Genomic DNA, 72089 nt, shown 5'->3' with positions numbered 1-72089 from the left:
GTAGGATAGCCACGTCTTATTTGGATAAATCCATCAGACTTGGAACTTGATGGTGCCGATGGATCCTTCATGTAAAAGAAAACTGTATTAAAGAGAGAAGATAACAAATGCTACTCTGTCTGCTCTCCATGGTGGATTTATTTAATTTGGCATTTTTCTAATTGTATGACATCTACTAGAAAAACAAAACTAGTCCCACTTCCTTTGTTTTCCCTAGATAAGAATTTTAATGTGTATTATTAGAGCAACCTCACGTCTAGTTTGCTTGCCTTTACATAGAAAAGTTTAAAACAGTGGTTCTCAGTAATAGCTGTGGGTCAGAATTAACTGTGGATTTTTGATTTTTAGTATAATATTTAAGGTCACATCCAGTACTAAAATCAGAAGCTTTGAAACAATAGGGAACAAATTTTTAAGTAAAGAAGTGACATGATGAGATTTTGTTATAGAAAGAGAATTTTGATAGCAGTGTGAAAGATGAGCTATAATGGAGAGAAACAATAGAATCCCCAATTAAGGGAGTTTTATAGTAATAAAAGTAAAAAATGATGTGCAACTGAAACAAGGAGGTGTGATTGGAGGTAGAAAAGAGAAGGTGGATTTGAAAGAGATTTCTGAGATAGAAACAATAGGTTTGGGTAATTTAAATAATGCGATGAAATGAGTATAGAAGACGTATAAGCCAGGGTAATTCTTGGTTCTGCTGTGATAACAAATAGAAACACAGAGAAGACTCTTCTCCACCTTCCCATCATCTCCATCCTTCCAAATGTAAGGAAAAATATTCCTTCTGAAAGATCCTCATTCCTCTTTTTCCAGTAAGGTGGGAAGTGGGACAAAATTTCCATGGCCTTATGCAATTTGGGTGTCAGGAAGGTATAAACATAGTCGAGAGGTGCCTGGGAAGAAGCAAAAGGTGTGGAGATACGCCTCTACTAGGTGGCCGGATCTTTTATTCCTCTTAGTTCCCTCACTGTTATGATTCCAAATACATACCATTCTGCTCGTGTTCATTCCTACCCACTTGCTATCAATGGAACCTTCCTGGTCACCTAAGTCTCCTGCTGACCTGGAAGATTGTCAGCAGCTTTGTACTTTCTGGATATGAGCATGACTTTGGCCATGCTTTTTCCACCTTCCCCTTCCCCAAGCTGAAAACCAAATGTCTGGTCCTTTTCTATTTCCTAAATAAATCACAATTTTAAGCATGACAAATTCAGAATGAGAATATGCATATTTTATTCCTATATAGGTCGTAGCTAAAGAATGTCTAAACAGGGAGTGACTGTTCACAACCTAACTAACTAAAGTTCTGGATATTCTTTTACTGTCAAATATATTACCTGAGTTTTCCTTAGTTTATTTCAGCCAGAATATCCTGTTAGGAGGCGATGCTAAGCTTTAAATTCACAAGTACAAGCGTACTGGATCAGTATTTCAATAGAAGCCTGTCTTCTGTCAGCATTTTCATGAAAAAGAAGGCTCTCATGAAAGTATGTCGTGGTACTTAAGCTCATAATTGCCTATGCTTTGCCATGAGGACAGGACTCTGATAAATGATTTCGGTAAACCTGAGCCTTAACATAGACTTCTCCATTTGGGGAAAACACCAAAGCTGTCACTTTTCATGCCGAAAACTGATGATGACTCACCATAGCTGGATGGACACCTTGGGAGTTAGCGGAAGACAGTGAAAGACCGCATGGCTGTATCTTGGGCCATTCCTTTTGAAGCTGGAGATTTTGTTATCGTTTACTGTCAGCCTGTTCTACCATTATTAGTCAGAGCCTGTGTTGACCAACTTTGCTAAATATAACGTTATGTTCTTTCCTCGTTTTAGGAGAGGAAAAGTAGAATAGGTAACAGTATTTGTCAGACTACGTGGCTACCAGTTCATCTGCTCTGAGTGAAAATTGTCTAGAACCTTCCTGGCATGCCCGTTCCTCACTTTGAAGGACAAGGGTTGAAACAAGGGGTTTCTTGGGACCCTCTTAACAACAGGAGTGTCTTTGGGAGCACCATGATACCAACTTCTGCTTAAAGCCGCAGCAGCTTGTGCTATGATGCCCCTCGGGTTCTTCACAAAGATTCCCAGTAACATTTTCATGGGAATGGCTTTCACCATGAAGGCAGACCTGGCTTGCTGTGTGCCACTCAAGGCTTTGCACACCAGTGCTTCTGGATGGCCACAGGGGTGATTACAGCCGGCCCCTCCAGGGTTTCTTATTGGTGACCATTTACACAGGATATTCTTTGCCTTTGCTATTCGTCCTGATCCATCACTAGACAGTTTCTTCCTCTAATATCAATGATGGTCTTGCCATTTTTGAAAATGACCCATTTTTCCTATTCTAGTCCTCAAAATACCATGAGTATAGTATAAGTGATTAACATAGTATAGTCATAGGTGATTGCTGTGGTCCCTTCCTGCACTCAACAGTTAATACTCTTTTGACTTTTACTGTTGTCATCAAATAATGGAATTTATTAAGTGCCCAAATATAAAAATGATGCAGCCTCTGCCTATTGATGATTATAACCTAGTTGAAGTTGTTTTGTGTTGTTTCTTTCTTTCTTGTTACTAAATCTTTTGATTTATTCATTGGGGAAAGAGTCATATGCATTATCTTGCATTAAAATACAAATGAGTTTCCAGTTAAGTTAAAGCAAAATTCAAGAATATAGAAATATCTGGGGTCTGGTCTCTCATTTTAAGCTTACTTTGCAAGTTTGATAATTGAAGAAAATCATAGCTCTTATGGTATAATTATCAATACTGAATTTTAGGTAATATGTAATCGGATTTTGTTGTCCTATTACAAACACCTTAGCAGCCAATTTTAGAAAATTTTAGTTCATCACATTTTTGCTATATGTGCTCATACCTAATCATAATTCCAACCACACAGCCCTCAATCTCTATAGTGTTAATAGCTGTCAGTCTTCTTTGACCAGTCACTATGTGCCAGGCGCAGTGCCTAGCAACTGAAATTTATTAACCTCCAGAATCCTCACTAAAACCCTATTCAGTAAGTTCTTTTATTATTTCCATTTTACAGGTGAAAAGGTCTTACAAAAATTAATCAACTTAACCAAGTTTTCATTTCTAGACTCAGGTATGTTTGGCTTTAAAACATATGCTTGTCACCACCATGTTCTACTGTCTAATCATGAAGCTAGAAAGTCATTGTCAAGCTAGGATGAACCTTAGGAGCTCTGTCTTACAATCGCTGAAACAACTCACTGGTAAATATTCTTGAGGAGAAGGACTCAATGAGTGTAATCATGATTTTTGGTACCCACAGCAGAAGGCATGTCGTAGTAAAGGTCCCTAGGTTTCAGAACCAACCTAGCTACACCGCATCCCTTCCATTGTTAAGTGTCGGTGAGTTCACTGTCAAACCCCTGACCCCTCCCTTCTTCTAAAGGAGCTGGAGTTGGAAAAGGCAGCCTCCAATTGTGGAAGGACAGGCTGGGTTGATTTCACGGTCTCCTGGGATTATTTGAAGTGAGGACCAAGTGGGCCACTAGGTTACCTCTGACTCAGCGTTGTCTGCTTCAGATTCATCTGAGCAAATGGGTGCCAAGAAATTTGCAGGACATTTTAACCTACTTAAAAAAAAAAATTTATTTATTTATTTATTTAATTCATTTAGGCTGCGCTGGGTCTTAGTTGTGGCATGTGGGATCTTTGCTGCTGCATGTTTAGTTGCGGCATGCGGGATCTTTAGTTGCGGCATGAGGACTTCTTAGTTGTGACATGCGAACTCTTAGTTGTGACATGCTCGTGGGATCTAGTCCCTGACCAGGGATCTAACCCTGTCCCCCTGCATTGAGAGCATGGAGTCTTACCCACTGGACCACCAAGGAAGTCCCTATAACCTACATTTTCACAGTTAATGCTCTCAGCAACTCTGTCCTCACTTTAAAGAAGAGGGCATTGAGACTCTGAGTGGTAAGAGGACTTGCCAGTGGTATGATTAGAATTAGGGACTGGCTGACATGAAACACTGGTTCAAAGGCTCGAGTCTTCTCAGGGCCCCTCATAGCTTCCCAGGGCACAAGCACCCCTTCTACACACCTCTGGAACCAGATCTGAACACTGTACACTCAGGTTGTTTTGAAGTTCATCAAACTCTCTGGAAATTCAACATTTTGCTAATTTTCTCAACTACGCGTTAGAGGAAGTTAAGGTTTGCTCTTTCCCTTTGAGAATAAAATGCTTCCATCAGGTAGTGTTTTCAGAGTTTCCAGTGTCCTGAGATCTTAAAAGAAACTTTTTGCCATCTTAGAGTGGTTACAGCATTTTAGAGTGGTCACAGCGTGGACAGCAGGAGCGCCGTCTGGCATTTCCACCTACCATGCTGACTGGGGCCTGGATCCCATGCTCTTGTGATAACAGTCTTTGTTACCATGTCCTGTAGAACTGGCATGAGCTCTGGTCTGCCTTTTGCTTTGGATATTTGTGAATCAGTGGGATTTGTTTTCTGTTCAACTGCTTGGTCACAAGGGAGGGGTGGGAGACAAGGAAAACTCCCTCGCTTTCCCCATACTGGTCTGACCAGTTTAAGGTGAATAAGCCCAGAGAGATTTCTCACTTTCTACTTCCCACCATCAAAGTAGGCAGTGGATCCAGGGGTATGTTTGCAAAGGGCAGCTGCCTGGTGCCTCCAGGGCAGCTGAGCAGGAGTAGTGAAAGGAAACCCAGCCTGGGGAGACCCACAAGTGTTCCATTTCATCCTGAATTCAGACTGAGCTGTTCAAGGTCATGCACAGAAGCTGAACTAGTGACCCACAATTTGATTCCTACACATTCAAGATGTTTGAAAGACTTTGCATCCTCTGCTCTCGGCTCCTGCCTAAACTTCCCCAGTACGTTCCTCTCTCCCCCCCCATATTTCACACAACACCCAGTCCTTTGAGTTGTAAGAATGGCTTCAGTTTTAGGGGCCTCTGGGTGCCAAGGTGAACAAGTCTTTTGGGGGGATTATTGTCCCCTTTCGGAGTAACATCACCAGACAGTTAAAATAATTTCTTATTGCTAGAAGTATCTTTAATCATTCCCAGCTTTATGCTTAGATGGCAGCTGGAGAGTACGTTCTTTTTAAAAATTTTTAAGAGATGATATTAATGAGATGAATAAGCTAGGTGAGGGTGAGCTTTCTGGAAAGAATGACTAACAATAAAAATATTTTCTCTTTTATCAAAGTGTTGCTGGCTCAAAGGACACAGGCAAGGGAAAAGAAAAGCAATAACAAACTGTAAGCAGGGAGAAACTGACTCTGAGATCACCTTACTCTGAATCACTGCAGAAGGCAACGCTAAATACTCAGAGTAAACACCACCACTAGCACCGATCCCCATGGTTTCTTGGTCCTCCTAGCCAGCACAATCTTTCAGCCTGAGTCCTGACTGATACCCTTTACCTGTATATTTCTTTTGCTTTTTTGATCTCACGTACTTTTTTAACCTGGTATTATATGTGACATTCTGTTAACTTTTAAATTCTTTTGGAATAAGGTGAGAATATAAATAAAAACCAATACTTTCCGTGTGTGTATATATAAATTGTAAACATAAATGATATATTTATATAAGTATAAAACAGATTAACAAATTAATAACATAATAGCTTATTCACCAGTAGTGGACCTTCTCTGTCTCCGAGGTATATTAATGCACTTGTTCTCTACCTGCTTGTAATTTAGAAAAGCTAGGGAAATTTTGAATATATGGTTTCACAGTCCAGACCTACTAAATCAGTATCTGTCTGTCTGTCTGTCTATCTATCATCTATCTTGTCTCTGTGGATTTAATCTCTACAGGGGGTCAAATACCACTTGACTCCTTATGAGCAGTGATTGGAAAAGAATCATTGTGGAATTCCCTGGCGGTCCAGTGATAAGGACTTTGCACTTCCACTGCAGGGGGCACGGTTCCATCCCTGGTCGAGGAGCTAAGATCCCTCAAGCCGTGCAGCGCAGCCAAAAAAAAGAAAAAGAAAAGAATCATTGTTTCTTGCTCACTTATTCACCTCTATCATTTATTTATTCATTATATGACAGATGATTTTTAAAAATTCAAGGGATATAGAAACAAAGTAAACACACTTCTTCTTCTTAAAGAATGCATTACTTGATAACTCTGAGTCTTCAGAAAACATAGCTGAATTAATGCCAGGGACCCTGTAAGAAAAATCCCTAAACTCATACCCTTGAAGGAATTCCTCCATACTTGGTGAACATGGTAGGGAATATTCCCATGGTTAATCTGCACTCTGGATTTTGCATGGCCCAAGACTTCATCTATAGTGTGAACAATCCTCTTTAATTAGCTCCATATTATTAAATAAGGAAAAATTGATTCCCGTTAAATAAACAAATGGTAGATATGAAAAAAATCCAGACTATAATCTTATCTCCTAGATATCTTCATCTATGCCTGGAAGAAGTCATTTTATTTACGCATACTATTAGTGTATACTATTTCATGAGAAAATCAAGATTTTCCAGTTTGCTTCTAAGAAAAAGCAAATGGTCTTCACCATGTTTGTATTTTGTTTGAGGGTCATAAGTGCGAGTGGCAGGCGACTCAGATGAGGATGTGTTTACACGTATAAAGTAAATGCAAACTCGTTGTCAGAAACAAAGGTGAGTGACAAATTACAGTGCATGAGAGGAGGAGATCATTGAATCTTTTTGAAGTATACTTTGCTGGTTCTTCCCCTGGAATGATTCTTCACAATAGTGCACATTCTTACCCCTGTGCACCTGAGGAAGGCATGCATAGAAATGAAGAACACTCAGAGGAGCACAGTCAGCATATCATCTCTTTCACCACTGCCTTATTGCTTGAGGCAAAGGGAAGAGTAATTCATGTGTTATTTTCTGTCACAGCATTCCAGTCCTGCAGAAATACCTCCCCCTCCCCCTTAAAGATTCACATGGCCCTTCTCCCTCACAGCACTGGCTACCAGCTCCTTGTTTTGGTTGTATGGTGGGGATTAGGGAACACAGATTCATCAATAAATAAATGTTAAGAGCAAGAATAGGATGGATTAGTGCAAGACACTAACAATCCAAAGATATTACAAGCTATAACCCATCTCTGCGGACACATATAGTAGTCCTGTTGAAATAACTATCATTTTAGTTAAGAACAATAAATCTCTCCTAGTTTAAGTGATAGGTGGTGGGCAAAAAGAAAAAACAAATTGAGAAAACAGAATTCACATAATTTTGAAAGGAGAGAGTTGGCCAAATTCTAAAATTTAAAATAAAACCCACAATAATTGAACCCTAGTAGATAAAGTCCCTAAAACATCAACCCATCCCGGTGAGATGTCGCCACATAATTTGGAATCTTAGAGTTTACTGGTTCAGGATATCAACTTTCAGTTTAGTCCTTCAAGAATTCCAGGTAAGCATGCTATCTTAGTAACGGAACAGAAGACTCAAGGACTGTATCTGTGGCCTCTGTAGTGTCATATAGGAGTATTTTTAGGAAGAATTCTTTGCATTTTATAGATCCACATTTTAAAGGCATGGCCATGAAAGGAGCAAGAGATTTTCTGATTTCCAGAAAACATCAATAGCTCTGCCATTTTTGTAAACTTCCGTTCCATCAGACACTACGCTTCATTTTATTTTCTATTTTTAATTTTCAAGCCACTTTATTGAGTTATAATTGACAAAAAGTTGTTCATATTTAATGTATACAACTTAATGAGTTCAGCGATAAGATATACCCATGAAATCATCGCATTCTATGCCATGAACATATCCATTCCCTCGGACTCTCTTCATTTATTATTAATGTTTTCTGCGATAAGAACAATTAACATAAGATCCACCCTCTTAGCAAATTTTGAAGTATATGGTACAGTATGGTTAACGATAGGCCCTCATTCACATAGATCACACCTTTTAAACGCTTACTGCATTAATATATTCACTTAACTTGTTTTGAGTTATTATACTGTGTTAAAATGTAATACAGTATAATATAATACAGTAGAGAAGACAGAAGTAAGCCTTTGTTTTGAATTCTAAATTCACCATAAATCCAATTCCTAATCATTGCCTTCCTCCATCCCATCCCTAACTCAGCTGTACATTTAGTAGGGCACAAAGACAGTACAGAGTGCTGGCTGGCCTCTCCGAATGGAACTCTCCTAAACTTCAGTTCTCCTCCTGCAAGTCCCACCGCCCCACGTCTCCCACCCAACCCCGCATCCAGTACAAATTATTGGTTATCTCCTCTGTCTCATCCCATTATTGTTAAAGTTTCTGTGGTCCCTTGCCTCTCTTCTTTTCTAATCTTCTAATATTCACCACTCTCGTTTTCTGACTGCCCTTTCTCTCTCTCTTCTTCACTTTCCTTCCTATAGTATTCATCCCCTCCTTCTCCCCACTTCACATCACTGCCCCCTCCTGCTTTTGTGCTAATGCTGTGTGGCTTTTGTAGCCAGCACCTGTTATTAGCAATGTGGTAATCTTCTTGTTTTTTTTCCTGTGTGGTCAGCATAGAGAGCAAAGACATCATCTTATCTTGTTTCTAGTATTTGGCTCAAGAACTGTTTTTGTCATAAGGTCTGGTCAGTGGCTTTAAAGTGTTTTCTTTCCTTATACTTCACCACACACACTCACACACACACACACACACACACACACACACACACCTTCAATGAAGAGATACAATTGGAGAAGGATAGAGTGGAGAGAAAAAATAATGTACCGGAACAATATCTAATATGAAGCAATGGAGAGACTAAGCAGTTAGATTACTCAATTATGAATTATTTCACCAAAAGAATATCTCTCAGGAAGATCACAATTTACTTTTAAAAATTCTCACCCACTTGTGTGTAACTGCAGGCTGTTATATTGCCCTGGACGCACTAGTTGCCTGCATCTACTCTCCCGTGCATCCGTTTTCATAGGTCCAGTTATGGAGTCTTACTGGATAGATTTTCATTTCCTTTGTTTTCATGATTATCTGGGGATTTCCATTATAATGTTCGGTTCTGTAATTTTTCTCCAATAAGACGAGTAAGCTATTAGATATTATATACGTATATGTCTATGGATTGAGTGTGATGGATTCCTTTTAATGTTTTGTTTTGTCTTGAAAACAGTTTTGTTTTGTCTTGAAAACAGTTATAGTATGACTCCTTAGAAGGCTCTTTTTAATATGCAAAAACATCTAATCTGCTTGGAAAGGCCCCTAGGAGCAAAGATAAATAGAAAGTTTGTACTGTAAAATGACAGGTAGATGTTTAGTAAAAAACAACAAAATACCAGTTGGTGGAATGAATACCAGGTGGATCTCTGCTTGTGTAAAACCATGATCATTTATAGTATATAGTCCACCAAGGCTCTTTATAATAGCTTAAAAGAAATATCTAAGCTGCTTTAGAAACATAATTGCCTGGAGAAGAATATCAGAATCAAGAGAAAAGTCTAAAAGAAGAGACTTTTGATCCTTTGAATTTTGAAATCTGACCCTGCTATTTATGTGATACCATTCTTTTGACTAAATGTAGCTATTTAGAATTCTTGTCTCTATTCAGAGGAAACCACAAAATAAATATTTCCTATTTACTTCTCTTTATATACTTTTCTCCCCATTTTTTTTTTTTTTTTTTTTTTTTGGTACGCGGGCCTCTCACCGTTGTGGCCTCTCCCGTTGCGGAGCACAGGCTCCGGACGCGCAGGCTCAGCGGCCATGGCTCACGGGCCCAGCCGCTCCCGTGGCATGTGGGATCATCCCGGACCAGGGTGCGAACTCACGTCCCCTGCATCGTTAGGCAGACTCTCAACCACTGCGCCACCAGGGAAGCCCGACTTATTTTTTTTTGAAAATACAGTTTATCATTAATTTTCCTTCCATTTCTCTCTCTCTTTTTTTTTTTTTTTGCGGTACGCAGGCCTCTCACTGCTGTGGCCTCTCCCGTTGCGGAGCACAGGCTCCAGACGTGCAGGCTCAGCGGCCATGGCTCATGGGCCCAGCCGCTCCACAGCATCTTCCCAGACCGGGGCACGAACCCGTGTCCCCTGCATCGGCAGGTGGACTCTCAACCACTGCGCCACCAGGGAAGCCCTCTTTATATACTTTTCACTTCGCAGACTCTTTGTTGTAAAATCAGTGCTTTCTAAACCTGACATTGGTATCACCTGGGGAGATCTTAAAAATACAGATTCCCAGGGTATACCCTAGCCCTAACTCTGAACCTTCAGGTGGTACCTGAAAATGTTTTAACTTGTTGCCAGAGAGAATTCTTATGGAACCATTCAAACACCAATCTTAATGGTTTAGGAATTAATAAGTGGACCCTGAAGGAGACATGATGAAATGCTAGGAAGAAAAATCAGAATGGCTTCTCTGTCCATATATTACCACACACCCCAACACACACACACACACACACACACACACACACACACACACACAAGAACACATAAATATGTGTGATGGCTGTGTGTGCCTGAGGGGACAGTAACTGAGCTAACCCAGAATACCTATGTCTGATCAATTCCAGTTACAGAAATAGCCGTGTATAAATATCCTGTCCCAAACGTGTTTGACCTGCCAAAGTTCGGTTTACTTTTCCAGTTGAAGTCCTCAGAGGACACAGTGCTCTGGTGAGTTTGCTTTGCTTTCAGAGTCCCTGGACTTCAGGCTATATTAGGGTCCTTCTGTCCCTGGGACATTTCCAGGACCTGGCTCCTCCAACAGCATTTTCATCACCATCTGCTTACGTCTCATCTCCTCCTTTGGGCCATTCCGGAATCCTGGACTGAAAAGCACCCACCAGCTCAGGGATACAGACCCTGTTTGTTTGTAGACCTCACTGGAAAGCCATCTCTATTAACACACTGGTATGGATGCCAGGAATAGTGGGAGTGAGTGTTTTTAGTCTTTTCTAACCAGCTGAGTTATCGCATTCTTTTTCCCAAAGAAGATTTAAAAAAAATAAACTGCTGTTTCATAACTTCAATTTGACCTTTGATTTGGTGTAAACAAGAAGGAAAGGTGAGCAGGAGAGCAATAAGTAGCAGTTAGCTTGGAGATTCTCCCCACTTTGGTTTTCATTTGTCAAGCACATTTTCCAAGAAGCTTTTAGGGGCCAGCCTGCCCAGTAGCCAGGGCTGTTGCCCCCTGTGTTGCCATTCCCTCCCAAACCTCACTGAGTTTTTGTCTCCAGACGATTTGTCCCCTCTGCTGAGGAGGGGGGTTAGAACCAACATTATTAATAGAAACAGGTAGTTCAGAGTCACTTCTGTGTTTGCTTAGATGCAAGCATTTTTAACAGCAACTCAGTTTAACCCACGTGATGCTATGAGGCTAGGCAGCAAGGCATGATGCCCAGGCAGAAGGCCGTTCCAGGTCGAACAGGCTGCCATCTACAGGCCAGTGAACAGGCAGGAGCCGGTCTGCCTCCAGCAGGGGGTTAGCCACGTGAACACTAGCTCACCAGGGCTGGCTCACAGCGCCCCTGCTGGCATTCCAAGGGGACAGGACCTTTTCTCACTTGGCCTAGCTGAAGGTAGACTGTTAGCTGGGACCCTCAAGGTGGGCCATATCACTGTGGACAGATCTGGCAACTGACCTTAGCTCTGATTTCTCATGTTAGACATATGGGAACATATTTAATTGTCTCTGTAGTCAATTTTGGGCCCCCTAACTACAAAAGTAAATTTTGCATTCAATATTTATATATTATATACACAGACTTGCACCCTAATTTATGGATTCTATATAATTAATAGCCATTATGCTATAATTTATCAGAGGGCTGGAGCTAAGACACAAGCTGTGGATTCTACTCATATCTTCTCATAACTGGGACCTGAGGGGACCCCTGTTCTTCATAGCAGCTCAGCTAACATGAAAACCAAAAGATATTTATCTAGAATCAAAAATTTTAAACCTGTCTCTAAATGTTTCTGAATTTTCAGCTGAAAAAGGAAACGTTTAGTTGTACCTATGAGCTATTTGGTTGTACATAAATGGAAAGAAAGCCAAGTCCCTGATAATTCTAAATTTACTTTAAAAATGTAGTTATATCAATGCAGTATGTATGTGTGGACACCAGTATTATTCCACTTCAAATCGTGTGTTCTGTGTATGAACCCAAACACACACCTTGGGTGTTTACCTTTCCTGCTTACCCAGGCGAAGGATCCCCCCACTTCTCAGTCCACTGAGTGTTTGAGTAATTCAGTAGTCCTCTCCTTGGGTTCTGTCAGCAATCAATAGGTTGAATTCTATCCGTCTCTCTAATGATCTCATGTGAAAGGCCACATAACACTTTCTCTTCCTTGACCCTCATCCTGGAAGTGATCCACACTTGGTAACTACTAGCACATCTTCCCACAGCATTTGTAATGCAGTGGGCCCAGCCGTGGACAAGCATTTAATTATAGACGACCATCTGTTAAATTTAAACTTCATCTGCCAGCAGGTTCTTGGCAGTCTGAGGAAAGCTTTTTCTAAAGGGAAATGGGAATTGCTCATTGAATGGCAGCAGGGGAAAGACCTTCTTGAATCCTTCCCATTTTGACACATGCAGGTCTTCTGAGTCAATGCTTGAAAATAACTTCAGTGTCACTTGACTTCACAACTCAAGGAGAGTTAAATGTGCCCCAGAAATTTTCATCCATCTGGTATGGATTATTCAGGCGTTTTTTGTTTGTTTGTTTGTTTTTCCATACTAGTTTAGACTTCAAAGACAGTAAGCTAAACAAATGACCTAAGGGACAAGAACTGACCAAATGTGGGCATGATTTCCCACGTAATTTCTGACTGTAATTTTATAGTTTGGAATCAACCTCGTATTGTTAAGTTAGAAAAAATACTAAAGTACACGATAAGGGGTTGACCATTCTTCTTTCTTAATGACACTTGGTAAGTCAATTCTTACCTACTTCCAGAATCTTTCAGTGGAGATGCCATGCCACAGCTCATCTGGGAACAGCAGCCCAGGCCACTGTGTTTAGTGCTTTTCAGCCTCAAGATATAGCCAGAGGTAAGCTGTATCTTGACTGGATCAGAGGGGAACACCAAAGCCAGCAGCCCAAGGCTGTCCAGCATTTTATCATCTGGTTGATACAGAAGATGAACGGCTGTAATCCTCTGTGTCCAAATTACCAATCACTCTACTTCTTTTATTCTAAGGTGAACACCTCCTTTGTGGTATTTTACATACCTGGAATCAGGATGTCATACAGTCTCTGTGTGTATTTATTGTAATTATATTTCCTTCTCCTACTAGGTCGTATTAAAATGATGGTACATTATATAATCAGTAATGTCTTTGAACCATGGTGATGTAGTAACTAGAAGTGGGAACTGAAGCTTCAAGGACATGAGAAATTCTTTGAGATAGTCAGGACCACAGTGGAGAGTAGGCCAAAATATCAGTGAGAAGAAGGTATGAGTAGGTAAAGGAAGCTGGCCAGTGTAGAAAACAAAAAGAGGAAATGAACATGCAGAGGGACACTGGCCACATGGGCCTTAGAGGGAACAGAGGCAATAATAACAGGTTTCCAAGTCCTCACAACAGTTCTTAGCCTTGAAGTTCCTCCAGTAGATTTTTGAAACAAAGACCCCTAGGAGAACAGGGGAGAAGGTAAACTTAACTAAGTCTCTTTTGCTTCTTAGCAAGATTCTGAGATTCATATTCTCAAAAGATTTGGGGGATCTTTGAGAATGATAGACTCCTATGCCCAGCCTCATCTCTCATTACAGAAAACAATTGAATGCTGGTGGTTCTCTGGATATTTTGATTGATAAAAAGAGCATAAAGTTGAAGTTCACAGCTGGATTCAATCCCAGTGAAGAAACAAAGACTGAACTTGAAAGAATGGTCCCCTCTGCAATGGTTGGCCAATGATAGGTTGGAAAATGGACTCTCAGGTATGTCAGCATGTATGATGACAGAATCTTTTGGCCCAGATGAGCTCTGTGATTGATAGTTGATGGAACTCTGAGGCTAACTCAGTGAGGTAATTCAAGCTGAATCACACGTGGGTGTTCATAAGTTTCTCTAGACAGTGGCCTTGATTGACTTTCTCCGATTACTCTATTGCAGCACCATGTTAATTGCATTACAACACTTACCACAATTTGTTCTTATCTTATTTGTCTGCTTGGATATCGTCCCTCTCATTAAAATACCTGTCTCGTTCACTGCTGTATTTTCAGCATTGAGTTGCACATTATAGGTACTTAATATATATTTGTTAGATGTGGAAATGATAGGAAAGGTAAGTGTAACTGGTATATTGAACATTGATAGAGAGCAAGTCGAGACCAATTTTATGGATTAATATATGTAAAGCTTTTTAAACTTAGTGACCACTGCATTGAGTGACTAAATAATAATGACCATTATTATTTCTCATTATTGCCTATTCCAACTACTCTCTCAACTTGTTCTCCCCACCCTGGATGAAACCTTGGACAGTTTTCTTAGATTTTCTGGTAACTCCTGTTTTGGCAGATGTCCAAGTCTGTCTTTGTCATTGGTGTGTGTGTGTATTTTATAAAGACCCCACCTCATCACTCTAACCACAGTTCCCTTGATTCAAGCAATGCCTCCTGCAGTGGTTATTTGTAAGCTGCTCTCCATTCCTGGTTTTTGACCAGTCCCTCCTCTGTTGGGGTGTCTTCACTATCCGGGAAAACTTCTTGGCCTCACTCTCTCTATGTGACCCCATTCGTCTCCTCTTCTCAAGAGTCCACATCTGACACATATCAAACTAGGAGGACAGACTCTTCCCATGGCAGCCACTTCTCCTGCTACCATGCAAGGCTAGCCATGGCCCCCAGCTCTCCCATTTAGATTTTCCCAAGTAGGAGTTGGATGCAGTTCCTATGTTCTCAAACTCCAAGGGATACATGTAGAATTCTACACGTGGTTCTCTTCAAGTTTCTCTTCAGTTGACTTGAGATAAGGGGAAGAACTCTCCTGCCCTTCCCCACAGGAGGGGATGGACATCACAGCATACCGGAAATCTTCCCATGACATTCTTCTCTACCAACTGCTTCAACTTCTCGTGTAGGTAAGAGGTAGTTGATAGGCAGATGTTGGCAGGACTGTTTTTAGAATCTCTTAGCTTGCTCTGCATAGATAGTCAAGTACCTGGCACTTCTTTGATCATTCTTGGCCTTTGTATCACATAAAAAGCTGGGAAACGAAGAATCCCAATTTGACATCCTGTTACATGAATATCGATAAAAGTGGTAACTCCTATAAAGTCTTGTTACACAGCAATCTACAGTCAGACTGATCCTCATTAATAAGGGATTATCAGAGCCTTAATTGGTAAATTCTAAACTGTTGTCTATTCCAAGTCCTAAACCTAGGGAGGGTTATGATTTAAAAGGGATGGAAAGCTAAGGTACAGTAGAATTTGAGGATTTCTTTGCAACTGAGATTAGTAGAAGTCAACCAAATTTAAAGGATGAGATATACACTCCTGGTTTGTAAACATATGGCTGATGGAAACATGAAAAATCTAATTTAAAGTTCATGAACAAAAACTGCTATAAGTTATTGATGGTGGCCATTCATATTATATAATTCTTTGCTCTTAGGCCTTTTACCAATAATTCTTCTAAAAGCTTGGCCAACCAACTACACTTTTCTATTAAGAGATATATAGAGAGATAACGCTAACTTGGTAACACTTTTTCCTTATAAATTAATAAATTGAAAATGTGGCTTTTTATACTGAAGTTCGTAGATTTGATCAACACCTATCAAACTTGAGTATAAGATAAGTTGACTCTGGCGTAGCCTAAAGAATATAGAGAATTTTGTAGGGATGTCTGATCATGACTTGGAATTGTTGGGTCTGAATTGGGTTTTGGCTTACTTTGCCTGAAGGTACCTGCAAGAAACTTTGAGCACAGATACTTGAGAGGTCAGTGGGAGAGGTATAACCTGGTACCTCATAGTGTTTTGGGAATGGTTTTTGAACACCCTAGCAAGGGTTGGATAAACACTGTCAAGTGGGCCATTTTAAGGGCTAAAAGAAATGCAGGGTTCTGTTGGTGCTTTAAGCAATGGGAAATAGCCCCCAGGGCTAGACAGCTTTCTTCGGTAGGTTGTAAATGGTATATAGAGTAAGAGCTCATGGATACGGCAGTTGCCCAGATGAGGTGGGAGATCATGAGCAGAGGCCCAGGGAGAACAGCAGCATGTAAAGGGCCTGCTTGAACACATGCGAGGCTTCCATGGGGAATCCCAGAAATACCTTGGGGGGACTTTTCAAGGGACCAAGTTCTTACAGTTCTATGAGTGAAGGCAACAAGCCTGCAGAATTTGAGTCATAATGTCAGTGTAAATTATTTTTGCCCACAGTTTGGTTGCATGAAGTTCTGGACCCATGGCACCAGACCCAACATAGTGGTGGTCAACTACTTGGTGCGTTCCTGCTAGAAAAATCCATTGCCCTCGCTCTGATCTTAGCAAGGTCAAGCCTGAAGAAAAATTGTATTATCTTTTTCAACCTATGTCCCATTTTTGAAAATCCTAGCTAAAGCTATTATCCGATAATTAATATTTATACTTTAATAGAAGATACAAAAGAAAAAAGCCCGCAAAGATCTAGAGCTGTAACAGTGGAATGACACCATTTGTCCTGAGCGCCTCTCCTGAGAGGCCAACATAAAAGAAACTCCCTATTATGGGAGCCAGGAGCAAGGAGGAAGTTGGACATAAGTCCAGGGCTCTCTCTGGAATATGTGAAATAGACTTCAGTAAGTTCCCAACATCGAGGTGCTAAAAGCCACAAAATGAGTCATGCATTCATATATCATCAAAGGTAAACTATTACCAAATGAATCAAAATTCTTAAGCCACTGAGGTAAAAGAACAGTTTCTGAGCTAACACTCTGTCTAGGCAAGCGTTTGAGTTTTCTCTTGGATGGGTTCCACTCTCATGAGCCTGCTTTAGTTGGCAGACTACACAGCTGTTGTCAGAGAGTGGCACAGGAAGGGAGATGCTGAGATTCCTTCTTCCAGTTCGATTGGTATGAGTGGCAAATAGTAAGCAACAAACATCTCACTGACTCCTTTCCTCTGATGGCTTCCTGATAGCCTGAAGCCAGCGGATGATGTGGGCATTGGCTGTTCATCATTCTGAGAGAGCCTTGCCCTGACAGGTCTGCTAAATTCTTCTGCAGCCAGGCTTTCCGAAGATACTCTTTATTGTGTGTGTGTGTGTGTGTGTGTGTGTGTGTGTGTGTATCTATTGAGGTATAATTTATATACTGTACAATTCATCTGTTTACAATTTAATGTTTTTTACAACAGTATATTCACAGAGCTGTGCAACTATTACCACAACTTTAGAACATTTTCATCACCCCAGAAGGAAACCCCATACCTATTACCAGTCACTTTTCCTTTCCCTTGAACCCTTCCAGCTCCTGGTAACCACTAATCTACTTTCTGTCCTTATGCATTTACCTATTGCAGACATTTCATAAGAATCATACAACATGTGATATCACACAATATGTGGTATAATTTGTGACTTGCTTCTTTCAGTATCATAATGTTTTCAGGGTTTATCAATGTATGTATCAGTACTTTATTCTCTTTTTTGAATAAATAATATTCCAGTCTATGAATATACCACATTTTATTTATCCATTCATCTATTGATAGACATTTGGATTATTTCCACTTTTTGGATACTATAAATAATGCTGACATTAGCACTTGTTTAGAAGTTTTTATGTGGACGTACGTTTTCATTTCTCTTGGTATTCCGAGGAGTGGAATTGTTAGGTTGTATGGTAACTCAACATTTACTCTTTTGAAGAACTGCCAGACCATTTTCCAAAGCAGCTGCAGCATTTTACATCTCTCCGCAGTATATCAGAGTTATAATTTCTTCACATTATCACTAACACTTGTTATCTTTTTTCTTTGCATTTTTTTAACATCTTTATTGGAATAAAATTGCTTTACAATGGTGTGTTAGTTTCTGCTTTATAACAAAGTGAATCAGCTATACATATACATATATCCCTATATCTCTTCCCTCTTGCGTCTCCCTCCCTCCCACCCTATCCCACCCCTCTAGGTGGTCAGAAAGCACTGAGCTGATGTCGCTGTGCTATGTGGCTGCTTCCCACTAGCTACCTATTTTACATTTGGTAGTGTATATATGTCAATGCCACTCTCTCACTTCGTTCCAGCTTACCCTTCCCCCTCCCCGTGTCCTCAAGTCCATTCTCTACGTCTGCGTCTTTATTCCTGTCCTGCCCCTAGGTTCTTCAGAACCTTTTTTTTTTTAGATTCCGTATATATGTGTTAGCATACGGTATTTGTTTTTCTCTTCCTGACTTACTTCACTCTGTATGAAAGACTCTAGGTCCAACCACCTCACTACAAATAACTCAATTTCATTTCTTTTTATGGCTCAGTAATATTCCATTGTATATATGGGCCACATCTTCTTTATCCATTCATCTGTCGATGGACACTTAGATTGCTTCCTTGTCCTGGCTATTGTAAATAGAGCTGCAATGAACATTGTGGTTCATGACTCTTTTTGAATTATGGTTTTCTCAGGGTATATGCCCAGTAGTGGGATTGCTGGGTCACATGGTAGTTCTATTTTTAGTTTTTTAAGGAACCTCCATACTGTTCTCCATAGTGGCTGTATCAATTTACATTCCCACCAATAGTGCAAGAGGGTTCCCTTTTCTCCACACCCTCTCCAGCATTTATTGTTTGTAGATTTCTTGATGAAGGCCATTCTGATGGCCAGTTTTGCTTTGCACTTCTCTAATGATTAGTGATGTTGAGCATTCTTTCATGTGTTTGTTGGCAGTCTGTATATCTTCTTCGGAGAAATGTCTGTTTCGGTCTTCTGCCCATTTATGTATTGGGTTGTTTGTTTTTTGGATATTGAGCTGCATGAGCTTCTTGTAAATTTTGGAGATTAATCCTTTGTCAGTTGCTTCATTTGCAAATATTTTCTCCCATTCTGACGGTTGTCTTTTCATCTTGTTTATGGTTTCCTTTGCTGTGGAAAAGCTTTTAAGTTTCATTAGGTCCCATTTGTTTATTTTTATTTCCATTTCTCTAGGAGGTGGGTCAAAAACGATCTTGCCATGATTTATGTCATAGAGTGTTCTGCCTATGTTTTCCTCTAAAAGTTTTATAGAGTTTGGCCTTACGTTTAGGTCTTTAATCCGTTTGGAGTTTATTTTTGTGTATGGTGTTAGGGAGTGTTCTAATTTCATTCTTTTCAATGTACCTGTCCAGTTTTCCCAGCACCACTTATTGAAAAGACTGTCTTTTCTTCATTGAATATTCTTGCCTCCTTTATCGAAGATAAGGTAACCATATGTGCATGGGTTTATCTCTGGGCTTTCTATCCCGTTCCATTGATCTATAATTATGTTTTTGGGCCACTACCATACTGTCTTGATTACTGTAGCTTTGTAGTATAGTCTGAAGTCCAGGAGCCTGATTCCTCCAGCTCCATTTTTCTTTCTCAAGATTGCTTTGGCTATTCGGGGTCTTTTGTGGTTCCATACAAATTGTGAAATTTATTGTTCCAGTTCTGTGAAAAATGCCATTGGTAGTTTGATAGGGATTGCATTGAATCTGTAGATTGCTTTGGGTAGTATAGTCATTTTCACAATGTTGATTCTTCCAATCCAAGAACATGGTATAACTCTCCATCAGTTTGTATCTTCTTTAATTTCTTTCATCAGTGTCGTATAGTTTTCTGCATACAGGTCTTTTGTCTCCTTAGGTAGGTTTATTCCTAGGTATTTTATTCTTTTTCTTGCAATGATAAATGGGAGTGTTTCCTTAATTTCGCTTTCAGATTTTTCATCGTTAGTGTATAGAATTGCAAGAGATTTCTGTGCATTAATTTTGTATCCTGCTACTTTACCAAATTCATTGATTAGCTCTAGTAGTTTTCTGGTAGAGTCTTTAGGATTCCCTATGTATAGTATCATGTCATCTGTAAACAGTGACAGCTTTACTTCTTCTTTTCTGATTTGGATTCATTTTATTTCTTTTTCTTCTCTGATTGCTATGGCTAAAATTTCCAAGACTATGTTGAATAATAATGGTGAGAGTGGACAACCTTCTTTTGTTCCTGATCTTAGAGAAAATGGTTTCAGTTTTTCACCATTGAGAATGATGTTGGCTGTGGGTTTGTCATATATGGCCTTTATTATGTTGAGGTAAGTTCCCTCTATGCCTACTTTCTGGAGGGTTTTTATCATAAATGGGTGTTGAATTTTGTTGAAAGCTTTCTCTGCATCTACTGAGATGATCATATGGTTTTTCTCCTTCAATTTGTTAATATGGTGTATCACATTGATTGAATTGCATATATTGAAGAATCCTTGCATTCTTAGGATAAACGCCACTTGATAATGGTGTATGATCCTTTTAATGTGCTGTCGGATTCTGTTTGCTAGTATTTTGTTGAGGATTTTTGCATCTATGTTCATCAGTGATATTCACCTGTAGTTTTCTTTCTTTGTGACATCTTCGTCTGCTTTTGGTTTCACGGTGATGGTGGACTCACAGAATGAGTTTGGGAATGTTCCTCCCTCTGCTATATTTTGGAAGAGTTTGAGAAGAATAGGTGTTAACTCTTCTCTAAATGTTTGATAGAATTTGCCTGTGAAGCCATCTCATCCTGGGCTTTTGTTTGTTGGAGGATTTTTAATCACAGTCTTAATGTCATTCCTTGTGATTGGTCTGTTTATATATTCTATTTCTTCCTGGTTCAGTCTTGGAAGGTTGTGCTTTTCTAAGTATTTGTCCATTTCTTCCAGGTTGTCCATTTTATTGGCATAGAGTTGCTTGTAGTAATCTCTCATGATCCTTTGTATTTCTGCAGTGTCAGTTGTTGCTTCTCCTTTTTCATTTCTAATTCTATTGATTTGAGTCTTCTCCCTTTTTTTCTTGATGAGTCTGGTTAAGGGTTTATCAATTTTGTTTATCTTCTCAAAGAACGAGCTTTAGGTTTTATTGATCTCCGCTATTGTTTCCTTCATTTCTTTTTGATCTGATCTTTATGATTTCTTTCCTCCTGCTAATTTTGGGGTTTTTTTTTCTTCTTTCTCTAATTGCTTTAGGTGTAATGTTAGGTTGTTTTCTTCCGATGTTTCTTGTTTCTTGAGGTAGGATTGTATTGCTGTAAACTTCCCTCTTAGAAATGCTTTTGTTGCATCCCATCGGATTTGGGTCACTGTGTTTTCATTGTCATTTGTTTCTAGGTATTTTTTGAATTCTTCTTTGATTTCTTCAGTGATCTCTTGGTTATTAAATAGTGCATTGTTTAGCCTCCATGTGTTTGTATTTTTTTTACAGATTTTTTCCTGTAATTGATATCTAGTCTCATAGAGTTGTGGTCAGAAAAGATACTTGATACGATTTCAATTTTCTTAAATTTACCAAGGCTTGATTTGTGACCCAAGATATGATCTATCCTGGAGAATGTTCCATGAGCACTTGAGAAGAAAGTTTATTCTGTCATTTTTGGATGGAATGTCCTATAAATATCAATTAAGTCCGTCTTGTTTAATGTATCATTTAAAGCTTGTGTTTTCTTATTTATTTTCATTTTGGATGATCTGTCCATTGGTGAAAGTGGGGTTTTAAAGTCCACTACTATGATTGTGTTATTGTCAATTTCACTCTTTATGGCTGTTAGCATTTGCCCACTGTATTGAGGTGCTCCTATGTTGGGTGCATAAATATTTACAATTGTTATATCTTCTTCTTGGATTGATCCCTTGATCATTATGTAGTGTCCTCTTTGTCTCTTGTAACAGTCTTTATTTTAAAGTCTATTTTGTCTGATATGAGTATTGCTACTCCAGCTTTGTTTTGATTTGCATTTACATGGAATATCTTTTTCCATCCCCTCACTTTCAGTCTGTACGTGTCCCTAGGTCTGAAGTGGGTCTCTTGTAGACAGCATATATACGGGTCTTTTTTGGGTATCCATTCAGCCATTCTATGTCTTTTGGTTGGAGCATTTAATCCATTTACATTTAAGGTAATTATCTATATGTATGTTCCTATTACCATTTTCATAATTGTTTTGGGTTTGTTATTGTAGGTCTTTTCCTTCTCTTGTGTTTCCTGCCTAGAGAAGTTCCTTTAGCATTTGTTGTAAAGCTGGTTTGGTGGTGCTGAATTCTCTTAGCTTTTGCTTGCTGTAAAGATTTTAATTTCTCCGACAAATCTGAATGAGATCCTTGCTGGGTAGAGTAATCTCGGTTGTAGGTTTTTCCCTTTCATCACTTTAAATATGTCCTGCCACTCCCTTCTTGCTTGCAGAGTTTCTGCTGAAATATCAGCTGTTATCCTTTGTGGGGATTCCCTTGTATGTTATTTGTTGTTTTTCCCTTGCTGCCTTTAGTATTTTTTCTTTGTGTTTAATTCTTGATAGTTTGATTTATATGTGTGTTGGCGTGTTTCTCCTTTGATTTTTCCAGTATGGGACTCTCTGTGCTTCCTGGACTTGATTGACTATTTCCTTTCCCATATTAGGGAAGTGTTCGACTATAATCTCTTCAAATATTTTCTCAATCCCTTTCTTTTTCTCTTCTTCTTCTGGGACCCCTATATTTCGAATGTTGGTGCATTTAATGTTGTCCCAGAGGTCTTTGAGGCTGTCCTGAGTTCTTTTCATTCTTTTTTTCTTTTTTCTGCTCTGCAGTAGTTATTTCTACTATTTTATCTTCCAGGTCACTTCTCCGTTCTTCTGCCTCAGTTATTCTGCTATTGATCCCTTCGAGAGAATTTTTAATTTCATTTATTGTGTTGCTCATCACTGTTTGTTTGCTCTTTAGTTCTTCTAGGTCCTTGTTAAACGTTTCTTGTCTTTTCTCCATTCTATTTCCAAGATTTTGGATCATCTTTACTATCATTACTCTGAATTCTTTATCAGGCAGACTGCCTATTTCCTCTTCATTTGTTTGGTCTGGTGGGTTTTTACCTGGCTCCTCCATCTGCTGTGTGTTTCTCTGCGTTCTCATTTTGCTTTACTTACTGTGTTTGGGGTCTCCTTTTCACAGGCTGCATGTTCGTAGTTCCCATTGTTTTTTGGTTCGTTTGTTTGTTTTTAATTTATTTATTTTATTTATTTATTTTTGGCTGTTTTGGGTCTTCACTGCTGCACACGAGCTTTCTCTAGTTGCGGTGAGTGGGAGCTACTCTTCATTGCAGTGCGCAGGCTTCTCATTGTGGTGGCTTCTCATTGAGGTCACTTCTCATCGCGGAGCACAGGCTCTAGGCGTGCGGGCTGCAGTAGTTGTGGCATGCAGGCTCATTAGTTGTGGCTCATGGTCTCTGGAGCACAGGCTCAGTAGTTGTGGCACACGGGCTTTGTTGCTCCGCGGCATGTGGGATCTTCCCCGACCAGGGCTTGAACCCGTGTCCCCTGCATTGGCAGGTGGATTCTCAACCACTGTGCCACCAGGAAAGCCCGTTCCCATTGTTTTTGGTGTCTGCCCCAGTGGCTAAGGTTGGTTCAGTGGGTTGTGTAGGCTTCCTGGTGAAGGGGACTAGTGCCTGTGTTCTGGCGAATGAGGCTGGATCTTATCTTTCTGGTGGGCAGGACCGCGTCCGGTGGTGTGTTTTGTGGTGTCTGTGACCTTATTATGATTTTAGGCAGCCTCTCTGCTAATGGGTGGGGTTGTATTCCTGTCTTGCTACTTGTCTGGCAAAAGTTGTGCGGCACTGTAGCTTGCTGGTCATTGAGTGCAGGCGGGTCTTAACATTGAGATGGAGATCTCTGGGAGAGCTTTTGCTGTTTGGTATTACGTGGAGCCAAAAGGTCTCTGGTGGACCGATGTCCTGAACTTGGCTCTCCCCCCTCAGAGGCACAGGCCTGACACCCAGCTGGAACACCAAGACCCTGTCAGCCTCACGGCTCAGAAGGAAAGGGAGAAAAAGGGAAAGAAACAAAGAAAAAAGTAAAATGAAATAAAATGAATTTGTGAGAATAAAAAATAATTATTAAAAATTGAAAAAAATTATAAGTAATTAAGAAAAAAGAAGGAGAGAGCAACCAAACCGAAAAACAAATCCACCAATGATAAGTGCTGAAAACTATACTAGAAAAAAAACAAACAACAAAAAAAACCAGCCTGACAGAACCCCAGGGCAAATGGTGAAAGCAAAGCTATACAGACAAAATCACACAAGGAAGCATACACATACACACTCGCAAAGAGAGAAAAAGAAAAAAAAATCTATATATCGTTGCTTCCAACGTCCACCGCTTCAATTTTGGGATGATTCGTTGTCTATTCAGGTATTCCACAGATGCAAGGTACATCAGGTTAACTGTGGAGATTTCATCCGCTGCTCCTGAGGCTGCTGGGAGAGATTTACCTTTCTCTTCTTTGTTCACACAGCTCCTGGGGTTCAGCTTTGGATTTGGCCCCGTCTCTGCGTATAAGTCACCTGAGCGCGTCTATTCTTCGCCCAGACAGGACGGGGTTAAGGGAGCAGCTGATTCAGGGGCTCTGGCCCACTCAGGCTGGGGGGAGGGAGGGGTACGGATACGCGGCGACCCTGCGGCGGCAGAGGCCAGCGTGACGTTGCACCAGCCTGAGGCGCACTGTGCATTCTCCCCCCCGGGAAGCTGTCCCTGGATCCCGGGACCCTGGCAGTGACGGGCTGCACAGGCTCCCGGGAGGGGAGGCGTGGAGAGTGACCTGTGCTTGCACACAGGCTTCTCGGTGGCGGCAGCAGCAGCCTTAGCGTTTCATGCCCGTCTCTGGTGTCGGCGCTGATAGCCGTGGCTCACGCCCATCTCTGGAGCCTGTTTAGATGGTGCTCTGAATCCCGTCTCCTCGCGCACCCTGAAACAATGGTCTCTTGCCTCTTCCTCAGCTCCAGACTTTTTCCCGGACTCCCTCCTGGCTAGCTGTTGTGCACTAGCCCCCTTCAGGCTGTGTTCACACAGCCAACCCCAGTGCTCTCCCTGGGATCCGACTGAAGCCGGAGCTAAGCTCCCAGCCCCTGCCTGCCCCGGAGGGTGAGCAGACAAGCCTCCTGGGCTGGTGAGTGCTGGTCGGCTCCGATCCTCTGTGCGGGAATCTCTCCGCTTTGCCCTCCGCACCCCTGTTGCTGTGATCTCCTCTGTGGCTCTGAAGCTTCCACACCCCCACCCCCACCCCCGCCTCCGCCACCTGCAGTCTCCACCGGCCCGCGAAGGGGCTTCCTAGTGTGTGGAAACCTTTCCTCCTTCACAGCTCCCTCCCACTGGTGCAGGTCCCGTCCCTATATTTTTGTCTCTGTTTTTTCTTTTTTCTTTTGCCCTACCCAGGTACACGGGGAGTTTCTTGCCTTTTGGGAGGTCTGAGGTCTTCTGCCAGGGTTCAGTAGGTGTTCTGTAGGAGTTGTTCCACATTTAGATGTATTTCCGATGTATTTGTGGGGAGGAAGGTGATCTCCTCCGCCATCTTGAAGGTCTCTCCCTCTATCTTTTTTTATTATAATCATTCTAGTGTGTGTGAAGCGGTATCTCATTGTGGTTTTTATTTGCATTTCTCCAGTGGCTAATGATGTTAAGCATCTTTTTATTGGCTTTTTGGCCATTTGCATTTCTTTGGAAAATGTCTCTTTAGATCCTTTTAAAGATACTCTTAAGTCCATGAAAATTCTAATGCTGAGTTTAGACTCTGTGCCTGGCCACAGCACAGCAGCATCATAAAATGCATACCAGTAACAGGACCTGTGACTGATCAGAGCCTCCAGCACAGCTGAAATGAGATGAACGGGAGAATGTGCTCATGGACAAAATATCAGAGCCTGAAGAATAGCTTCTAGAACGCTGTGATGGTAAGCATTATGCCTCTAACTAGGCTGCAGACCTTAATTGTTCAATCAAACACTAACCTAGGTGTAATTAACATCTGCAGTCGTTTCAAGATGTAAAGGAGATTACCTTAGAGAAATTTCATTTATAGGTTCAATTTGTTTGTGAATTGAAGATTGCTCTCTGAAGTTTTTTCAAAGCGCATCATGAAATGCATACCAGTGGGCATGATTTAATCAATTGAAAGGCTTTAAGAACAGAACTGAGGTTCCCTTGAAGAAGAAATTCCTCCCAGGGACTGCAGGTTTGACTCACAAAGAGCTTCAATCTGCCCTTCCTGACAGCCTACCCTAGGGATTTTGGATTTGCCTAGGCAGCAAATTAAACGGAAAGCCACAGTTATGTAACATATATATATGATTGTTACAAACACCAAGGAGTTTCTGACATTTCTAAAAGGGCTTCTTGTCCTCCCTGGTACAGAAGATATAGGAAATGTGAGTGATGGAAAACTTCTCTGAAAGCAGGTCTAACTCTAGGAAAAATTGTGAATTTGGTTACACCTCCCTTTCATGGCCTCACCTCCCTTTCATGGCCTCACCTCCCAGATCACAGGTCTTCTTCTGCCAGATTCCTATGCCTCTTATTTTCTAACTCTTGACAGCAGCAGTAATTCTCAACTAGGAACATTTTTACCCCACAGGAGACATTTGGTCACATTTGGAGATATTTGTGGTTACAACAAGTGAGTGGGGTGCTAGTAGTATCAAGCGGGTAGCGGCCAGGGGTGCTGCTGGACACACTACAATTTTCAGGAAAGCCCCCATGACAAAACGGCATTAGTGCCAAGGTTGAGAAACCTTGTTCTACAGGCTCACTCAATGTCTCCTGGTCCATGATCTACCTAGGAATTTACCTAGGAATCTTTGATGCTTTCAAGGGGTATCTGCGCTTTAAAAAAGACCTCAGAGAGCAATCTTCAAGTCACACACAAATTGAACCTATAAATGAAATTTCAAATCTTCTCAAGGGAGATTATTGGTTTGGAAGAGAATCTATCTACTGTTTCAAAGACTAGACCAGGTAGTAGGTCTGCATAGAGAGAAACTCATTCCCTGACCCTATGAACGGTGCTGTACAAAGACCCAAATAATATCTAAATGCCTTCCTTAGGAGGGAAGCCCTTGTTATGAACCATTGCAAGTGGTCTGCTGTGTCCACATTTATTTATGATAGAATCTCAGAGTAGGAAGTGATTGTAGAGGTTGTCGAATATAACTGCCAATTTATTTGAATACCATATCATATCATATCTTACAGATGATATCATATCATAATATAAGGCCTATGTTATTCATTTCAGGTGTTGCTTAGCCTCAGTTCCAGGGCTAGACCACTCACTACCTTCTGAAACAACTTGCCTCTCATCTTCCTAAAAACAACTGTTTGCTAGAAATTCTTCCTAACATTGAGATGAAGTCTTCTTCAATTATGTTAAACCCATAGCTCCTAACTAAGCATCATAAGTTCTGAATGTGTAATTGTGTACCTCCTATTACAGGGAGATTCAAAAGGATTCTGTGACTCCACAAATTTTAAGAGTTAAAATTTACTCACAATTGCTGTCTCATATGAGAGGTGTTTCAGAACAGTTCTTTTTAATATTGAGGCTTACTGAACAAGGTGGGGTGTGATGGTAGATGGGGTTGAAACGCTACGTATAATCAGGCCAGGCAGCAATAGAGGATGACACAGGCTGGGTGACTACTGGCTGGTTCCTAATTAGGTCCTCATTAATCCTTTGATATCTTCAAAATCTTGCTGCAGATATCCTGCCTTGAGCAAAGTATGGAGCATCCTTAAATTTTTATCCCACCTGGCTTTGAAAGGAAAGCCTTTTAGGGGCGGTGCGGGGGATGTTTCTGATCCCCTTACGCTTACCTCATCAAAGTGTGTTTCGCTCTGCCTATTTGATGTCTGAGAGGCCTCATCAGGAGCTCATTTTATTAGCCCTGTTAAAAGAGTTTCTTTCCTATAGAAACAGGAAGTTACATTTTACAGTGTGTATACCCCTAAGGTCTCCAGAATCTAGACACATTTGGAGTTCTAGTCTCCAGGTCTCCAAATGCAGACAAAACTCTTCCCTAAGAGGCTCCCCAGTGCTCTGGGGAAATCAGTTCATACCTGAGGTCGGGCCTCTTGGCATGCCCACTTTATAGGCTCTGCTTTTCATGAAATCAGGAGAGTGATTCCACTTTGGCATTTATAATCTGTGCTTTTTGGTAACCTTGAATTCTCTGTCCCCTTTTAAAGGGCTCTAAAAAAAGATTGCAGTCTTGTAGGTCATTGGACCTAGTCAATAGCTTCCTGGCTCCTTCTTCAGAAAGGAGAAATGTTGGGAAACCAAAGTCATTGAAGTATTCATGCCTTTCCACTTCTAAAATGGGAAAAATGAGCACTAGGCAACTTTTCAGAATCTAGGATCAAAGTGGTCAGTAGCACCATGGATTCTTCTTTATTCTGCTTTTTTTAGATCTGGTCGCTAGATCTTCACGTCCCCCTAGGAACCTAAAAGGGGCTGGGTCATCCTAAGCATTCCCCTACATCCCATCCACCTCTTGGACCTTTTCCCTAGGATCTTTCTTGTGGAGTTTCTTCATCTTATCCATAGCTCCACTCCCTAGCACATAGTTCTTAGCTGAATTGTGTAAAAAGAAATATTTCCTTTCAGAAGATGTGGGAGGGGTGAACTTCTCCCCCTCATACTTGATGGAAATAAAAAGAAATTCTAAATTTCATAGTGTAATTTTCAAAGAGTGTTAGCAAATAGGAAATGTCCTACAATGGCAGAAACATGACTGTTGTAGACAGTAGTGAAGCCAGGGATCAAATTGATTATTTCTAGAGCAGCTTTCTGCTCAAAGTCTAAAATTCAGTTTCCAAGCTTGTCTCTCTTCCGCTCCTGTGTAGGCTGTACATCTTTAATATTGTCCTAGGAATTTGTATTACAGGAGGCAGGAAAGAAAAGGTTGGTACTGATTAGAGCATTGTTTCTTAACCTTAGTCAAACCTTGATGTTACCACACTAGGGGAGAGGAAAATAAACTCCCGACCGAAGCAGCACTTCAACATTGGAAAGGAAAAGCACTAAAGTTGATCCTTCCACCTTGACTCATCCTGTGTCCCACATACTTGCTGCATTTCCTGGCAGAGCATAAAATTGTCTTGCACTGGAATCTTGCATCTGAGTAAGTCAGAGTTCTCTGCATAAACAAGCTTCCCAAGTCTTATTCTGTACCTTCACAGAGTATGATTATTTATGAGCCAATCGGGTAACACTTTTTTTATCTTCAACCAACAAAAATGACTTCATCTACATAAGGTGGTCAATATATTCAATTCCAATTTTGCATGCCTTCTCCAATTTTTCTTTCCCAAATTTATTTGTCTTCCATTACAAAATGTATCCAAGAGTAAAACTGATTTTTTAAAACATTTTCCTCTCTGAGCTTATGAATTTATAGAAACTTTATGTGTCCATTTGTGTCTGGGAGTTTCCTTCCTATCTTCACTACCATTTTAGCAGAATCTTTACCTATGCAGGGTCTGAAAAACGGCAAGTCCTGAAAATGTATTTGTTGAATGAATACACATCATCATATGATGTTTTAAAGCAACAAGGAGCTGGCATTGTAGGAGATACTTATTTGTCTCGGGTAATTGCTTGTATGAATCATCTTAGCAAACATTTATTACATGTCCCTTATGTTTCCAGAGAAGAAAAATAAACAGAAACTAAAGGTTTATGTACTTATAACTTTTTTTTTTTTAGAGCTATTTTTCTACATTCTCCCCTCGAGAATTTAAGTCCCTGTTTCTTTGGACCACATGATGTTCTGACTTTCTTCTAATGAAAACAATAACAGCAGCCAGATATTTGTAGTCTGATCTGTCCTTTTTGATGCCTACACTGAATTTCTCCCACCAATCCCGGTGATTAAAAATAATCAGAACCCAAGGTATTGGCAACAACCTGGGCTTTGCTAGCCATTGACCTTTCTCCCACATGATCCAGTGGAAAATGAATTTTCTGCATAAGAACAAAAGACTCTATAACAGTGAACATGTCATCCTTTGATTTTTCTGATATTATGTGGATTTAAACAATTCAATAATTTTATAAAACTGGGGGGAAATGTCAAAGTCCTCATGACTTAAGAGTGTGACCACTAGAAGTCCTCGTTTCTTCAGACTTTTCTTTTCTGGCTTAAAGCAGAGAGATGTTTAAAATCAGTTTCTTTATTTGTAAAATGGGAATAATGATGGGTGAAGTAGAGCAACATAAGTGGTTAGAGAACTGTGCATCCTAGATTATACTGAAAAGTGTGGTACAGATAATCAGTAGAATGAAAGGATGAGAAGAGTATTGACGTAGTATTAGATAAAGGTTCAAGGAGGTGGTACCTGAGAGTCAATGAAGACTGGTGATATTTGACATTAACACATTAGGGAGAAACATTCCAAAACCATAAAATAACAATTACCCATAGAGGTAGACGTGTTGAACTTAACTTTGAGAAATCTTTCACCAGGGGAAAAATGGTTGGCACAAAACGTTTTATATCTGTGTAGCTAAAATTAGCTCTTCCTGATAATTCCCTTGGAACATATCAAATATTTCTCCCCAAATCCCATCAGATCAAAGTCTGTTGGATGTTTTCTTTAGGACCAAGTGGATTGGTTTGTAGTTGGTACTTATTAGAAAATCGAGGATGAAGATGACTTACTAAGTTGGCTAATGGACCAGACTAAATTCTTGTAGATCATAATATTTACAGTAAGAATGAGAACTATGGCTTAATTTTTATATAGATAATCTGCATGTTGCCTAAAAAAAATAGAAAACCCAGTTGTTTTCCAGGCAGAAAAAGAATTAAAAGGAAAATGAAGCACATTTTCTTTCTGCTTCACTCCTCAGCCTATATCCTCCTTGTTGAAAGCTATGTCCATTGGCCCATTCATGGAAATCCTTACAAAGTGTATTTATTGGGGAATTAACTTATTTCAATTCTATCAATTTCTCTTAGTAATTTAAAATGTAGTCATTTGAGTCTATGTTATATAAAATGTAAATTGTGTGATAACTTCTTTCATCTTTGTTCATATCTTAAATCCTCAGAATCTTGGCTAAGGGACACTCTTAGGTAAAACTAAGTATAATTAAATCATATAGTTTCTGGAGGGGAGTCCAAGATAATTTCCTATTTTTAATAATGCCCATCTTTCAGAGGCATGTGATAGGCCATTCAACAGAGTCCTTTTGACAAGTTTGCTCTCAAATGCAGCTTTTTTCTACAAGAGAAGCAACAACAAACAGCTGGATGTTTTGGTCAGTTTTGTCCAAAGACATTGAAATTTTTCCCCATTTGAGGCTTAGTGTAGAAAGTAAAGTATGAAATTGGATGCTCAAACCTGCAGTAGTGCTATTTTCAGACTTGAGTAAAACCATAAGAGGAAATTCCCAAGTCCTTTTCCCAGCTGATACTAACTGGCTTTCATTTCCCATGGTTCCTGGAGGAAGCAATTTAACATGCTAAGGAGTAACTTGAACGTTCCATACATATTCGTTTCATTTGAAACCAAGATCTAGGATTCTAACTCATTCCAACATTGTCCAGGTTACTGGGAAGATAGTTTTCTTATTTTATTATATTTTAGACGTCTTCTGTAACCAGAAGTACTCCAGGGACAACAGTTCCGTTCATGGACTGGGCAACTACATTAGCCTATGCCAGGCTGACATTTCAGTAGAACCAGTCAAAGCCACCAGTGTCAAGGTAAAGAAACTAACTGCAAACTTCTTTAAATCCATCACCTTGTTGAATCCTAATGCCAAATTTGTCCTTGCTTTTTATTTTGTCCAGAATATCATAGACTAATTGTATAAGACCTACTGTTTCTTCAAGGCCTTCCACAAGTCTCGTCCTTTCACAGTATTTGTCCCAATCACAGCAAATTTGGTAACAGCTGCTTCATTTAAACTCAATGTATTATAAAAAATCCATTGACACACATAGGCTACTGCATATTTGTTAAATCTTTTAATATATCTACTTCATTTTTCATTATTTCTAAAATATTTATTGGCTATTAATGTAGCACTGTCCCTATCTCATGGACCATATTGTCTAGTAAAACTTTTAGATGAAACAATCAATAATGAGAAAGTGTGAGATTGGTTCAAGATGGCAGAGTAGACGGATGTGTGCTCACTCCCTCTTGTGAGAGCACCGAAATCACAACTAACTGCTGAACAGTCATCGACAGGAAGACACTGGAACTCACCAAAAAAATACCCCACATCCAAAGACAAAGGATAGGCTGCAATGAGATGGTAGGAGGGGCACAATCACAATAAAATCAAATCGCATAACCCTGGGTTCATGACTCACAAACTGGGGAACAATTACACCATAGAAGTCCACCAAGTGGAGTGAAGGTTCTGAGCCCCATGTCAGGCTTCCCAACCTGGGGGTCCAGCAATGGGAGGGGGAATTCCCAGAGAATCAGACTTTGAAGGCTAGCGTAATTTGATTGCAGGATTTCAACAGGACTGGGGGAAACAGAGACTCCACTCTTGGAGGGCACACACAAAGTAGTGTGTGCATCAGGACCCAGGGGAAGGAGCAGTGACCCCATAGGAGACTGAACCAGGCCTACCTGCTAGTGTTGGGGGGTCTCCTGCAGAGGCAGGGGGTGGCTGTGGTTCACCATGGGGACAAGGACACTGGCAGCAGAAGTTCTGGGAAGTACTCCTTGGCGTGAGCCCTCCCGGAGTCAGACATTAGCCCCACCAAAGAGCCTGGAACCTCCAGTGCTGGGTCGCCTCAGGCCAAACAACCAACAGGGAGGGAACTCAGCCCCACCCATCAGCAGACAAGTGGATTAAAATCTGTTGACCAGGGAAACACCCAGCTCTACCCACAACCAGTGCCTCCCATCAGGAAGCTTGCACAAGGCTCTTAGATAGCCTCATCCACCAGAGGGCAGACAGCAGAAGCAAGAAGAACTACAATCCTGCAGCCTGTGGAACAAAAACCACATTCACAGAAAAATAGACAAAATAAAAAGGCAGAGGATTATGTATCAGATGAAGGAACAACAGAAAAACAACTAAATGAAGTGGAGATAGGCAACCTTCCAGAAAAAGAGTTCAGAATCATGATAGTGAAGATGATCTGGACCTCGGAAAAAGAATGGAGGCAAAGATCAAGAAGATGCAAGAAATGTTTAACAAAGACCTAGAAGAATTAAAGAAGAAACACCTAGAAGAATTAAAGAACAAACAAATAGAGATGAATAATACAATAACTGAAATGAAAAATATACTAGAAGGAATCAATAGTAGCATAACTGAGGCAGAAGAACGGATAAGGGACCTGGAAGAGAGAATGGTGGAATTCGCTGCCACAGAACAGGATAAAGAAAAAAGAATGAAAAGAATTGAAGATACCCTAAGAGACCTCTGGGACGACATTAAATGCACCAACATTCTCATTATAGGTGTCCCAGAGGGAGAAGAGAGAGAGAAAGGGTATGAGAAAATATTTGAAGAGATCATAGTCAAAAACTTCCCTAAAATGGGAAAGGAAATAGCCACCCAAGTCCAGGAAGCACAGAGAATCCCGGGCAGGATAAACCCAAGGAGAAACACGCTGAGACACATAGTAATCAAACTGACAAACTTTAAAGACAAAGAAAATTTATTAAAAGCAACAAGCGAAAAATGACAATTAACATACAAGGAAACTCCCATAAGATTAACAGCTGATTTCTCAGCAGAAAATCTACAAGCCAGAAGGGAGTGGCATGATATATTTAAAGTGGTGAAAGGGAAGAAACTACAGCCAAGATTACTCTACCCAGCAAGGATCTCATTCAGATTTGATGGAGAAATCAAAAGCTTTACAGACAAGAAAAAGCTAAGAGAATTCAGCACCACCAAACCAGCTTCACAACAAATGCTAAAGGAAGTTCTCTAAGTGGGAAACACAAGAGAAGAAAAGGACCTACAAAAACAAACCCAAAACAATTAAGAAAATGGTAATAGGAACATACATATCAATAATTACCTTAAATGTGAATGGATTAAATGCTCCAACAAAAGACACAGACTGGCTGAATGGATACAAAAACAAGACACGTATATATGCTGTCTACAAGAGACCCACTTCAGACCTAGGGACACATACAGACTGAAAGTGAGGGGATGGAAAAATATATTTTTATATATATATATATTTATAACACTAAATATTTATATATATAATATTAAATATATTATAAAAATATATTATATTCCATGTAAATGGAAATCAAAAGAAAGCTGGAGTAGCAATACTCATATCAGATAAAATAGACTTTAAAATAAAGACTGTTACAAGAGACAAGAAAGGACACTACATAACGATCAAGGGATCAATCCAAGAAGAAGATATAACAATTATAAATATATATGCACCCAACATAGGAGTACCTCAATACATAAGGCAAATGTTAACAGCTATAAAAGAGGAAATCGACAGTAACACAATAATAGTGGGAGACTTTAACACCTCACTTACACCAATGGACACATCATCCAGACAGAAAATTAATGAGGAAACACAAGCTTTAAATGACACAATAGACCAGATAGATTTCATTGATATTTATAGGACATTCCATCTGACAATAGCAGATTACACTTTCTTCTCAAGTGCACATGGAACATTCTCCAGGGCACATCACATCTTGGGTCACAAATCAAGCCTCAGTAAATTTAAGAAAATAGAAATCATATCAAGCATCTTTTCTGACCACAATGCTATGAGATTAGAGATGGGAAAAAAACTGTAAAAAACACAGACACTTGAAGGCTAAACAATACATTACTAAATAACCAAGAGATCACTGAAGAAATCAAAGAGGATATCAAAATATACCTAGAGACAAATGACAATGAAAACATGACTATCTAAAAGCAATGGGATGCAGCAAAAGCAGTCCTAAGAAGGAAGTTTATAGCTATACAAGCCTACCTGAAGAAACAAGAAAAATATCAAATAAACAATATGACCTTACACCTAAAGGAACTACAGAAAGAAGAGCAAATGAATCCCAAAGTTAGTAGAAGGAAAGAAATCATAAAGATCAGAACAGAAATAAATAAAATAGAGACAAAGAAAACAATAGCAAAGATCAATAAAACTGAAAGCTGGTTCTTTGGGAAGGTAAACGAAATTGACAAAACTTTAGCCAGACTCAGCAAAAAAAAGAGGGAGAGGACTCAAATCAATAAAATTAGAAATGAAAAAGGAGAAGTTACAACAGACACCACAGAAATACAAAGCATTCTAAGAGACTACTACAAGCAACTCTATGCCAATAAAATGGACAACCTGGAAGAAATGGACAAATTCTTAGAAAAACACCACCTTCCAAGACTGAAGAAATAGGAAGAAATAGACAATGTGAACACACCAATCACAAGTAATGAAATTGAAACTCTGATTAAAAATCTTCCAACAAACAGAAGTCCAGGACCAGATGACTTTACAGGTGAATACTGTCAAACATTTAGAGAAGAGCTAACACACCCATCCTTCTCAAACTCTTCCAAAATATAGCAGAGGAAGGAACACACCCAAACTCATTCTACGAGGCCACCATCACCCTGATACCAAAACCAGACAAAGATACTACAAAAAAGAAAATTACAGACCAATATCACTGATGAATGTAGATGCAAAACTCCTAAACAAAATACTAGCAAACAGAATGCAACAACACATTAAAAGGATCATACACCATGATCAAGTAGGATTTATCCCAGGGATGCAAGGATTCTTCAGTATATGCAAATCAATCAGTGTGATACACCATATTAACAAATTGAAGAATAAAAACCATATGAAAATCTCAATAGATGCAGAAAAAGCTTTTGACAAAATTCAACACCCATTTATGATAAAAACTCTGCAGAAACTGGGCATAGAGGGAAGCCACCTCAACATAATAAAGGCCATATACAACAAACCCAAAGCAAACATCTTTCTCAATGGTGAAAAACTGAAAGCATTTCCTCTAAGGTCAGGAAAAGACAAGGATGTCCTTGTCAACTCACCATTATTATTCAATATAGTTTTGGAAGTCTTAGCCATGGCAGTCAGAGAAGAAAAAGAAATACGAATTGGAAAAAAAGAAGTAAAACTGTCACTGTTTGCAGATGACATGATGCTGTACATAGATAATCCTAAAGATGCCAACAGAGAACTACTAGTGCCAATGAATGAATTTGGTAAAGTTGCAGGATACAAAATTAATGCACAGAAACCACTTGCATTCCTATACACTAACCGTGAAAGATCAGAAAGAGAAATTAAAGAAACAACCTCATTCACCATTGCAACACAATGAATAAAATACCTAGGAATAAACCTACCTAAGGAGAGAAAATACCTGTACTCAGAAAACTATAAGACACCAATGAAAGAAATCAACGATGACACAAACAGATGGAGAGATATACCATGTTCTTGGATTGGAAGAATCAATATTGTGAAAATGACTCTACTACCCAAAGCAGTCTACAGATTCAATGCCATCCCTATCAAATTACCAATGGCATTTTTTACAGAACTAGGACAAAAAATCTTAAAATTTGTATGGAGACACAAAAGACCCCGAATAGCCAAAGCAGTCTTGAGGGAAAAAAACGGAGCTGCAGGAATCAGATTCCCTGACTTCAGACTATACTACAAAGCTACAGTAATCAAGACAATGTGGTAATTGCACAGAAACAGAACTATAGATCAGTGGAACAGGATAGAAAACCCAGAGAAAAACCCATGTACCTATGGTCAACTAATCTATGACAGAGGAGGCAAGGGTATACAATGGAGAAAAGACAGTCTCTTCAATAAGTGGTGCTGGGAAAAGTGGACAGCTACATGTAAAGGAATGAAATTAGAACACTCCCTAACAACATACACAGAAATAAACTCAAAATGGCTTAAAGACCTAAAGGTAAGACTGGACACTATAAAACTCTTAGAGGAAAACACAGGCAGAACACTCTATGACATATATCACAGCAAGATCTTTTTTGACCCACCTCCGAGAGTAGTGGAAATAAAACCAAAAATAAACAAATGGGACCTAATGAAACTTAAAAGTTTTTGTACAGCAAAGGAAACTATAAACAAGACAAAAAGAAAACCCTCAGAATGGGAGAAAATATTTGCAATCAAATCAACAGACAAAGGGTTAATCTCCAAAATATATAAACAGCTCATGCAGCTCAATATTAGAAAAACAACCCAGTCAAAAAATGAGCAGAATACCTAAATAGATATTTCTCCACAGAAGACATACAGATGGCCAAGAGGCACATGAAAAGCTGCTCAACATCATTAATTATTAGAGAAATGCAAATCAAAACTACAGTGAGGTATCACCTCACACCAGTCAGAATGGGCATCATCAGAAAATCTACAAACAACAAATGCTGGAGAGGGTGTGGAGAAAAGGGAACCCTCTTGTACTGTTGGTGGGAATGTAAATTGATACAGCCACTATGGAGAGCAGTATGGAGGTTCCTTAAAAATCTAAAAATAGAACTACCGTACGACCCAGCAATCCCAGTACTGGGCATATACCCTGAGAAAACCATAATTCAAAAACAGTCATGCACCACAATGTTCACTGCAGCTCTATTTACAATAGCCAGGACATGGAAGCAACCTAAGTGTCCATCGACAGATGAATGGATTAAGATGTTGTACATATATACAATGGAATATTACTCAGCCCTAAAAAGGAATGAAATTGGGTTATTTGTAGAGATGTGGGTGGACCTAGAGACTGTCATACAGAGTGAGATAAGTCAGAAAGAGAAAAACAAATATCGTATATTAATGCATATATGTGGAATCTAGAAAAATGGTATAGATAAACCGGTTTGCAAGGCAGAAATAGAGACACAGAGGTAGAGAACAAACATATGGACACCAGGGTGGGAAGGAGGTGGTGGTGGTGGAATGAATTGGGAGATTGGGATTGACATATATACACTAAATGTATAAAATAGATAACTAATAATTACCTGTTGTATTAAAAAAATTAAACTAAATTTAAAAAAGAAAAAGAAAAGATATCTTAAAAGAATAATGAGAAAGTGCTGTAACTGTTTCTATAGTGAGCTGTGGTAACCCAGGGAAGGAACATATAAAATATACAGGTTCTCAGAGAAGCGTTTTGGGAGACATCAAGTGTCTCCCAGTGAGCTGTATAAATTTGGGAAGGATGAAGGGCATTTCAAAAGATAGAACAGAATGGACAAAGGCATGGAAACGTTTGAAGGATTCATGTATTCAGAGAATGGCAGATTGTTCAGTGTGGCTGAAGTCATGTTAGGAATTTGGGGAAATAATGGGACAAAAAGAGAGTCAAGCCATTTTAAAGAGCTTGTGCCTTTTGGCAGTTGAGAACACTTGAAGAATTCTAAGCAGATGAGTGATGCTATCATTGTTAGATGTTAGAGGTACTGTGATAACTGCAGTATTATGGGATGGTTTGAAGAGCAAAGAGATTGACAGAAAAGTACTCTAGCAGATAAGACTAAAGTTGATAAGGACCTGATCTAGGAAAAGAGTTAATTCAGGGAAACTTAAAGTGATAAAACAAACAGATTGCTAAAACATTAGCTACTGGGAGTAAGGGAGTGTGGGCGTTCTTGGATGACTCAAGGTTTCTGGCTTTTATCATTGGAGCAAATACATTACATGAAAATAAACAGAATAAAGAATGAAGAATAGAAGAAGGAGCAGAAAGTATGGGAAGGGGGTTTAAAAAATGAGTTCAGTTTTGAACATGTGCTTCCTGATGTCTGTTTTTGATGTCTAATAGGACATTAAAAGTAAATCTCAAGAGAGAAGTCTGACTAGAGCTTCTGTATGTGACTTATTAGCAGAGAAATGGCATTAAAACCATGAAATTGGATAAGATTGCCCAGAGAATGTAAAGTGAGAAAACGGCCAGTGACAGACTTCTGGGGAATGCCATAATGTAAGCTGTAGACAGAGGAAAAGGGTGACAGAAGAGAGTGAAGTGTGGTTGGAGAGACAGGTAGAAAGTTGAATGAGAGCAGTGTCTAAAACTCCAGAGAAAGGAGTTAGATGATAGTCTTAGTTTCCTAGGAAACTAAACAAATTACATTAACAAATTACAACAAACTTAAAACGATAGAAATTTATTCTTTAAGAATTCTGAAGGCTAGAAGTCTGAAATCAAGGTATGGGCAGGGCTATCCTTCCTCTGCAGACTCTTGGGAAGAATCCTCCTTTGCCTCTTCTAGTGGCTTTCCAGCAATATGTAGTGTTTCTTGTAGCTGCATCATTCCAGTCTCCTCTGGCTTCACATGGCCTTCTTCTCTTTGTGCATCTCTATGTTTTCTTCTCTTTTTATGAGAATACCAGTCATTGGATTTAGAGTGCACCCTAATCCAATACAACCTCATCTCCATTCTTTTAATTACATCTGCAATGAATCTGTTTTCAAATAAGGTCACATTTTGAAGTTCCAGGTGGACATGAATTTGGGGGGAACACTATTTAACCCACTACAATGGTCAATGACTATATCTTATGACCTTCACACATCTGTAAGATCCCCTGCCATCATCAGAAACCATGGCTTTTCTCTGGGGATTTCTCAGGTTTATCAAGGAGAAGATGAATTTATAGGGAAAAGAAAGAGATAGAGAGAAAGAGAAAGAAATAGATTCTAGGAGAGAGGAAGCAGAGTTATGCCTACCCTTTACCAGTTTTCTTCCGTAGGGCACATTTAAATGCTCCCTCCTTTTGTGAAGTAGGAGCTGTGCATTGAAAATTGTCCTAACATTCTGATAATATTCCCCACAATATGAGGGCAGACCTAGGAACGTAAATCAGACTTAGGTCCTTATAGCTTAGCAAGACAGAAGAGTCAAAAGAGTTGTGTGGTTGTTGGGTTGGGGCCCTAGGGTTCATATTCCCATGTGATTTCTCCTGGGTGTGGTATCCAGATTGTCCCTTTAAATCACTCTGGTCACTTTGTGGTTTGCCTTCCAGTTATTATAGCTGTATATTTTTCATCAATTAAGGCAAAAGAAGTTATTTCCCAGTAGTATTGAAGTAAGGTTAAATGCATGGCTGTTTTTATGCAAAGATAAACTTGTCTCTGAACTAGTATCTCATAAAAGACAACTCACACAATACATAGGTAATTGTGGAGAACTAATCCCAGATTAAAAAATGAAAACGTTATGGCTGACTATATTCTCCAGGTAAGTGTATTGAGGTTGCGACACATATTGGAAGAAAAGGTGACGAAGGCACTGAACAGTTACATTTTATCAGAGAGAGAAAATTGGCAGGTTTTCTGCCATTTTAGTAAACATCAAGACTGAGAGAATCTTTCTTTACCAGATATTTACCACTGCCCAATAAAAATCCAATAGCGGGCTTCCCTGGTGGCGCAGTGGTTGAGACTCCGCCTGCCGATGCAGGGGACACGGGTTCGTGCCCGGGTCCGGGAAGATCCCACATGCCGCGGAGCGGCTAGACCCGTGAGCCATGGCCGCTGAGCCTGCGCATCCGGAGCCTGTGCTCCGCCATGGGAGAGGCCACAACAGTAAGAGGCCCGCATACCACAAAAACAAACAAACAAAAATCCAATAGCAAGTCAAATCAGTAGGATTAGTCCCAAACAATTATTGGAATCAAGCCATCCTTTCTCTGCATCTGCTCTTCAATACGTGTCAAGAGCAGTGGTGACCAAAATTTGTGACCAAATATGAATTTCATGGCTATTGCTATGTCTGGGCTGGACCTTGAAGGTAGCTTTGATTCGACAATATTGTTACAAATTTTTCATGACGTTTTAAACTGAAGGGTGTTCATCTGTCAAAGAATCATCATTATTATTGTCACTTATCCTCACCATCCCACCCATTCCTAAAAAAAATTTTTGCTCTGATGTTGTTTATTCTTAATAGAGTGGAAAAGCCCACCATGGACCAAACATAAAGGAATTTTGCTATTAACCTTCCAGAGGAACTCATTACATGTCAGTTTCAAAGGCAACATTACCACATGATTTTAGGAAATGTAGACTTTATTATAAGGACAAAATTATGTCACATATTTAACCACACTATCTAAAACAGGGTTTTCAAAGTTTGTCCACCGTGTCTAAATCACATTATAAATGTATGCTTAACTTTGTAAGAAACAAACTATTTTCCAAAATAATTGTCTGTTTTATTTTTGTTTATTTTATAGTGATTGCTATTAACTTAAGTGATTAGGTAATTGTTTAATTTATATTGCCCAAATCACTGTATGATAGTTATAATTGTTCTATTCTGGCCAGCACTTGGTATTGGTAAATTTTTAAATTTAGACCATCTAGTAGGTGTGTAGTGCTATCTCATAGTGGTTTTAATTTACATCACACTATTGAGTAATGATGTTGACCATATTGTCATGTGTTTATTGGTCATTTGCATATTTTGCTTCTCTCCTCTATTTTGTACTATTGTTTTTTTTAATTGAAGTATAGTTGATTTACAATGCTGTATTAATTTCAGGTGTACAATATAGTGATTTAATATTTTAATAGATTATACTCCGTTTAAAGTTATTACAAAATGATGGCTGTATTTCCCTGTGGTGTACAATATATCCTTGTTGCTTATTTTTTTATACATAGTAGTTTGTATCTCTTAATCCCTTACCTCTGCATTGCTCCTCCCATGTTCCCTCTCTCCACTAGTAGCCACTAGTTTGTTCTGTATATTTGTGAGTCTGTTTCTGTTTTGTTATATACCTTCATTTGTTTTATTTTTTAGATTCCACATATAAATGATTACATAGAGTATATGTCTTTCTCTGTCTGACTTATTTCACTGAACATAATACCTTCTAGGTCCATCCACATTATTGCAAATGGCAGAATTTCATCCTTTTTTATGGCTGAGTAATATTCCGTTGTATATGTATACCACATCTACTTTATCCATTCATCTGTTGATGAACACTTAGGTTGCTTCTATATCTTAGCTTTTGTAAATAATGCTACTATGAATATTGGAGTGATTGTATCTTTTCAAATTAGTGTCTTTGTTTTCTTTGGACAATTACCCATAAGTGGGATTGCTGGATCGTATGGTAGTTCTATATTTAATTTTTTTAGGAACCTCCATACTGTGGCCAGGACTTGCAATGCTATGTTAAATAGAAGTGGTGAGAGTGGGCATCCTTGTCTTGTTCCTGAATTTAGAGGAAAGGCTTTCAGCCTTTTACCACTGAATATGATGTTAGCTGTGGATTTGTCATAGATGGCCTTTATTACGTTGAGATGTGTTCCCCCTATGCCCACTTTGATGAGAGTTTTTATCTGTTCCTGTCTTGGAAGGTCATATGTTTCTAAAAATTTGTCCAGTTTTTCTAGGTTGTCCATTTTGTTGGCATATAACTATTCATAGTATTCTCTTATGGTTTTTTTTTTTTTTTTTTTTTTTTTCCTGTACTTGGGCCTCTCACTGTTGCAGCCTCTCCCATTGCGGAGCACAGGCCCTGGACGTGCAGGCCCAGCGGCCATGGCCCACGGGCCCAGCCGCTTCGCGGCATGCGGGATCCTCCCAGACCGGGGCACGAACCCGTGTCCCCTGCAACGGCAGGCGGACTCTCAACCACTGCGCCACCAGGGAAGCCCCTCTTATGGTTTTTTTAATCTCTGTGATATTGGTTGTCATTTTTTCTTTCATTTCTTATTTTGTTTATTTGAGTCCTCTCTCTTTTTTTCATGATGAGCCTGGCTAAATGGTTATCAATTTTGTTTATCTTTTCAAATTCCAGCTCTTGGTTTCATTGATCTATTTTGGAAGGGTGTCTCTAGATTATTTATTTTCTCTCTGATCTTTATTATTTTATTTGTTCTGCTGACTTTGGGCTTTGTTTTTTCTAATTCCTTTAGATGGTAGGTTAGGTTGTTTCTTTGAGATTTTTCTTGTTTTTGAAGTAGGCCTGTATTGCTGTAAAATTCCCTCTTAGAACTGCTTTTGATATATCCCATGGACTTTGGAAAGCTTTGCTTCCATTTTCATATGTCTCAAAGTATTTTCCGATTTTCTCTTTCATTTGTTCATTGAATCATTGGTTTTTTATTAGCATGTTGTTTAGTCTCCTGTGTTTGTGATTTTCCCATTTTTCTTCCTGTAATTGATTCATAGTTTCATACCTTTGTGGTCAGGAAAAATTGCTTGATACAATTTCTCTTCTCTTAAATTTGAGACTTATTTTGTGGCCTATCATATGATCTAAACTGGAGAACGTTCCATGTGCACTTGAAAAGACTGTGTATTCTGCTAGTTTTGGATGGGATATCCTGTAAATATCTATTAAGTTCACATGATCTAATATGTCATTTAAGACCACTGTTTCAATAGATTTTCTGTTTGGATGATCTGTCCATTGATGTAAGTGGGCGTTAAAGTCCCCTATTCTTATTTGATTGTCGTCAGTTTTACCCTTTATGTCTGTTTATGTTTGCTTTATATATTTAGGTGCTCATGTATTTGGTGCATATATGTTAATGAGTAATATCCTCTTCTTGTATTGATCTGTTTATCATTTTGTAATACACTTCTTTGTCTTTTGTACAGTATTTGTTTTAAAATCTATTTTATCTGATTAAATATTGTTACCCCAGCTTTCTTTTCATTTCCATTTGCCTGGATATCTTTTTCCATTCCTTCACTTTCAGTCTGCATGTCTTTAGATCCAAAGTGAGTCTTTTGCAGGCAGCATACAGATAGGTCTTGTTTTTGTTTGTAATCCATTCAACCACCCTATGTCTTTTACTGGAGCATTTAGTTCATTTACATTTAAGGTAATTATTGATAAGTATGCACTTATTGCCATTTTGTTGATTGTTTTCTGGTTGTTTTTGTAGTTTTTGTCTGTTCCTTTATTCCTCTCTTGTTCTCTTCCCTTGTGTTTTGATGATTTTCTTTAGTGTTATATTTGGATTTCTTTGACTTTATTTTTTTGTGTATCTATTATAGGTTTTTGATTTGTAGTTAACATGAGGTTCATGTATAACAATCAATATATAAAGCAGTCTATTTTAAGTTGATTGTTGCTTGAACACATTCTAAAGCACTACATTACCACTCCCTCTTCCATGTTTTATTTTTTACATCATAATTAACATCTTGTTATTTTGTGTATTCCTTAACTACTTATTATAGTTATAGTTGCTTTTACTACTTTTTTTTGTGTGTGTGGTATGCGGGCCTCTCACTGTTGTGGCCTCTCCCGTTGCGGAGCACAGGCTCCGGACATGCAGGCTCAGTGGCCATGGCTCATGGGCTTAGCCACTCCGCGGCATGTGGGATCCTCCCGGAGCAGGGCACGAACCCGTGTCCCCTGCATCGGCAGACGGACTCTCAACCACTGCGCCACCAGGGAAGCCCTGCTTTTACTACTTTTATCCTTTAACTTCGTATTAGTTTTATGAGCAGTTGATCCAATACTTTTCGTATATGTTTGCCTTTACTGGTGAGATATTTTTCTTTCATATACTTTCTTATATCTAATTATGGCCTGTTCTTTTCCACTTAGAGAAGTCTCTTTAACATTTCTTATAGTGCTTTAGTGGTGATAAACTCCTTTAGTTTTTGCTTTTCTGGGAAACTCTTTATCTCTCCTTCAATTCTGAATGATAACCTTGCCAGATAGAGTATTTTTGTTTATAAGTATTTTTCTTCCAGCACTTTGGATATATCATGTCACTCCCTTCTGACCTGCAAAATTTACGCTGGAAAATCCATTGATAATCTTACGGAGGTTCCCTTATGTAACTACTTGTTTATTCTCTTGCTGCTTTTAAAATTCAATTTTTTTGTTTGTTTTTGTTTTCGTTTTTGTTTTTTTGTGGTACGTCGGCCTCTCCCTGTTGTGGCCTCTCCCGCTGCGGAGCACAGGCTCCGGACGCGCAGGCTCAGCAGCCATGGCTCACGGGCCCAGCCGCTCCGCAGCATGTGGGATCTTCCCGGACCGTGGCACGAACCCGTGTCCCCTGCATTGGCAGGCGGACTCTCAAACACTGCGCCACCAGGGAAGCCCCTAAAATTCAATTTTTATCTTTAACTTCTGACACTTTAATCATAATGTGTCTTGATGTAGATCTCTTTGGTTTTATCTTATTTGGGACTCTGTGTGCTTCCTGGACCTGGATGTCTGTTTCCTTCCCCAGATTAAAGAAGTTTTCAGCCATTATTTCTTCAAATAAGTTTTCTGCACCTTTCTTCTCTTCTGGGACCCCTACAATGTGGTCAGAAAAGATGCTTGATACAATTTCAATTTTCTTAAATTTTCTGAGGTTTGACTTGTGACCCAAGATTTTATCTATCTTGGAGAATGTTCCATGTGCATTTGAGAAGAAAGTGTATTCTGCTGCTTTCAGGTTTACTATCCTATAAGTATCAGTTAAGTCTATCTGGTCTATTGTGTCATTTAAAACTTATCTTTCCTTATTTATTTTCTGTCTGGATGATCTGTCCATTGGTGAAAGTGGGTGTTAAATCCCCCCACTATTATTGTGTTACTGTTGATCTCCCCTTTTATGGCTGTTAGCATTTGTGTTATGTATTGAGGTGCTCCTATGTTGGGTACATAAAGATTTATAATTGTTATATCTTCTTCTTGGATTGATCCCTTGATCATTATGTAGTGTCCTTCCTTATCTCTTATAACAGTCTTTATTTTAAAGTCTATTTTATCTGATATGAGTATTGCTACTCCAGCTTTCTTTTGATGTCCATTTTCATGGAATATCTTTTTCCATCCCCTCACTTTCAGTCTGTATGTGTCCCTAGGTCTGAAGTGGGTCTCTCATAGACAGCATATATATGGGTCTTGTGTTTGTATCCATTCAGCCAGTCTGTGTCTTTTGGTTGGAGCATTTAATCCATTTACATTCAAGGTAATTATTGATATGTATATTCCTATTACCATTTTGTTAATTGTTTGGGGGTTGTTTTTGTGGGTCTTTTTTTTTTTTTGTGGGTCTCTTGTGTTTCCTAGAGAAGTTCCTTTAGCATTGGTTGTAGAGCTGTTGTGGTGATGCTGAATTCTCTTAGCTTTTGCTTGTCGGTGAAGCTTTGATTTCTCTGTTGAATCTGAATGAGATTCTTACCAGGTAGAGTAATCTTGGTTGTAGGTTTTTCCCTTTCATCACTTTAAATATATCCTGCCACTCCCTTCTGGCCTGCAGAGTTTCTGCTGAAAAATCAGCTGATAATCTTATGAGGATTCCCTTGTATGTTATTTGTTGCTTTTCCCTTGCAGATTTAACTTCTTTCGTTTGAATTTAATTTTTGTTAGTTTGATTATAGTGTCTTGGTATGTTTCTCCTTGGGTTTATCCTGTATGGGACTCTCTGTGCTTCCTGAACTTGGGTGGCTATTTCCTTTCCCATGTTAGGGAAGTTTTTGACTATGAACTCTTCAAATATTTTCTCATACCCTTTCTCTTTCTCTTCTTCTTCTGGGACCTCTGTAATTCAAATGTTGGTGCATTTAATTTCCCAGAGGTCTCTGAGACTGTCCTCAATTCTTTTCATTCTTTTTTCTTTATTCTGTCCCTTGGCAGTTATTTCCACCATTCTGTCTTACAGCTCACTTATTTGTTCTTCTGCCTCAGTTATTCTGCTGTCGATTCCTTTAGTGTATTTTTCATTTTGGTTTTTGTGTCGTTCATCACTGTTTGTTTGTTCTTTAGGTCTTCTAGGTCTTTGTTAAACATTTCTTGTATTTTCTCGATCCATGTCCCCATTGTATTTCTGAGATTTTGGATCATCTTTACTATCATTACTCTGAGTTCTTTTTCAGCTAGGTTGCCTATTTCCCCTTCATTTATTTGGTCTTGTACGTTATTATCTTGCTCCTTCATGTATAACATATTTTTTTGTCATCTCATTTTTTTGATGGGTTGGGCTGTGTTCCTGTCTTACTGGTTGTTTGGCCTGCGGCTTCCAGCACTGGAGTTTGCAGGCCCTTGGGTTGAGCTGGGTCTTGGTGTCGAGATAAGCACCTCCAGGAGAGCTCACTCTGATTAATATTGCCTGGGGTCTGAAGTTCTCTGTTAGTCCAGCGGTTTGGACTCGGCACTCCCACCACAAGGTCTCAGTCCCACCCCCTGACCAGTGAACCAAAATCCTAATCACTCGGGGGTTCTTCCCGTCCTCTTAGGTGTCCAAGGTACCCCACCAGCACCTAGTAGGTGCCCTAGTTGTGAGGAGTTGCGAACTCTGAGTCCTCCTACTCTGCCATCTTGACTCTGCCCCTCATGAAGGTTAGAATTTGAGTTGACATTGACAACCAGAAATCAAAAGCATAATCTTGGCCTCTCTGTTGGAGTTGGGGTTCTACTCTGGGTAGTAGATTCCGGTTAGTAACTGGAGTCCCAGAGAAAGTCAGTTCTCAGTCACTTAATGCATAATTAGAATGACTATACTTGGTAGGTGGGGTAACTGCTGCCACATGGTGTCCCAGTCCTATGAGGTAGGAGCCAAAGAGTGGGGACGGCCCAATAACCTCTAATGCTTCTCTCCACAAAGACAGTAAAAAAAAAAAAAAAGCTTCATAGGTGCATGGTAGAGAATTTGGCAAATGTATTCTTTTCCATCCTCTAGTACTCAGAATAAACTCTCACTTTGCTTCGTTTTGCAGCAGAAACTACAATGTGAATATTAGTACACCTGATGCTGTTTCAGAGGTCCCTTAAACTATCCTCATTTAAATATTTTTCAAATGAAATTTTATTTTTCTGTTCTAATTGGGTGATTTCCACTACCCTATCTTCCAGATTACTGATTCATTCTTCTGTATCATCTAATCTGCTATTGATTTTCTCTAGTGTATTTTTCATTTCAGTTATTGTATTCTTCAGCTCTGATTGGTTCTTTTTTATATTTTCTAACTCTTTGTTGAAGTTCTTACTATGTCCCTCCATTCTTCTCCAAGTTCAGTGAGCATCTTTGTGAACATTACTTTGAATTCTTTATCAGGCAGCTTATTAGTTTTATATCATTAAAGTGTGTTTCTGAGGTTTGTCTTGTTCTTTCACTTGGAACGTATTTCTTCATCTCCTCATTTTGCTTGGCTCTCTGTGTTTTTTTCTATGTATTAGGCAAAACTGCTACCTCTCTTGGTCTTTAAAGAATGCCACTGTAGGTGATGATCCTTCTTATTCAGCCCTGCCTAGCTCTTGGTGGTCTCTAGAATCTTTGTGGTTGTCTATATTGCCTGATTTATTTTTGATATGCTCCTGTTGTTGAGGGTGTGCCAAGGCCCATCAGTGTTCCAAGGAGAGGAATCTGATTTAGCATCTAGTTTCAGGCTGATTGGATGCAAGACCCTTAGGCAAGAGCTTTTAAAGCATGTAGGTATATACGGTCCTATAGGGCTGCAACTGTAATCCCTACTGGCCTCAAAATCAGGAGACCCAGAGTTGTCCTCTTGGTGACAGTTGTAAAAATTGGGACTCCTTTCCAGGGAGTCTTGTCAATCTGTAGCAAGGCCAAGGAGGTGTACTAAAATGGTGTCTCCTTGCTTATGTTCCCCAGTAACACCTCCTTAGCCTCTAGATGTGGGGGAAACCTGAAGCCTGTCCCACAGAGTGCAGATCCAGGTTAAGGAGTAGGCCATTTTCACAGGAAGACTGGGGTTTTGTTTCAGTGCCTGGAGGTGGTGGCCTGCCAAGAACTGTCTTTCCAATTGTTATCGTCCTGTGGAGCTCAGGAACACCAGCTCCCTTGGCCATAATGTCCAGGTGATAAACAGGTGTCCCTTGTATGGATTGTACAGGCCTGCTGGCTATAGCTAGGCATCTGGAGAGCATAGGGAACAGAGCTTTCTCACTTGCTTCAGGAAAGCCGTTGAACAGTGATTTGACTGTGTGTGCCCATGAGCTTCAGCAATGCACCATTAGAGTGCCTTGCCTGTATACTTGTGTAGGCTTTAGCTGGGGGTGGGAGAATACCATGATTGCTCACATTCAAGGATTGCTTGCCCCCACGTCCAGGCTCACCTGCCTCTGCTAGTAGGTCAGGTAAGGAGTGCAACAATGGCATCTGCCAGGGCCTTTGTCTCCAGGGAGCATTTCTGTCACCTCCCCTCCAGCTGATGCTCTTAGATTCTCAAATGACTCTTCTTTGCCTATAGTCTTGGCATTTTTCAAATATCCGTTATTTTACTGGGTCTTGGGGCAACTGAGAGCACACATGAGCCCCTTAAGAAGTTTCCTGTAGCACTTTGGGACACTTGAACATCAGCCCCGTTGGTTTTCTAAGCCAGATGTTTTGGGAGCTCCTCTCTTCAGATGTAGATCCCAGGGGCCAAGGGGCCTGACATGGAGCACCAACCCCTCACTCCTCTGGCGGAAGCACCTGTCTGTCGAGATCCTGCCCTATTGTGTGTTGCCATACCAGGTGAGATTTTTGGCGAGAGTGTTTCTCTTCCTCTCTGACCCATCTTTATATGGTCCTTTTTATTTCTTGGTATAGAGCATGTGTTTCAGCTAGTTCTTAGGTTCTTTTCAGAGGGAATTGATCTGTATGTAGTTGTATATTTGTTGTATCTGTGGGAAGAGGTAGGTTCAGCCTCTTCCTATGCCATCTTCTTAAATCACCCCCCAAATTTCAATTTATATTTGAGTATATTTGGCCCAAATTCAAATAATTTATTATATGTTATTTTTTAAAACATATACTATCAAATCATATTTTATCTTACATAAGTGATTTAAAGAACATGTATCACTTGTTTAAGTTAAACAATCTTATGTCTATCACTAGCAGTTATTAAAATGAGCTTTATGATATAGTTAATGGTCTACTGATAAAAATAAAATATACTTATTTAAAGTCACATCACCATGTACCATACAAAAGTAACAACGTGATTTTTTAATTCTTTAGATTATTTTATTAGTATATGTTACTAATAGAGGAACTTTCAAATCAAAGAAAGTTTGGAAACATCATCATAGATTAAGTATGGAGAAGAAAAGAATTAAAATGTTTCATGAGGTAATAATGGCCCCAAATGACAATGAAAATGTTGTTTATCAATACTTATCCCTTCAAGGAGCATTTGCTGATCTTCTTTTCTGTTAGAGGATGACAAAATACCTGAACAACGATGAATAAAATGTGACCATCCACTCAATATCTATGAGACATCTATTAGATTCTCTGTCAGTTACATTGTTATGTTCTGGAATTATAATATTGAACAAGATAGGCAAGAGTCACTCCTTCATCAGAGTTATAGTTCATCAAAAGAGACTGACAGGAAACAAACAAATCAACAACAACAAAAATAACATTGTGAAGAGATCTGTGAAGGAAGCTGAATCACAGTAATGTAAATATAATAGTTAGATTTTCAGCATTAGGATTCACCTTAGATATCTCATGGAAGACTTAACTATACTTACAAATAACTTGTCAATATTACTGATTTTCGCAACATAAGTATAAAGCTACAGATAACTGAGGTTGTGAGATGGAAGCAGGATGGGAAGTGAAAAGAAATGAGGGCTAGGGACTTCCCTGGTGGCGCAGTGGTTAAGAATCCACCTGTCAATGCAGGGCACACAGTTCAAGCCGTGGTCCGGGAAGATCCCACATGCCACAGAGCAACTAAGCCCGTGTGCCACAACTACTGAGCCTGTGCTCTAGAACCCATGAGCCACAACTACTGAGCCTATGTGCCACAACTACTGAAGCCTGCACGCCTAGAGCCTGTGCTCCACAGCAAGAGAAGCCACTGCAATGAGAAGCCCATGCACCGCAGCAGAGTAGCCCCTGCTCAACACAACTATAGAAAGCCCGTGCACAGCAACGAAGACCCAGCACAGCCAAAAATCAATCAATTAATTAATTAATTTTTTAAAAAAGAGATGAGGGTTAATATCCTGATCCTACAAAACTGTAGTTATTTAAAAAATATTATCTGTAGCTTCCCTTTTCAGTACAGTTACCATATGGCTGTTCAATTTTACCTTATTTAAAATTAAATACAATTTAAAATTCCGTTTTTCCTTGGTTGCAGTAGCCATATTCCAAGTGCTCAGAATTCACCCATGAGTAGTGGCTACCATGGTGAACAGAATAGATATGAACATTTCTATTATCACAGAAAGTTCTATTGGACAGTTCTGGTCTATAGTGAGCAGATAAAGAAGTAATGATTTGAGAATGTTGTTTGAAGTAGCAGAGGCAGTCAAAGGTAGAGCTGAGACTTGTGATGTAACTAGAATGAAAGAAGATGAGACAGGAAGGTCGTTTCATCTTCATCAGTCGAGTCAAGAATGTCAATAGTAAAGTGACAATTCCTAGTCAATAATTTTATATTCTGACAAAGCACTATATTTAGCATCATTGAGATAACCAATATAAGCACTGAAAATAGAAATCATTCCTGTACTGAGAGAGGGGAGAAGTGGGCCTGGAGAATATTGGCTTTAATTGTATATCTGTTGGTACTGTTTCATTTTTAATCATTTGCATATATCACTTTACTTTTAAAGCTGTTTTTATTAAGAAATCATTCTAGTTTCTTTTGAGGAAATAAATTGACAGAGATAAGAATTTAAGTAGGCAGAGTACTTATGGGGATTTTGTAATAGTTCAGGGGATAGATAATGGTTTTTCTTTGCAATTAGTAGACAATCAAGTGATCAAAGTCTAAAAAGAGAAGGTGGGAAGACAGCAGTGAAAGGGAAAAAGGAAACAGAACAGAATATTTATGGAGTGAAGATCCTTGATATAGCCAAAAGTTGTTACATACATTAAATTCATGGTATTGTCATATTTGTATACGGTGTTTTTGACCCTTATTCTAGCAATGATTCAAGGACAACACCTAGTTCAGTTCAGGGCCCGAAACTCACCCAGGGCACGCACACTGACCTAACTAATAAGAGTAGGACATCGGATACACAGCTGGAAGGTGTGAAACCCTATTAAAGAATTCTTAGAATACGGAACAGAGTTAAGCCATTCCATCTATATGCTGGAGGAATAAACAGTGATCTTCCCATACAGTGTTCTAGATCCTTCAAAGACAGGCAACTAAGGAAAAACAGTAGACGTTATGTTATCGTGTTTATCATGTTAATGTTCCAACTGGCAGGCTCCAGAGATAATAGGATTTCCTGGAGTGCACCTGTGAATAGACCTCAATGTCCTAGAGAAAATATTAAACACACAAGTTATCAGATTACTTTTACTGCCAGTTGCAAACTTACTGCTCTACATATTCTCAACTTGTTTTTGTTTTCCTTTTGTCTTTTTAAAAAAAAATTTCCCCAAAACCACAAGTTAGACAGTTTGCAGCCTTTAACAAAGACAATTAAATTTTTAAAAATAAATTAAATGCTATAATTTTCCCATAAAAACCAAATGTTATGAACCTCTGGTCAAATTTTCTGCTTTGAATTTAAAGCATAATATTTCCCTTCCCCTCCAAACACACAGCAATAATATATGCAAAATAGTAAACCAAAACAATATAGACAGACTCAGAAACAAGAAAGGCATCTCTGGGGACCAGGAACAGAACTGAAATACAAAGCCATGAGCAAGACTGAAGCCACACACATGCTAGCCTTTGAGTACAGAAACAAGCAGTGATAGTAGGAACTCAGCTTCTGTAGGCTTCAGAGGACTAAAATTGTTCCATGTGGGACAAGGGAGCACTGAAGCTAAGCTGCTGAAACCACCCTGCCCTCATAAAAGAAGGTGGAAAAAATATTAGACCGACTTGAGTCTACAGCTTTTAGCAAGCTGTAGGCCATCACTGCTGGAAGATATGGACAGAGTCCAACAATACTGAGACTGAAATAGGTGTCCACTGCTTAGTGACTGGATCTGAGGTATCCTCACAGTCCACACCATGGAGATACACTCACAGGGGCTCCAGTGCCCTTATGGCAAGCCCATGGGATGAGCAGAGGCAACTGTAGACTCTAAATAGGGGTAGTCATGTCCTCAGTAATAACTTATTCTCTGTATCTACTCTGGAGTTTAGCCAGAAGATAGAAAATAAAAAGACATATACACAAATTTCCTTTCAAATTTAAACTAACAGCAAAATTCTAAAACATTAAGGAACCCAGTGTTAAAAAAAACCAACAAACAAAATTAACCATCAAAACCATATTAATTCACTTTGGTTGAAATTAATTTTATGTAACAATTTGACAAAGACTTTAAAATAAGGATATAGAGTGCTCTGCCTTTTAGGTGAAAGAAGTATTTCCTTTTAAAATGAGCAAAAGTTTGAGTTAAAAAGAAACAAAAGGGCTTCCCTGGTGGTACAGTGGTTGAGAGTCCGCCTGCCGATGCAGGGGACACGGGTTCGTGTCCCGGTCCGAGAAGATCCCACATGCCATGGAGCGGCTGGGCCCAGGAGCCATGGCCGCTGAGCCTGCGCGTCCGGAGCCTGTGCTCCACAACGGGAGAGGCCACGACAATGAGAGGCCCGCGTACTGCAAAAAATATATAAATTAAAAAAAAAAAAGAAAAGAAACAAATTAAACAAGGTGAGTGTAAGAAGAACTAATTAGAAATCTTGGGATGAAAAAGTACAGCCATTGATTTAAAAGCACTCAAATAACTGGTTAAACTCCAGACTGTATACATAGAATAAGTTAGTACTGAGGACATCCCTAAGAATGAAGATGAGGGGAAAAAAAGATGAAGAATATATGAAGCTCAAGCATACATCTAATAGATCTTCCAAAAGAAATTAATAAAATAAATGGAAGTGAAGTAATATTTGAAGAGGTAAAAGCTGAAGTTTTTTTCAGAATTAAAGAGAAATATGAATCTTTAGATTGAAAGTATACTCTAAGTACCAAGATGTATAAAATAGATCCACATTGAGGTACATTACCGTGAAACTGCAGAATAACAAGGGTAGAGAGAGGGACCCTTAAAAGTTACTAGAGAGGAAAAGGCGGATTACTTATAAAGGGATAACCTTTGCATGTAAAACAGATTTCTTTATTGACAATGATAGAAAAGTACAAAGTACAATAGGATAATAGCTTCAAAATGCAGAAGGAAAATAACCGTCAATCTAGAATTGTATCAATATATAGAAATGAACTATCATTTGAGAACAGAGGCAAAATAATGGCATCAAAATAAAGACATTTTCATTTGTATGAAGCCAAGAGTTTATCATCCATAGACCTCACTAAAAGTACTATTAAAGGATAAACTTCAACAAGAATAAAAGTGACACTAGAGAAACCACATGATACAAAACACAATAGGATAGAAATTGATAAATTATGTGGGTAATGGTAACAATAGACTGGTTTAAAAAACAACATGGTTTCAAGGTAAAAGGCATAGTAAAATTTTGGCTACTAGACACTTTGTTAAGACCTGTGACAAAATTCTTCTCTACCAGACAATAGCTGTTCTGGAAATATTAAGAGCATGGTCCCACAGAAGCCTGATGTGCCCACACTCTCTGTAATTTAGTCTAGATAGAAGCAAGTCTCAAAAGGAACTGTGGTTATGGCTTTTAGCACATGAGACTGACTAGAAGAAAACACATAGAGAACCATAAGATTTTATGAGAGAGTTGCTTTGGCAAAAATGTCATCAGCCTTGAGTAAAAAAGACTGAGACTAATTGAAATGTGAAAAGATACCCATGGGCCCCAACATTCTACAGGCAGGAAGCAAGCTGATACAGCCGCTCCGTTGCCAAGAATGAAATATTCTCCAACGCCCTCTGCGGAAGTGATCAAAGAAGATAGCGGAAAAAGACAGGAGACAGCACAGCCAAGCACCATAGGGGAAAAAAAATGGACTAGGGAGCCATTCTCAGGATTTTAAACTGGAACCTAATCTAGATACATTCCCTAGCCTTAAGGAAAAGGAAACTGGCAACATCTGCCCAAAGGATTCAAATGGCTATGGACCATTGACTGCTATGTGTCTCCACCTCTTTTCTTTCTTTGAATGGGAGAGTTTGTTGCAGTTATCCTGTCTCTGATTCATCACTGTATTTGGGGTGTGTGGGAGGCAGATGACTTGTCCTTTTAGTTCTAGAGTTACAAACAGATGTGACATAGGTAATAAGATCCTGGGTTTAGAGCCTGATGCCTTGATTGGATGAATCTTTTGGGGTGTAACAGTGAAGGGCTGAGTGAAGTCTGTGTGTGGGAGAAATGTAATAATTGTAACCCAGAGGGTAGCCTGTGGTAGGTTTCATTATTATTGCCAATTTTTCACCCTACCCCTGAGTCTAAACCCATTGTCATAGGACTTTGCAGTTCTTCCTGCTAGAGGCAGAGTATATCCCCCATCCCACTGATTCCGACCTCGGCCATGTGTCTTGCTTTGACCGTTTGGATGTTAGCAGATGTCAAGTGATCAGGGACTAGAAATGTTCTAGTGAGGTTGGGCTTGCTTTTTCACTTTTGTCATTGCCCTGGATAGCCTACTGGTCCCAGAATAATGGAACGTGTGTGAGGCAAGCTTGACCTGAACTCACAGTCTGGAACCAAACCCAGCTAAGCCTAGCCAAGATTAGCCAAACTATAATGAACCCAACAATGTATGATATGTAAATAATTGCTTTTTGCTGTAATCCACTGATTTGTGGATTTTTAAAAAGAAGTATTACTCCGCCTGCCAATGCAGGGGACACGGGTTCGTGCCCTGGTCCGGGAAGATCCCACAAAAAAAAAAAAAAAAAAGAAGTATTACTGTGGCACTACTTGACTAAAATATTCTCTTGCTGCACAGAAAAATAAATTTGAGACAGTTTAAAGATCTAAATATAAAATGAAAAAAATTTAAATATCTAAGCAAAAATAAAGGAAAAAATTCTAAGAGTGTCTTGAAGAATAAACCAAAAGCCCAAAAATTATTGATTAATTTTCCTACATTTAATTTTAAAAATCTGTTTAACAAAACACATCAAATATTAAGATAAATTACAAGGCACAGACTGGGAGAAGATATTTGAAATGCTTAGTGCTTGTGCTCATCAAAATATTATTGTCCAGAATATCTATAGGAATAGGACGGTAAGGAAAAGTTACAAAGACAATAGAAAAATGGACAAATAATATGAATATTCACAGAAGAATAAATCCAATAGTCACATGGAAAGATGTTAAATCTCACTGGTAGTCAAGGAAATATAAAATAAAATGACAATGAGGCATCATTTCATATTTATTAGATTGGCAAAATTAAGCCAAAATTAGACAATACTAAATCTTGGTGAAAATGTGGAATGATGGACTCATATAATTATGGTGGGACTGTAAATGGACACATCTACTTTGGAGAATATTTGATATTGTCTAGTGAGAACTGAATTCAACATAATCCCCTGTCCTGGTGTTGAACAACACTGGTACCAAACATACTTTTCTGTCCCTGTATTAGACAAGTCTGACAGGCATAGTTTTCTGTCTCTTTGTTAAGAAATACTTAGCTACTTACCCCAGGAAATATTTTCTCCTGGAAGTTAAGACCATGATGCTACAAAAGTAACTTATGTATCAAGACTAATACCTTGCTCATCAAGGCTTACTTCAAGAGACTTGCCTCGTGGTACCTACCAATTCAAAGCTGCTATGTCACAAACTCTGCCCAATCCAAATTAGTCCCCTGCAATGCAAGACATATGTGAAAATCACCTAGCCCAGGTCCTAAACCCATGCAAATACCATCTTGCATGAGTCCTAAACCCATGCAAATACCATGCAAATACCTTCTTCTAATTTCTCCATTTGGGGGCATGATTAAGACTCTGCCATGATAGTGGTTCTTCCAGAATACAGTAGGCCTAAGAAACTTAGCTTTCCTTGATCAACGGTGTTTTTTTCTTTTGGTTGGGGGGGGGGGTGTATTTCACGGGAGCTGATACTAGTAAAGTTGAAGATTCTTATGGTATATCACTCAGGATTTCCATCTTCACATAAAAAACCTAAAGCAGTATAATTCAAATCATGCATTTGGACTGATTAGTGAAATGAAAAATCAGTTTGGGGAATCACAACCCACATTTGCTTTTTTCAGAATAGGATAGATCAGACAGGTATGGACAAAAATGGAATGGAATGGAACAAAATAAAATAGAATGAAGAGTAAATAGTAGAAATTAGTAAAATAATAAAAGGCTGGTTTGTGAAACTGGTTTCAGTATCATCTAAGTGTATGTTTGTACATGGGTACACGTATGTATTATGCACTGCCTTAAATTAACCCTTTCATATGTATACAAGAAAACCTGTATTTGTTTATTGCACAAAAAAACTAGAAACAACCTCAATGATCATCAAAATATAGATAATAAATATTTATGTAGTAAATATTATACAGAAGTTAACATGAATGAACTAGAGTTATATACATCAACACAAATAAACCTGAAAAACCTGTTGAGTGCAAAGCAATTTATACAATACATACATAATTATAAATAAGAAAACTATACTAAATATTGCTTGAGAATACAGTAATCCAGACAATATGATGCCAAAGTATAAAAACTGGGAAAATCAACATAAAATTCAGGGCAGTGGTATTCTCTGCAAAGAGTGGGAGTGAGAGACTGAGGAAGCAGAGCATTGAGAGAGGGTAGTGAGAGGGAGTGAGAAAGGGAAGAAGGGAAAGATATCAAGGGGGGATGAACAGGGGGTCTTGAGTGTCTTCGTATTTTGATTTCTTAAAAAAAATCTGAGACAAATACGGCAAAATGTTAAAACCTGATAAAGCTTGGTATGGGTAAGAGCAACAAAAATAGTAGCTCACTTAGAGTTTGCTATGGTCCAGACACTGTTCTAAGCACGTTACTTTTTATTTGCAAAGCTACTCATTAAATCTTTACCTTGTACTTTTCAGTGTGGTGGAATTACTTCACAGTTTTAAAAATAAAAGCAGGGACAAAATATTAACATATGAAATCTAAGTGGTGGGTATATGAATGTTCATTATGCTATTTCCTGTAATTTTCTGTATGGCTGAAATCTTTCATTAAAAAGCATGTATTTAAAAAATCACTTGTTAATACAGGACCGATAGTTAATCCTTAATGAGAGACCATATGATATAGGGAATGCACTGAAGTGTTTACAATGGCCTATGCACACATCTCTAAGGACTGTTCTTTTTCTCACCAGAGTTCCATGAAAATGTTCACTGTCATTTTGTAAAGAACCAGACTGGTTATCTCTAGAGTACAGAGATAGCTGTACTCTCTTCAGAGGGAACACAGGAAGTTGCATGAGAGCCATACTTGTCCAGCCTGTGCCATTCAGCCCTCCCTTTCTTCCCTCCTCTCCTGCAAATAACTGAAAGGAACACCCAGAAATGGTGACAGAGATGGGCTTAAAGTTCCCACGCCTTCTTTGAGAAAAGGGCTGGATCTAAAGAAAACAGACATTAGTAATACCACACCATGTCGGCTGTGGAGGGGGGCGGGGGCGGGGGGCGTGGGGAAGAAAAGTGCTTCAGAGTAAAGCTTCATTTGCACAGACCTTTTTGTGGTCTTTATGTCTGGAATGTCTTCACCAATCTGTGGCTTAGATCTCAACTGGTTTTATTAAGAGCTGGAAGCAGTCAACATCAGAATCCTTCATAATCTTCTGATGAGTTAGAACTCGACACCCAGCTCTCTGAGTGGGACGTGTAGTCTCTCTTTGAGTGGCTGTTTGTGCTGGCACTAGAGGCAGCTTGGCTCCACTAAGGATGAGCCCCCAGTTGGACCATTGTTTCACAGAACTGGCTGGTTGTTTGATGAAACTGGCTGAACTAACCTCTTGCTTTGATATCGTGGAAATAGAGTCCAGTTCTCTTCCCAGCCAAGAAGTTGGCTAAAAGCCCAGCTTTAGATACAAAATTGGAGACGTGGATCCAACTCTTTAAGACTCTAAGCAACATCTTGTGCCTCTTGGTCTTTCTTTTAAATGAGTGAGGATTTTATTTTTTAAGAAAGGATGAAAATAATAAATGGGTTTTTAAAAATGGTTTTAAAGCCCGTACTTGAAAGTATAATGTAGGGCTCAATTCACCATAAATCTGAAGTATTTAATAATAATAAAAATAGTAATGCTAATAGTAATACGAGTAGCCTTTATGAACTGGTTTCTATGTGCCAAGTATTCTTTCATTTTCCAAACACAAACTTATCCTTATAACAACCGTATGAAATAGGTAACTAGTTCTCCCATTTTATAACTGAGGAACTGAGTTCTGGAGAAATTAAATAATTTGCTCCAGATAGCAAAATCAGTGGTGGAGCATGTGGGGCTTAGAGATGATGTAATTCAACCCCCTCCTTTTACATAGGAGGGAACTGGAGTTAGTCTAAGCAGGGTGTCAACATGAGGAAATCCACTTGAGTCCATTGAAATTACATTCTTCTCCATAGACAGAAGGGGATACATGCCTAGGCCTCCAGCCCAGCTAAGTCGACACTGGGTTCACACCATTGCCTCTAGATGAGAAAACTTAGGACCAGAGAGGCCAAGTAACTTGCTCACAATCTGGCATTTAGTAAATTGCAGAGCTGAGGTATAAGAGTTCATCTAAGTCTTTCTCTAGACTCTTAGCCTGATTTTCTTCTCTGTGAATTTGGATTTCTTCATCAATTTTTTCCTCTGATTTTAACTTGCTTTATTCTCCATGTTTTTCAGTTTTCACTAGAAATAGGTTTACACTCATATCCAGCCTCTTTTATTTATTTATTTATTTATTTATTTATTTGCGGTACGCGGGCCTCTCACTGCTGTGGCCTCTCCCGTTGCGGAGCACAGGCTCCGGACGCACAGGCTCAGCGGCCATGGCTCACGGGCCCAGCCGCTCCGCGGCATGTGACATCTTCCCGGACCGGGGCACGAACCCGTGTCCCCTGCATCGGCAGGCGGACTCTCAACCACTGCGCCACCAGGGAAGCCCGGAAGTGGAATGTTTTTGTCAAAAAATGTATATAATACTTTAATACAAATTGATAAACTTCATAATGTTTATAACAACTGCTGTCCCATTCAAGTGTATTAGTGAATTCAGTTCCTCATGGCAAAATATACACAATGTTATTTACCGATATAATAGATCAAAATAGCACCTTATTTTACTTTGCCTCTCTATAATGATGAGTGAGGTTAAATTCATTTTGTATACTTCTTAGCTTCCTGATTTACTCAATAAATTTCCCTTTTTTAACAAAGTTTTACTGATTTCCTATTGGCATGTTTGTGTTTATAAGATTTTTTTTAACATAGGAGTTACTATCTCTTTGATAAAATGATGAATGATTAGTCCAGGCTTCTCATTGGTGAGATGGAACCTATATGGATTGGCTAAAACTTTTGAGAAAGCCTCCAAGCATTGCCTGAAGAGAGCCTTAAGAATCTAGGGAGGCCCACAGACCCCTCTTTAGGTGTCCAAGACCTGCCCCTAAATAGCCCTGGTTGTAGCCACTGGACTGGGATTTTTGATTACCTGATGCTGACTCTGAGTAACTTGATGTATCTGCTTCAAAGGAAATTTTTATGCGTAAGTGTCAGAGTTCCTTTTTGTTTTAGGGGAGGCAAGCCTCCAGAAGAGTTTTATGACCATTTCTCCTTATTAGTTAAAGAATACCTAAATGACAGATATACATGGAAGACTTTGATCTGAGACTCCCTTTTTTACTAAGAGGATAATCCTCACTCATCCCACATTTCTTTGACAGCTCCTAGGAAAAACATAAAGTTGTGCATGACCAGATTGTCCACAAGAAAGACCTATGTCAAACTCACCAGTGAACATTTTCAAAATGTTTCTGAACCAAAATGTTCTTGGACTCTTCTCCTAGATTGAGGCTATCTATAAGGAATGAGATTGAACTTACCTACAATTGGAAGAGGAAAAACTACTTCTCCTTGTCCTCTTTTTCTTATAGGAAGAAGAAATTAATTAAGGAATTCAAGGTCACTTGCCTCTCCAACCTTTGCTCTCTCACCCTCTCATCTGTGTCACCTCAAAAAACACTCCTAAGGGCTTCCCTGGTGGCGCAGTGGTTGAGAGTCCGCCTGCCGATGCAGGGGACACGGGTTCGTGCCCCGGTCCGGGAAGATCCCACATGCCGCGGAGCGGCTGCGCCCGTGAGCCATGGCCGCCGAGCCTGCGTGTCTGGAGCCTGTGCTCCGCAACGGGAGAGGCCACAACAGTGAGAGGCCCGCGTACCGCAAAAACAAACAAACAAAAAAAAAAACATTCATAAATAGATAATTGGGAAAGGATGTCTGTGTTGAGAATTGTAACTAACAAGTAATTACCAATCCCTCTAACTCAGCACTGCACTTTATTGAAGTTGCTTTCATCCTCTTCATTGATTGATTCCACACATTGACTTGAATTTATTTTCAGTCACCCCCCTCCCCGTCCCCCCATAGCTTCTTTATGTTATGTTAGATTCAGAGAATATCCATGACGGTGATGCCTGCTTCCTTCTCCAAGTTATTGACCTGCCAGAGCATCACCTCCTGAGAATTAGTGACCTACTAATCCTATTCTGGGTTTATTTTAGAAAACCAAGCATAGCATATCTGGATCCTCATCGTCCAGGAAGTGCCCCAGACTTCAAATGAAACTTCTAAAAGTGTTTTCACAGAGTCGTTATTGTAATGGAACAGAATGAAAAGAATAAAACTTCCTTTTTCCCTCGGTTCATGAAAGTCAAAACCAGAAACAAGTTAAACGGCCTGTGACTCACTATGAGTTCTGATTGCCTGCTTCTGTTTCTGCTCACAATCTTTGCCTGGGAGAGAGAGGCTGCCACATTTACTATGTGGTCAACTGGAGATGCACACATACTGGGAAGGGTGTCTAAAAATTGATCTTCTCTTGGTTGTCTGAGGCTTTGGGGTTTCATATGATCCTTCTGTCACTGTGAGGACCTGAGGAGAGAGATTAGCCTGGTTCTCTTTCTTCTCACCATCAGGGTCTCAGGGGAACATAAATCAACCCACCCATGAGGACCAAGACACAGGCTGCCTGGTTCAGCTCTGACAGTCACACCCTGGCTGGTCTCACCTGTGAATGAAGTAAATATCTACGTCATGTGACTGTGGGAGTATTGAGCCCACCCCTCCCCCAATATCGTCGTTGACTAATAAGTGATTCCTGAAACTCAACCCTCAGAGCTTTCCTTTTGCTGTTTAAGGTTACGATTACTATGCAAATAACTCTTGGACAGAAAGAAAGATAGGGAGTGGAAGGAACTAACATGTGAAGGCCTACTTTGTGCCAGGACCTGTTTGGAGCCCATTAGAATCTATATTTGCCACTTATTTCATTCTTACCTCTCAGGTAGGTCCTGTCTTTTTTCTAGAGTGGAGGTAATTTAGTCTTAAGGACCCTCAATGAGTAAATGCATCAAGGATTTGAACCCAAACCTCTCTGATTCTGGAGTCCTTGGTATTTAGGAGAAATACACATAAAGCTGCTGTCAATCATTCATAGTTTTATACTGATTTGGGGAGAAATTAGCAGTGCTTATGACTGGGAGAGTGTGAGAAATAGACTGATATTTGCTAAAAGCACTATCGAGAGTAACTGAAAACACCTCTTCGCTCCCTTGCAATGTTGCTGTGGAGCCTGGGTGGTGCTTTCTTCCCTCCAGGGCTCACATCTCCTGTACTACCTGCTGCCTCATCCAAGTAAGGCTGTGCCGGGGTGGAAAAGCTCATTATGTGAAAAAAGCAACGTCAAGCAAGAGCCTCTCTTTCCCAGTCTGCCCCAAGTGATGTCAGTGATACATGGGAGTTTAGTAAATGAGGCAAGAATCCGTGATAGAATAAGCAGCCTACAGCCTGCCGCTGTGTCACTGGGATTTGACAGCTTAACCACCCAACCATCTGTAGATTAGGAGACCGGAAAGGTGTCAGGAGAGACTTGGAAAGTGCCTCAGACATTTACATTTGTGTCACTCTTTAGGTATGTTTTGAAGTTTGAAATAACAGATGTGGTTAGTCCCTTTGATGGGGAGAACCCTGGACTTGGAAGGAGAGACCAGTGTGACGGTGTCATCCCTGCCACTCATCAGCACTGCAGGGTAGAGGCTGAGGCTGTGATCTCAGGCAAAGTCCCAGCCTCCTCTAGACCCCACGGGGTGCTCAGAGGGTGCCACACCTCAGAGTTTGTCTTGATTAGAGATAAGGAAGCTAGACTTTCATAGTCCCCAAACAGTCAGTCCTAGGCTAAGGGCTTTCAAGGAGCTGGTAAAAAAGAGAACAGATCCAAATCTGGGCTCTGTCACTTACTAGAGTTGTTTCTATGGGGAAATTTTACCTAATCTCTTAGTTTCCCCATCTCTGCTCATGGTAGGATAATTAGCCTCAAGGAGAAAATAAAAGCAAATGTTTGTCCACTTCCTGGGCAGACTTATATGTACTCAGAATTGGTATTCTCAGACTTGGTTTCCCTGCTCTGAAGTATCAGTCATAAAAATTGAAATTGACAGCTCAATAATACCACACATGGTCAGGTAAATTTTATTATTCCTTCCAGTTTTGATATCCTATGAAGTCACAGCCTTGCCTACAATTCCTAATGTCTAAACAGTGCTATTGAGAGAGGCTGAGAGACATTTATATAGGACTGGAAGCGAAAGCAAATTGATCCCCTTAGGCTACATCTAGCAGAGCTCTGACAAAGGCCTTTATAATCCCCGACCAGCCTGGGGCGTCTATTTTCTATGAATAAAAGTAATGGTACATGATTTTTCCCTAAACCCCTATCAAATAGTCAGGTCTTGGAATTCATCATGAACCACAGAAGGGAGACGCTCAACATAGTGAGCGAAGTATACAGTGATCTCTTCTTCTCATTTGGTCCCTTATTTATTTTAAGGGGAATAACTGCTTCTGGAAGCATATTTGGATGGAAGTTCATTTAAGGACGACAATAGCAGTGATGAGGCCAGTGCTGAATAGCCAGGATTTAGGATAGGGCTGACTGTATATCCATGCCGTGAGCCCGGCAACTAAGGAAATAAGACGAGGAAATAGAAACGGCCCTCGGTTAGAAGGATATCTAATAGCCACTGGGTCTGCATCAAAAGGTCCTACAGAGTGTCTGCAAAAACAGAAGTGCAAATGAGAACTTTTAATACTGGAATAAAACTTACCAAATGTGGGAGAAACTCAAGTCTGAGGAAATAATTGTGTCCTTGCTCATGATGGGCACAGCTTTGGGAATTTGATGCTACAGATGACCGCTTAGAACAGACCAGTTACAATGGCAAAGAGGAAGCCTGGAGAGCAGTTTAAGTAGCTCTCATCTCTCCCGAGAGCAGAGGTGGGAGACCCAACAAGGTTGTGCAAAGAGGATGGCTGTCCTAAAGGCTTGTTAAATAACTGAGCTTCACCGTCAATCTATAGGGTATGAGGTTCAAGGACATTGCCCATTTAACAGGGCTCAGTATGACAGAGCCAACTGGGTATTTTCATAGACATTCTTTTATCCCACTAGCACCTGAAGTAGGTACTAGTGGATCGGGGGGAATATTGCTTATCTAGGAGCATTGAGTTCACCAGTGTGATTGAAACAAAGGTGGGAAAAATAACTGTTTAAAAATGTAGAGATAGCGATTTGGAAAATATTCCAAATGATGCCAGACTAAGGATCTGTGCTTTATCTTAATGGGGAGCCTCTAAGGACTTTGGGGATGGGAATTGGAATGAAGAAAGGAAATTAATCTGACTCTGGTACATAAAATCATTTAGAAGGGAGGGGAGGCTGAGGTTAAGAAGACTGGTTAGGAAAAAGTTTTGGTCATTGAGGCTGAGGGTACCTTGTTGGGTGGAAGGAAAAATGGAGACACATAGCATGCTGAATGGAGCAGGGGAGGGATTAGCCTGGGTGCTCGTGTCTAGCTGAGAAGCTACAGAAGTAGCGGGTGAGACTAGCTTCCCACCTCTATGGAGGTACCTGCAGTAAAGATCATGGATTCTACAACCACCTGAGGGAAGCAGACAATTGGCCAAGGTGAACAGGTCTCCTCAGTAACAGGACAGAAATTCATGTTGTGATTACTAGACACAGCCTGGAGAGGCCACTGGCTCTGCTAACCCTGGCTGCCCTCAAGGAGATAAACACTCCTGGCCAGGACCAGCCCATCCTCATGATTCCTGGAGAAGCTGAAGATGTAAAAATCCCCCCATTTCCCCATAGTACCGTAACCCCTACCCCTAGAAAGATCCAGTTTCCTACGTGCCACCTCCTTTGCTTCCATACTTCTGGGGGAGAAACTTCCCCTTTACATTTAACCACTTCTAGAATCCCCACTCTCTGAGAGATGGCAACAGCAGGACTGTCACCAGGGCTCAGAGAATTCCTACCACCGAAATCAGGCAAATGAGTTAATATTTATTCCAGACTTATGATCAATGACAATGTATAAAGAATTTTTCATTCATAAGTAATGTGTGGAAAAGGGTAAAGCTGTTTGAAGTAACTTCGTATTTTTTCACAACTTTTTCATATTTAAAAGTAAAATAGGAATCTGTAGCCAAAGCATCCATTAATAGAAATAAAAACAGTAATGAGAAGACAAAGAAAGTGCTTAGCATAATTCCTGGTTCATGGTAAAAGACGTGGTACCCTGTTAATCATGATGTGGAGTGATTGCATGAAATCCAAGAGAAAAGGTCTGACCCCGGTTAGGTATACAGGATTGGCACTCAGCAGAGAATTGGGGGTTGGAATGATGATTTAAAAGTCATTTGCACAGAGGGGAGAGTAGAAATTGTGAATGAAGCTTTCCACGCTTTCCTGGAACTTATACGTGTGTTAAGAAAGTAGAGGCCTCAAACTTAATTCCTGGGGATGTGGAAGAAGTGGAGCGAGTAGATACAGGCTCAGAGCTGTTAGAAAGGAGGAAGATCCAGGACAATGTGGGGTCCTAGAAATTTAAGGAGAAAAGGAAGGCAAAGACCTCATCGACTGAGAAATTTAAGAGGCTAGAGAGGCCTCAGGAGAGCAGTTTAAGAGGACTGCATTCAATTAATCCTGTCTTTTAATGGTGGGCACTGGGAGCTATGGCTTCATGTGCTTAGAGCTAGTGAATCCAGAGCTCCCAGCCCACAATACTTCTGCCATTGTTTAATCTTGTGTTTCCTGGGCCCTAGATCCAAAACCGTAAAATGTGTAGTATTTATTTAGTATTAGACCATGTTCTGAGAATGCTTTTTCTGGAGCTGTTTTGAGACCACAGAATTGAAAAAGTTCTTGAGATGAAATGCTAGCCCTGTACCCAGGTTGGCCTGTCATCCTTTCCATTTACAGCCACTGGTAATATGGTTGCAAGATGTATTTTGCCCATTTTTTTAAAAGCCATTTTCTACTTTCCAACCACCAAAATATGTTGGGAGTTTCATAATTGTTTGTCTCTTTGGAACTTTAGAAAATATTGTTTTTATAATAGAAATAGCATTTCTTTAATTTTTTTCTTTTTTTAGTCGCCAAAGGCTGCCATACCAAACCACAGACTTGGCTCATTATACTTCCAATTCTAGCTTGTGCTAGAATTTCTGGCAAATGAGTGTCATAGGACTGCCCAAAATATTTCTGAGGAGGTTTATCTCAGAGGCTAGTCAGATGAAAGACTAGAAAATTTAAATGGACTTAAATGAATTCATGCAGGTTAAGCATTTAGAATAGGGTCTTGCACATGATAAGCATATATAAGTGCTGGTTATTATTATTATTAGGACATTCTAAGATGATGTATTATCAGAGGCCGGAATGGACCAAGAAAGATCATCTGTTCTTATGATAGGATAAGTGTTCCCTAAGGATCCAAAACAAATGATTATTAGAGTTTAGAAGACTTCCAAGGAGCTGTTAAAAGACGACCGCACCATGGGTGATAGTTTTGTTAAGAGGTTGACCAGTTGTCAGTTGTGTACGCTTAAGTACCAAATGTATCATGGAGTGGGAAGTGAAGGAGTTTGCGGTTATCCAAAGTTGTAGAATCCACATACTTTGAAAGTAGTCCAACCATAATAGAAGTGTAAAGGTGCTTGGAATTAGCATAGGAAGAAAATATTGAGATGCTGAAAAGAGCATGATGTTCAGGCATTTAGAAGTTGTCAAACATGTGGAGAAAGATTAAGTGAGCCCCTATTCAGGGTTCTATCTGTTTCCCTTCACTTACTTGCTTTCAGGGTCTCTAAGTTCTCTTGCAGTAGGGCAATGTGATTGGAACATTTATGAATAAATAATCTTGTTTCGGGCTTCCCTGGTGGCACAGTGGTTGAGAGTCCGCCTGCCGATGCAGGGGACACGGGTTCGTGCCCCGGTCCGGGAAGATCCCACATGCTGCGGAGCAGCTGGGCCCGTGAGCCATGGCCGCTGAGCCTGCACGTCCGGAGCCTGTGCTCCACAACGGGAGAGGCCACAACAGTGAGAGGCTCGCGTACCGCAAAAAAAAAAAATGATCTGGTTTCTGCAGATCAGTGAGTAAATAATTGAACAACTATTTATACAAGCATTTGCTCTGAGACATGTGAAAATCACTATAATAGAAGTCTTTGTGTCAATAATAAACTTCTCTATCATTCAGATTGTTGCTAAAGATAGAAAGAATGTATCACAGACTATGAGATAAAGGGAGGACAGAAGGTACTCCCCAAATTTACATGCTAACAATGTCCAATCTAACCAATGAAAGAATATGTCTAAGAGTCTTGGAAGAGAGCTGGGAAGACCGGATAAATTTTGAGTCAAGACGAAGAGAATAGGGGAAGAACAGATGGGATGTTTTGGAGTTAGTGAAACTTGCCTGCAGACTCGCTATAGACCAATACATGACTTAGACTCTAAAAAATTCATGAGAAAATAAACATGTCCTCCAGCAAACCTAGTCCACCCTTTGCCCAGAATCCCAGCAGCCTCAAAGAGCCCATTCCCAGGCTAGAATCCCACAAAATAAATAACCAGTTCTGGTGGGGAATGGTCATAGCCCATCCCTTTGAAAAAAACCCTAACCCCCATTATCCCCATCAGTCATCCTAAATGGAGAGTAAAGATTTTTTTTTAAAAAGAAAGTTGTGGACATATTTTCAGACTTGCCATGTACAGAGGTAAGACCGTCCAAAGAGCCCTAGGGACAAGACAAGGAAAACAGTGTTTAATGAAGAAGAATATTCATGTGAGAAATTTGGAAGATGAGGTTGTAGAAGTAGGTCAGGACCTAATTATAGAGGACCTTGAGAGCTTAGAAATGAAAGCTCAGAGTTTCTCCTCTTGGCATGGGAAGGGAGTGAAAGATTTATGAGCTAGAGGGAGGGGGATAAAATATTAAAAGATATATTTCAGAAAGACTACTCCTCTGGTTGGTAGTGGGGAGGGTGGACCACAGTGGGTAGGACAACTCAAGACCAGAAAAGAGAAAACAAATTGATGTTACTATCATGTGTCACACACAGGGGCCTGGATATCATGGAACTGTGGGATTAGAAACAGGAGAGGCCGTCTTAAAGTAAAATCACATGGGTGTTTTTCATTATTTTTTTTTCACTTTTTATTATGGAAATGATTCAATCATACATAACAATAGAGAAAATAGTACAATGACTTCCCAGGTATCTAATATCCAACTTCGACAGTTATCAATATTTTGCTAATCTTGTTTCGTTTATCTCCTCCTACAACTATTTTTAAATGTGTTTGACCTTTTTCTTTTGAAATAGTTCCAGACTTACAGAAAAATTGCAAAAATAATACCCAAAATTTCCATATACCCTTCCACCAAATTTCCCAAATGTTAACGTTTTGCCACGTTTACTTTAATTTCCTCTCCCTCTCTCCCTTCCTCCTTTCCTCACTCCTCCCCTCCCTCTCTCCTCCCCTCTTTGTCTCTCTCTCTCTCTCTCTCTCTCTCTCTCTTTCATATTGGTGCTACAGTTGTCCCAGATTTGGTTAGTGGGAGCCCCTGCAAGCTGGATCCTATGTTCTCCTGATGTTCTTCCGTCATTCTTTGAGTACTTCTTCTTTTTTAGCACAATACACTATTCCCTGCTCATGTTATACTTTCCATGCCACAAGCCTGGAATCAAACATTTCTCAAGGACCCTATTCCTTTTAGTGAAGAATGATATTTAGAAAACAAAATATGACCATTAGGTATACTTATTGTTTTTGCTGCTATGCCCTCTCAGCAGATATAGCTACAAATCCATGTATATCTATTTCTATATATAAAAATTATGGGTTCATAATGGTAACTCCAATTCCATTCCAATGCCACAGGGTTCTTTCCAGCCTTACCCCTTTCGCAATTGTAGTTTCATTTCCCAACAGTGAGAACACTGACTCTTATCCACAATATAGACAAAATGATGCTTTTACGAATTATCTATATGACTTTATAGAATAATCCTGAATTTACCCATAGCTCTCTCTCTTTGACCTCGTATACTTAGTCTCAGCAGGGAAGAGGAGGAAAGATGCCCACAGCAAGCAACAGTTTGACGTGTACATTCCTCCACATTTCTAAACACAAAGGCAAACACAGGGTGAAATGATGTTTCCAGGGCAGTTAAGGACTGGAAACCTCACATCTGTCCTTAGATGGGAGTTTATTTTCTCAGACTAAGTCCAGGCTTTACATTCCAGCTGCTCGCCTTTCCATGGCAAATGGATATGGAGAAGTCTGCCACCAGCTGTTGATGGAAGAAACAGCTTTCCTTAGAGGGGAGAAGCCATGGAGGTGGTTGGATGTCCTCTCCACTTCCCCCATCTTCTCCCCATCCTGCAAATACAGCATGCACACATGTACATGCAAATGAAGGGAAAAGGACTCTCATCCGTTGCTAGGAGATTCAACTGGGAGCAAGAAAATCTCCCTTAAGTAAATTCTTTAGCCAAAGTTTTCCTTTAGATGCTGGTTTGCATGAACATTAATTCAAGCATGATTATCTTGATTATTTGTGAGTTGTTGCCTGTGTCGATTCGTTCAGTTTCCTGAAAACTGGATGAGTAAGCACATGACCTTGATGAGCTGACTACCACTTTATTTCGGTATGTTTGCCTGTAGTGACTTATCTTCATTTCTTAAACAGTGCTTACTAAACACTTTTTATGTGTCAGACCCTGTGTTAGGTGCTTGAAATATAGACATGGATAGTCCACCAGAAAGAGAAGTCTAATCACCAGGAACAGAAGTAGGACCTATTTCCCCTAGGGGTAAACCATATCTGGTGGCCTTAAAATAGCTATCTGAAATGGTATGATTTAGATGATTCTTAGCTTTCTCTAACCCTTAACTAGCCACCTGACGTCTCTTATGATGCCACTGTTAGTGCTTCTTTTGATTCCTTCCTAAAGACTTTGCATTCCTATAGAATTTTATATTACAATATAAGTACTTTTCCCTGGCAGGATATTTGTCTTAAATGTTTTATACAGATAATGTATTAATGAGATCAGTTAGCAGTTAACTTAGAGTGAGGTCTTATGAGTAGGAACACATAAGAAATGGAGGTCCATTAGAAGGAGAAGGCAGAGGATCCTAGCAAACACCAGCACCAGTTTCATAGTTTCCTTTCTACAAGACCCCAGGTCAGTTGAGAACTACAGTTGATACCACTAAAAATATTTTCTAGGGCTTCCCTGGTGGTGCAGTGGTTGGGAATCCGCCTGCCGATGAAGGGGACACGGGTTCGTGCCCCGGTCCGGGAAGATCCCACATGCCGCGGAGCGGCTGGGCCCGTGAGCCATGGCCGCTGAGCCTGCGCGTCCGGAGCCTGTGCTCCGCAATGGGAGAGGCCGCAACAGTGAGAGGCCCGCGTACCGCAAAAAAATATATATATTTTCTATAACCCGAAATATGTGCTTTGTTTTGTCACCCCATGAAAAAAGAAATATGAAGAGTCTAGTCAACTGCTGTGAAATGAAAACTGATCCCAAACTTAGATCCAGGTAATATCCCACATATAATTTTAAATGGATTGCTTATCTTATACTTTTATACTTTCAAATAATTTTCATTTGAAAAGTATGTTCAAATATTTATTTTATAATAAACCTGTATCACTCTGATTTCATAGTAGAGTAGGAGGGACCATTAAAAAGGGGGATCCCTACTGTCACACTGTGTGTTAGTGACATAAACACAGTGTGGCTAGCTTAAGGTAAAGGTATAAACTCACGGAGCTGAAAAGGATACAGGGGTATCTCTGATGGGCGACAATTCTTCATTGCTATCTCAGGTTTCTGCATGTCTTGTAAGCGGTGGCAGTGAGCGTCTTTTTGCTGGACTTTTTCAAGGATGTTTGTATAGTGAAGAGCTAGTGTCTCACTCTGAAACAAAGGGCAAGCAGGCTTACTCCCCACTATAAAAGGTCTGAGTTCCCTAAGCTCAGGGTTTCTCTTCCATAATGCAACTCACTGTGTGTGCAAGTGTTACTTTGTCCTCTTCACATCACCAAATGGGAAATGGAACTCGAGGAATGAGCACAAGGAAATGCTGATATTCCAGCTACTGTTGTGAGTGTGACTAATAGTCCTTTGTCTCTGAACCAAGAGGTTCATGTCTTCTACTTAGCAACCATGAGACTATGGCAGGCCAAATTGTTAGCTTGCAAAGGGGGTAAAATTTCAGATCTTTCACAGTTCTTATAAACTCAAAGAATCAAATTAAAGACTAACTACTAGAACTAGGGTCTCAAATTTATCCCCTCCATGTCCACCTTTCTCTCCATATCTGCTATGGGCTAATTGCTTATATCTCCCCCAAATTCATATGTTAAGACCTAATTCCGAATATGAGGATATTTGAAGGTGGGATTTAGGCAATTAGGTCATGAGGGCAGAGCCCTTATGACTGGGATTAGTCCCTTATAAAAAAGGCTCAAGAGAGCTCCCTTGCCCTTCTGCCATATGAGGACACAATAAAAATGGCTGTCTATGAACCAGGAAACAAACAACCCCCCGCCAGACACCAGATCTGCTGGCACCTTGATTTTGCACTTCCCAGCTTCCAAAACTGTGAGGAATAAATTTCTATTGCTTATAAGCTCCTCTGTCTATGGTATTCTGTTATAGCAGCCTGAATGGCAATACC

The sequence above is a fragment of the Leucopleurus acutus genome (assembly GCF_964270905.1).
Source record: "Leucopleurus acutus genome assembly, chromosome: 1".
Classification (NCBI taxonomy): domain Eukaryota; kingdom Metazoa; phylum Chordata; class Mammalia; order Artiodactyla; family Delphinidae; genus Leucopleurus; species Leucopleurus acutus.
Note: the sequence above shows the minus strand (reverse complement) of the source record.